The sequence below is a fragment of the Patella vulgata genome, chromosome 8 (genome assembly GCF_932274485.2).
Source record: "Patella vulgata chromosome 8, xgPatVulg1.2, whole genome shotgun sequence".
NCBI classification, from domain to species: domain Eukaryota; kingdom Metazoa; phylum Mollusca; class Gastropoda; family Patellidae; genus Patella; species Patella vulgata.
In genome coordinates, this window is record NC_065886.2 from 29279227 (window position 1) to 29351315 (window position 72089).

At 36.3% G+C, this 72089-nt stretch overlaps 1 protein-coding gene and 1 long non-coding RNA gene across 2 annotated transcripts; both read right to left on the reverse strand.

Annotated features, from left to right (window-relative positions):
• Positions 1–10303: 10303 nt before the first annotated feature.
• Positions 10304–15461, reverse strand: LOC126829250 (uncharacterized). The gene is made up of 4 exons (XM_050559004.2): positions 13917–15461; positions 13219–13287; positions 11060–11149; positions 10304–10787 (listed from the first exon to the last, which is right to left on the reverse strand). The coding sequence occupies exons 1-4, from the start codon at positions 15039–15041 to the stop codon at positions 10686–10688; spliced, it is 1386 nt and encodes a 461-aa protein (XP_050414961.2). The 5' UTR covers positions 15042–15461; the 3' UTR covers positions 10304–10685.
• Positions 15462–21438: 5977 nt separating this feature from the next.
• On the reverse strand, positions 21439–36550 carry LOC126829251 (uncharacterized). The gene is made up of 4 exons (XR_008789038.1): positions 35898–36550; positions 23312–23380; positions 22714–22803; positions 21439–22449 (listed from the first exon to the last, which is right to left on the reverse strand). It is a non-coding gene; the product is annotated as an uncharacterized LOC126829251 (long non-coding RNA).
• Positions 36551–72089: the final 35539 nt, after the last annotated feature.

Genomic DNA, 72089 nt, shown 5'->3' on the forward strand with positions numbered 1-72089 from the left:
ACAGATTTAGCTCTTACACAATGCACCGTTAAGTTAAACTTAAAGGAGCTAAGTCTCTAACTTATTATTATCCAAAATCTTCAACGTTGAAAACATGATTTATTTGTCAAATTAAATCAACATTCATGTTGTGATCTTAAAGGAAAAAGATTGGCTTTTGATATCCAATATTTAAGACAAAATAAACATTTTACCATTGGTACAAGAATCGTGTACCATAATGCGCTTCAGCCCCAGATGTATCAAGAGACTCGAGGGACGAGGCTAGACACATTGTACCAAATCAAACGGCGTATGTAGATTGGAATAACCAGACGCTAGAAATTTGCACTCGCTTGAGACTGCTGGCTTATTTCGCCAGACATAACTGATTTGAAATTGGAGTATAAACGGAAACCATTGAATGTAAATCAGTTTATATACATTCATATTACAGTATTATATGCGTTGCGACCCACTTTTGTCAATTTCTAGGTCTCAAATGTTAGCGATTTAGCTCCTTTAAGACCAGTGGCCAAAATGCCATAAACCGCCGATACAGTTAACGTATGCTTATTTCTGCCGAAGGTAGAATCACCTCGTTTGGTTTGAACAAATGAAAGATAAGAAACAACATCTTAAATCTTAAATGCAAAAAAAACATCACGATACATACACGTATCTGTACATACAAATTTTACTTTCTTCGTTTTTATCAAAAGTTATAAAAGTTTTGCTAGAAGATAGTAGCATTAACAGAACCATTTATCTTATCCTAAATTTTGATTTAAACATAGCTGTTTACTGGTGTCCTGAGAACCCCCGCGACCATCTTCTACTATGCAACTACAACTACCCGAAATTTATGTCCAAAATATCGCCATTAAGTAATTATTATGCAACCGTTTCCTCTGAAATCTGATATTTCAATTAACAGGTCATTTTATACACTTGTGCGAGCCCGAAACCTAATGCCGTCTTTATATCTATTAACAAGACCTAATCTGACACAGTATAAAAATACTAGTGTTCAGTTCATAAGTTCATATGTTAAGAAATCAGTAATATTCTTACTTGCATGCTAAGATAAGATCCGGCTAGTAGAGAGCTTACTAGTCCTGCAAAACTGTTGAACGATAACAGGCCCATCAAAATGAGCAGGGGCTTATTTCCGCTATCTTTAATGCTTCCGTACAGAAGCAAGCAAATGACAGGTAGTGATGAGGCGTAGATAGACAGCATATACTGAGCCAACATATGGTTAGCTGCAGCTAAAATATCCAGTAGACCTTCAAAACGGTTTCTTAATGTTTCCAGTTCCTCTTCCGATTGTTTGCTTAGCTTCCGCAAATAATCGCGAGTTTTCTCATCCGGCTCCAACAATTTACCTTGATAGTCGGAAAGTTTAGGTGGACTATAGCTGGTTATAATCTTCTCTGTAACCTTTATTGTATCCGTAGGGGATTCCTGGATATTGATAATTTCAGGCATCTTGTCTGCAGAACGGTTTACCGGTAGGTTTTTAATTTTTGTTTCAACAGCTTTAAATTCTTTTATAAGAATTAACGATGCCAATATTATTATTAAAGATAAATACCCACGAAATTATTTATAGGTTAGTTCTTTCAAAAGAATTTATATGGGGGAATTTATTGTGGCCGCTTACAAGAAGATGTCGGGGAGACGAGTGGCTGCTCATGCAGATTCTACTGTATGTATTATTAAAGATGCATTTCAACGAAAGTTTATGTATGGTAGTTAATTCCAATAAAACTTTATGTATGGTAGTTAATTCCAATAAAAGTTGGAACTTCAGTTAGAGCTTTAACGATGCCAATATTATTATTAAAGATAAATACCCACGAAATTATTTATAGGTTAGTTCTTTCAAAAGAATTTATACGGGGGAATTTATTGTGGCCGCTTACAAGAAGATGTCGGGAAGACGAGTGGCTGCTCATGCAGATTCTACTGTATGTATTATTAAAGATGCATTTCAACGAAAGTTTATGTATGGCAGTTAATTCCAATAAAACTTTATGTATGGTAGTTAATTCCAATAAAAGTTGGAACTTAAAAGAATGAAAGGTACAAACACACAAAAGTAGTTAGAGGGAGGGACAGAGAGAGAGAGAGAGGGGGGGGGGGGGGGTAACGTCAACTCGGCACAAACTATGTCATTTCGGGACGAACATATAGTTTAAATTTATTTCAATAATTCGCTTGCGCTTAGGGGTCTTTAGCAATGGGAGGAAACCGGAGGACCCGGAGAAAACCCACGAGGTTGGACAGGCGACCCTACTCATTGTCATATACAACCGGGGAATCGAAACCACGCCAGTTGACTCATTAAGCATTAGGTCAGCCACATCCCCCTCCCTTATGAACGTGTGACATATTTAGTATATATGGAGAGTAAAGACATTTAATCTTACTAGAAACATTCCCTGAAAAACGCCGATGGGGCGGACACAAATGAAGCAACTGACAGGGAGTCTGCTCGAGTGTCGTAAGGAGTGCTTGTTGATCATTGATCTGAAAGCTATCGGTTGTGAGAACATTGAGAGACTTAGACGCCCAGTAGACTCCGATTATCCAGCCGGAAAAAGAAGTTGCTAGAGGACATCCCAAAAGTTTACTTAAGCTTCGATATTTTTAGTAAATGAACAGCGACTAACGACAAATACAATCTAAAATTTCATTCTCCTTCAATCAAGTCACGTGACAAATAAGTTTGAATTAGTTTTTCGTCCAAATGTACCTTAAATCATAAAGTTTATACGCGGGAAGCTATGTTTAATGTGGATGTAATCTATCAATTTAATGATTTGATCTGATTGTATTCTGTATAAATTGTTTTTCATCGGTCCCCTGTAATGTAGAAATGATTTGGTTTAATACCTGTTCCGTTTTCAGAGAACTATATTGTCATCAATGATCTACTCATAGTGAAACGTTTTAGTCATTAATCGGGAATGATTTCACTAATTAATTGATGGATTCTGTCTATCCGCCTCAGGATTTAATTACATGTTTTTAAGGTTCATGTGGTTGTATGTGTTGCTGTGAATCCTATTCATTTGAAATGCCCACATCTTTATTTACCGACATTCACTCTTAATGGGTTTATGGGAATTCAAATTCAAAGTGACACATTAGTCTATAATGTTCAATATTTTAATAGTTGCCTGCTACAGTTGTTTATTTACAATTATATCATATTTTTAAAACAGCATATTAACAATAGTAATAGCAATTAAAGACTTGACAGCTAGAAACTCTTTGATTTGGGTAAACAAGGGTAAATTATTGAATTGGATTCATCACTTATTTAACTTCAGATAGCTATGAAGCAAGCTCGATACGACTAGTATTTGATTCAAAAAACTAAGCGTTTACTAATTTTAGTTTCACATATTACTAACAGTCAACCACAAGAGAAAATTGGTTTAACGTCCTTTCGACACAAACTAATTATTTCAGTAATTCGCTTTTGCGCAGGGGGCTTTAGCAGCAGGCAGAAACCGGAGGATCCGGAGAAAACGCACCCTACTCCTTGCCACTTTCGAGCGGGGAGTCAAAACCACGCCAGACCATGTTATTTCACGCGCATGCGATAGACCCCCACCCACACCCATCCAACCACAAGATAAACAACTAAATCAAATGAAATAGACAATTTTAATTTATTCAAATTAAAGAGTCGTAGTCACCATTATACGGGGATGGGACAGGGATTATATTATTCTAATTTCGCCAATAAATATTGAGAAAAAAAAGGTTGAGTGAGAAAGAAAAGGTATGTGACATAAAAAAGTAGTGTCGGCTGTGAGGAGGATATAGTCATCACTTCATAATAAGCAAAAAAAAAGTAAGGATATTTTTCTATTTTAGTGTAACTTAGTTGTGAGGTGAGGAAGAACAGTGCGGGTCACATGGGGTAGAGTTGTGAGGAAGAACAGTATTTCCATTTAATTCTTTTATAGAGTCCAAATAATATGATGGGGCTATTAGACTTCGGCGAGTTACAAATCTCATTTTTCCTTTAGATGCCTATAAAGCATTTCATTGGTTGAGGGTTACGATCAAAGTTCAAATTCTAGTACTTGGCATTCTTAAAGTAATAGGCTTTCACGAATATGGCGCCTGATCATGACCTTAATTGGTGGAAATGAAAGATCCCCGAGATATTAACAATATATAAAACAATGTAATAGCACTTTATAATATGCAGTTATTGTCGATTAATGTTCACTGAAACATACTGGGTTTATACCAACGATTTTTACCAAAACCGAATCTAGGTTTATATGAAAAGTGTGTCTCCAGTTGTCCCTTTTTATTATTTTTAAGCACATCGTCATTTTCCATGCAAATACCACTGTCTCGATAATGTGCATCGTCCTCACGGTTAGCTTTATCTAGTTCACAGTTCGTTTTCGTTTCGCTGTTCGCATACCATTTGTTGTAGCCAAAACGTTGGATTTCCCCTTCCTTTGTCATCGAAACCGTTTTAATGTTGCCGTCCTGTTGAGATTTGTATACATCAGAATTTTCACTGTCATACAGCAGATTGTCAATGGATGATCTCGATTGCTTGAGACTTGAACCTTCAGACGCACAGCTACCACTTCCGTCATAATAACCACTCGAATCCAGATTGTCTTTGGATTGCCACTTTCGATGCTGGGCTATGGAATGGTATTCACTGGAATGGCAGGACAGACTCGCATACGATTCGTTTTCATCTGAACAATCACTTGAATCACTGCTGGAATCAAACCAGGTTTCTTCAATTCGTTTTAATAACACACGCCTATGATTAATATTTCTCTGTGATGCAGATAAACGGGACATTCTGTTGCGGAATGGCTGTGCCCTTGACGTGCTCCTTGTGCACAAGTATGCGGTTTCCTGTCTTCTAGACTTCTGGGGACTGTCTTGAAAACTATCACAATCAGAATCAGATTCACACGATGAATCACTGCAATACTCCAAACAATTACTGCAATCGTTATGTTTTCTCGAATTTCGAGATTGGCTCGACCGCAGTGGCGACGTCTCATCGCAGGACGAACTTTCTGATGATTCGTAATCTTCAAAGTGGAACCGAAGAGACGCGGCGGAAGCCATGGGTAATATTCTGTAAAATAAACGATTGTTAACTAGTCACGTGCTAAACTAACCTCAACTATTGGGAAATGAAATGAATTTTGTTATACGTCCTACTTGTTGACAGGGAAATGAAATGAAATGGGGTTTAACGTCCTACTGTTCTGCTCCTAACCTGAGCTAATGAAGACGGGCATACGCCATACAGTGTGCTATGAGTGAAATTTTCCCCGGGCAGCGGCGCTACGGCCTACTCTTAGATCGAATTCCAACTGCCAAGGGATCTTTTACGTGCACGCCAATGTGTACACGGGACCTCGTTATTTCGTCCCACCCGAACGACTAGACAGCTGTCCTTGTAAGGCCCTCCGTCCTGTATCACTGACAAGGGGAAACCACGCCGGAAAATCGGGATGAACTTTCTCGGCCAATGCAAGGATTGAACACCCGACCTCCAGGAAAGACGGGAAATGACTGGGATGAAAACAAAATAGTTGTTCACATAATGTACTGCTTTTTTTTATTTTGAGGATGGGGGGGGGGGAATTTGTGAACGCGTGAGCTTTAGATCATAAGGTCTGTCGTTGACTCTGTCATTGAGTCAAAGTGGCGTGGCTTCGTTTCCCAGTATGTGTACGTGACAAGGAGTAGTGACGTCGTACTAACCTCGTGGGTTTCTTGATTTCATGAAATTGGGGTTTCTTGATTTCATGAAATTGATATGTACGTATGTTTGTGATTTCTGCGTGTTGTGTCTTGTCCGTAGATTTGGTTTGTGTAAATTATGTGTGGTGATTTATCCCATTTCATTCTCTCTTTTTTTTTTTTTTTTTTTTTTTCTATTCACGCTTTTAATGATTTTTTAGATATTTTACAAAATATTTCATCTAATTAATTTGATGCCATTAGGAACATGGTTTTCAGAAGAAAGGGGGTCCATTTTGGGGAGATATCACTACATATTCTGGTTCTAATAGCAAAAGTGTTACTTACTTGATAATGTAATTTCGATGTACTTTACTGTTAATGGTTGATTTTCGTAGCAAGTTCCAAAGTTACAGATAACTTTTTAACTATAGATGTCATGGGTTACACTTCAACAAAATGTATATACTGATGCGTATAATAAGATGTCACAGGAAGAGAATAAAAATAGTTTCAGAAACGAGAGTTTTATATTAATGCAAAACGCGCTAGAAAAACATGCAAACGTAAGCTATTTACGACTTATTATCAAGTTAAATATCCACTTCAAGCCAATCAAAGGACAGGTTGCAATAAATAGGACCCGATTGCCCCCCTTTCGTTCGCCAATCAACGTAAGCCGAATTAAGTGAATTAAGTTTAATGAGTTGAGGTATAATTAGAACTGAGTTGTAAATGTATATAAACGATGTATGCATGGTAATAGAATTAATCTTATTAATCCAAGCGGTGTAGTTTTAACTAAGAGGATTAATTTACTGGTAGATAGAGTCGTACTCAGTACCTGTGGTTTCAATATTTACTCGTTCATTTATTTAAATATAGTATTTGTTACTATTAACGATAATAATAGCTCGTAAAATAATTATTATTAAAAAAACCGTTGATTCACCTTTATTAATCCGAGAGTAATATTAACATTTTATTGTTACATGGGGAAACAGCAGGCGTCCAAAACAAATGCCGCCCCCAGGCTTTAATCAGCTAGACCCATGTTTTAACTTGATTATATTATAAGACGATGACCCGCCTACTCTTCTTACAACAGCGAATTTTAACACCGTGTTTGGGGGTGGGGTGGCATTTGTATACACAAAAGCTATTTTATGTTTTCACCCCCCCCCCCCCGCGTTTATTTTATAATATCGTGCATAATGTATTGAACGTTAAATTTGTAATAAACAAAAACAACAACGCTTAAACGATATAACGAAAACACGTATAACAACATAAACAAAAACGCTTAAACAATATAATGAAAACAAGCATAACAACTGTTAGTCCCGGAATGAACCAGGTCATATACGCTTGTAATATAGTTATTTTATCGGGAACAAAGGGCTGAATATTTTTTGGAGGGTCTAGAGCACTTAGGGATCTAACTACCAATTGTCATATTTTAAACTATTGAGTTGGCCATATTCTTTGACTCGTAATGTATTTCGTGTCAAGGGATCTTTTGTGTAGCGGAATTATTAATGCCAGGGGGATGATTAAAACATTCATGGTCTAAGGGCTCCGAAGTTGATTGTGGTATAGTGATATATCTGTAGTTGGAGCAACTGTCTTCTCAATGTTAATAATGGGACCGTGATCTTTGAGTTATAAGCAAATATTTAAAGTTTCAGCAAATCTTATTAAAATTGTGACCTCTAGGGGTCCACAAGCTATAGTGGGATTTTTCGTACAATGGTGTCGCCATAATCCATGAAGTTATGATCCGATACATGCCAATATCGAAAGGAACTGCGATCTTTGGGATATAAAGCCATAATTAAAGGTTCGGCAAAAGCAGATAAAAGTGTGACCTGTAGAGTTTGGAGATTAGTATGGCGATTATTTGATTATATTTTAAAAATACGAAGATTAAAGGCATCTATATTATTTTTTTTTTAAATAAGACACCACGATTGGACCAGACAGTTTCTCGGAGGTTTCATAGATTAATTGATGAGATTATAGTAAGGCTAATCTATAATCTCCTTTGTGTAAATATTTACATAGGATATTTATTTTATAACCTGATAATAATCATAGATTAAATCGACCGGCTATGAATGGAATATCGTAATAAACCCAACAATAATAAATACACTACACACGTAATATCATTGCATCAACTATATTATAATGTAGTAAATATTTTCAGTTACCATTATATCAATGAATCAAGAAATCTTTTGGAAATGAAATTAAATGAAATAGAATTTAATGTCCTGTACCGACTGTGCTAATAGAGATGGACATACGCCATCATGTGTGCAATATGAGGGGATTCTGCATAGACAGGGGCGCTACGGCCTACTCTTATTTCTAATTCCAACTGTCAAGGGTTCCTTTTCATGCACAAAATTGGTGTTTCGTCCCAGTAGACACTGTTCCTTGTCCGGTACTCCGTCTTGCGCCACTGACAAGGCGAAACCACGCCGGAAAACCCGGGGAACTTTCTCTTCCAACTACGGGAGCGAACCTGAGACTTTCTGGTTACCGAGCCTTTGACTTACTCACCGAGCCACCGCCACTCCCGATGATCTGGAAGCTTGGCCCGATATAAAGCTAGATTACTTCAAAGATATCAAAAATAGCTTACTTGTGGGCGTAAAATATTTCATAATTTTATAAACTAAACTAATCATTACCTATTTCTATTTATTTATTCATTTTCATGCATAACGTAATGAGTTGTTACTATATATTTTATTATCAATCGATATGGCAATATTAGGGAAAATGAACGTCAAAGAAGCCTATTTATCTATTGTATAAATATCTAGAATAATTTGCTTTTGTACGTAAAATATTTTATTATTTTTGACAGAAAAATATCGTCATGTCTGTCGGGTTATGAAAAGGGAGAGATTTTAAATGTCCCCAATCAGCCCTCATACTAGTCATACAATTGTAAACAGCGCCATCTGTTACCCAAATGAGCGTTAAAATTATGACACCTTTATCGCGTAACATTTGTGAAATATCAAAATGTTAACGAAACGAAACCGACTGCAATAAATTAAAAGTAATAATGGAAAAGAATAAAATACAAAATTCTAACGGCAATATTTAAGAAATAAGTCATATAAATTAGCATTTTTACACGATGTGTAAGTAGCCAATTTAACATGTGTTAGTAAGAATTTACATGCATAGAAGTAAGCATGTTGGCATACACATTACTAGGTTAGAGAAATTCCGCTCCATACAGACGACCGCCCAGTTCGCAAGTTACACTCCCGACTTATTGCACTTTCATCAATGTTATGTTTCAGACATTAGGATAACAAATCTGATCGGAAGATAGCAATTGCAAAGCGGCATAATTGCATTTGACTTTCTGGAGTTTTGACATTTGGCGTCGTGAAAATTTTCTGGTCCTTGGAGGAGACCACTATTTTTTTTATTTATGAATCTTTTGCAAATTTTATGATTTCTTTTTGTTATGACTTTAAATTAATTAATCTATACCTAGCTATAGGATAATGATTCATCAGAGAGTTAGGGCCCTTGCATAGCGTAATTGTTCTTACCCCTCTCCAAAGGCCATACTATTAGGTCCATTCCAGCAGTATTGATGCCAGACATAACCAAAGTTAATGTCCATATTAATGGAAGAATATCCAAGACTGTCGTGTTTCTTGTGGGATTTTTAAAACCTTTCGAAAATAATTGAAAATGAATTCAACCAACAAAAATAACTGGATTTACAGTGTTTGCTTATCTAGACAGTCGCGATATAGCCTACTCTTACATAGTATTCCAACTACCAGTGGTTCATCTACGTGTACGTCAATTATGCAAGGGACCTCCTTTGTGGTCAGATCCGAATGACTATACATATTCCCTTGCCATACCCTCCATGTTGCACAACTGACATGGTGGAAGCACGCTGGTAAATCCCGATGAACTTAATTCTTGGCCAACACCGGGATTAAACACCTTCACCACAGAGGCATAAGTTGGTTCTGACAAAAGACTTTCGTGAAATATCTAAACTCAATCTGATTAAAACAAAGGTCCTATATCGTTTCGTTTTTATTTTATAGTTCAAAATTTTCTTTTGCTTGTCTTTACTATTCTAGGATCTGGAAGAGTTGTTTATAACCCGCGTTCTGGTTGATGTGAGTGATTAGTCAATGAAACGGTCTGTTGCGGCCAGTTCTTGGTGTGCATTGCACGGAACTGTGGGTATCCCAGTAGAAACATCAACGCTGATTGGTTAATCAAAAGTATGGGGTCAAAAGGCGCTCGTGTGGCCCTGACGCGACCTCCTACTACATCTGGTCAGATCTCTATGCAGTGGAGGCCGTCAAAAGTATAAAAAAAACGAAACGAAATACAGATCTCTATTTGAATCAGATGGACCTACATCGAATTCGTGCCTACATTATAATGGTTTAAAGGTCAGAAAGTTTCACTACACATCTAGAATTAAACAAAACTGACTAATTAATGGATTAAGTTTTTTTTATTGAAAAATGCTTATTTCGGTCAGACGATCTAGACATTTCCACATTATCGAATAAATGGTAGATGGATTTAATAACTTGGTTTAAATGATATTTGACTCGATATTATTACATATAATCATCAAAGTATTCAGTCTAAAGTAGACGAAAACAACCAAAATTCTAATAAATATCATTATGGTAGTTAATTGTTTTCGGTGAAAGTGAGAGTCTATTAAAGGGTTGTAGGTTGAACATTTAAGCTAAATAATACTAATAACCAAAACAAAAAAGAAAAGAAAAAACTAAAGTGGGTTGTCGGTCATCAATAATGGGGTGAATAGTATTTACAACTGGCAGTTTAAATATCCGAAAATTAGCCGAAGTCTTCCAGGAAATGGAGGAATGGGGTGTGCTATTGATAATAACAAAACAACAACAGTAGTTTCACTGGACGAATGTAGCATTTAGGTAATTAGGAGCACTGGTATCCGCAGTCTGGGCAAATTGAAAAATTACTATAGCATAGGTTAACAAGGTGCCAAATATCTGTAAACAAAACAAAAAATATACAATGAAATTGACAAATGACTAAAAATGAGGGGCGAGAAGGTTTTGTGGAAGCAGACGTTGTTCAAGAAGTAGCCCAAGAAATATTACTCTAATATGGATAAATAGATATGTTATACGTATTTCACGTATGTTCTTGGTCTTTTAACAGGAGATAACAAAGCCTTGAATCGGCATTAACCTTCCTGAATATGTGAGCAGTCATATCGTGCATTCCAAAGAAGTAAGTGTGACTTGGATCGTAGTCTTACCGTAAACATAGTTGTAGTGTCTATAGTGACCACGTCACACACAGTAAATCCAATAGGTGATGAATTCAATCTAGCTGTTAACAACGAAACCTAAAACATAAACACAGAATAGAACATTAATATGTAATTTCACAAAACAACCAGCGGCTACCAGGCAGGATACGACCACATTTTACATAGATGGATAGAGAACTCAACCATCCTTAGGGTGTAAAGGTGATATATTCAAACGTTTTTTTTTTAAATCGGATAATAATTGTGACCTCTAGAGGTACCTCAAGCTAAAAACGCGATTTTTCGTACAATCAGTGGCCATAATTCTGGAAGTTACAATCCGATGTGAGCGAATATCGGCAGGAATCAAGATCGTTGGGTTATAAACTTTTATTTCAAATTTCATCAAAATCAGAAGAAAATTGTGACCTCTAGAGGGTCCACAACATTCATATACCTTATTTTTACGCTATTTGAGTACGAGGGGCGGCCATTTTGTCTGTCAGTGTTGGTCCTATGTTTACGAAATTCAAAATCAAGCATCCTTAGGGTGCAACGGTGATATATTCAAACGGTTTTTTAAATCGGATAAAAATTATGACTTCTATGGGGTCCACAAGCTAAAAACGCGACTTTTCGTACAATCAGGGACCATAGTTCAGGAAGTTACGGTCCGATATGTGCGAATATCGAAAGGAACCGAGTTCTTTGGGTTATAAACTTGCATTTCAAGTTTCATCAAAATCAGAAGAAAATTGTAACCTCTAGAGGGTCCACAACCTTGATATACCATATTTTAACTGTTTTGATCCGAATTTCACGAAATTCTAACTCAACCAGCCTTAGGGTGTAAAGGTGATATATTCAAACGGTTTTTTTTAAATCGGATAATAATTGTGACCTCTAGAGGGACCTCAAGCTACAAACGCGAGGTTCCGTACAATCAGGGGCCATAATTCAGGAAGTTACAGTCCGATATGTGCGAATATCGACAGGAACCGAGATCTTTGGGTTATAAACTTACATTTCAAGTTTCATCAAAATCAGAGGGAAGAAAATTGTGACCTCTAGAGAGTCCACAACCAGATTAGATAAAGAGCGGACAGTTCTCGCTATATTAGTTACAAAATATATAATAAAAACAGAAAATGCTGAGAATTTCAGTCAAATTGCTTCACTCTAAACCAGGGTGGGACGATTTAGCCAATACTACCCGATACCACCTCAATATCATCACATACTACCCAATATTACAACATTTGAAGTACATTTTCACGAACTCGGCCATCCCTAGGGTGTAAAGGTGATATACTAAAGTGTTTTTTTTAAATCGGATAAAAATTATGACCTCTATACGGTCCACAAGTTAAAAACGCGATTTTTCGTACAATTAGGAGTCATAATTCAGGAAGTTACGATAAGCGCGAATATCGAATGGAACCGACATCTTTGGGTTATAAACTTACATTTCAAGTTTCAACAAAATCGGATAGAAATTGTGACCTCTATAGGGTCCACAAGCTAAAAACATTTTTTTTCTTGCAATCAGGGGGCCATAATACATGCCAATATCGAAAGGAATCGGGATCTTTTGGAGATAAACCTATATTTCAAGTTTCGTCAAAATTGGATAAGAATTGTGACCTGTAGAGTGTCCACAAACAATTGTGGACGGACGGACGAACGTCCGGACGTCGACGGACAGGGGTGGCGGCAATATACTTCCACATGAAAATGTGGGCGTATAAAAATATCTGGTGGTTAGGTGATTCAGCAGCTTACTCGCTACGGCTCCTAGATCAGAAGAGAGTAGCTACTTTATTATCCTCATTTAATATCAGTAACAAAACGCAGTTATTTTTTTTAAATATCAGTCTAATTTGATAGGTTCCTAAAACTTTTATTTAGCTCGACAAGGCTATTAGAAGTAAAATTAAAATATTAGAGAAAAAACACTAAAAATTAAATTTTTGGCTAAAGTGCTTCCGTCGTTATCAACCGAATTGTCAGGCCATTTTAATGCGTTACTATGCTGTTACAATAACGTTACGACATAACAGAACAAAATGACATAATGTAAAATATAAAAACTAAAACGAAATAATATTAATTACCGTGGAAATTAAATTGATATTAACTATAAAAGTTATAAACTTGACTCTTACCGTGGACAATAAATTGACTGAAGAATTCTTCATGTTAATTTTCATCACGTATTCAAGAGGTTTCTTTATCTGAAAGAAAATGTGAGAGCAAAATGGGTTTCCACTCGACATATACTAGGTAATTTCGGAACTAATGTATGGTTTATTTATTATTTTGTCAATAACAGACTTGTGCATAGTGGTCTATGACAATGGCAGGAAACAGGAGGACCCTGGGAAAATACCGAAAGTTGGATCCACTCCTTGTCACGTACACGTGTGGGATCGAAACCCTACCAATAGACTAAATTACAGATCTTATGATCTAAAGAGTTAAACTATTCCCACCCTCCTCTCGCTGGAATGAAAGGGTTCCGTACACGGACCGAACGTATATCGTAATTATCTTCCCTCGGTTCTGCTATATGGAAGCGTTGCATTTGTGTCTGTTAAGATAATGTATTCATCTGTCAAAAAACTAATTACTCTTAGGATTGATATTTTCTTTATTACCCGAGTTGTTCGTTGTTTCCTAGAGTCCAGATAAGCACCAGTTCTTCTCTATGTAAAGAATATACATTTCCGGCTTCTTCTATCAAACCGATGAAGTAACTTTAACTTAATTCCAAGAAGTATAGGCCGTGACGTTTTAGATTTGTTCATTTGAAGTGGCAGAGCAAAAGCTCTTCCATGATTTGAATTTACTGTAACATAATTACCTTTAGACTTAGATAGGCCCCAGCTAAAAGATTCCACAAAAGAGATGAAGAGTTATACATGGATATAGCACATATGATCATCAGCATGGGTGTATTGGCACTATCCTTTATGATTCCATACACCAGCAAGAAAATAACGGGAAGAGATGTGAAATATAAGGAAACAATAAAGTGCTCCAGTACATCGTTAGCTGCAGCTAAAATATCCAGTAAACCTTCAAAGCGGTTTCTTATAGTCTCCAGTTCCTCTTCCGATTGTTTGTGAAAATAAGTCAAATAATCAGTAGTTTCATCTTGCAGTTTTTTCAAATATTTATCTGTTCTGTCTTGAGAGTTGGAAATTCTAGGTTCTTCACAGCTGTCCACGTTTACATTCTTCTGTGCCAAATCTTTAGCTAATTCCTGGACATTTATGATTTTAGGATTGTTTGGTTCAGACCTCTTTAATATTAATTCTTTTATTGCTCTGTCAATGTCGCCAAATTCCGTTATAAGGATGTACCAAATTAGAAAGAAGATAACACTCAGCACTAACTGCAACCCAGACGAGCGCAGGCTCTCAAAGCCGAAGAATAAAATACCCAACAGGGAATTTAATGGCGTGTTGTGGTTGAAGGGCCAAAATATGCCTGCAATCTCTCTCAGAATCGACGAGTCAAATGAATAATATACAGCCGAAACTGCCATTAATGGCGTCACTACACAAACGACAACTTCAGTGAATCGGATAAGCTTAATTATTTGTGAAACTCGGCAGAACTCCCCAAAGCATGATCGATAGTTGTCTAATATTTTCATCAATAAAGCGAAATGTTTCATGATTCTATAACAAGCTCTCATGTAAAAATATGCTATACCTGTATGATAAATTAGTATGCCCACAGAAACAATATAACATGTAACATTCATGGAATGCACCACCACCCATAGCTGTCTAACTAATGACATTAGATTGAAAATAGCAAGAATAATCATATAGCCCCAATAAGAAATTCTCTTCCACGATCTGCGTTCTTCTGGTAGATAAATCCCAACGATTCTCATTAACTGTATAATTTTCCTGAACATCTGTTTGGCTGGAATAAACTTTTTATCAGCGTTACCCCTGATCTTATTTCTCTTCATTATTGAAGGAATGTCGAAGTTCGGGTTACCGGTTAACAACTTTGGAATGTTTGCTGTATGTATGAAGTACTATGCCTCAGCAAGCTGGGTTACTAGTTGAAACTGTGCACCCTTAACCTCAAAATAATGAAGTTTGTTCTTTCACATCCAGTATGCCACAGTGCATCCATCGGGTGATAAATAGAAGGCAACTTGAAAGTGTGTGAAAAGAAATAAACGCAATTAATTATTAGGTGTTATGATAGACCTGCGATTTCCAATATAGCTTGGAAACGTCGACTCCTAGCACTTATTCATATTTGGTTATATCACAATAAAGTATTCTTTGCGAGCTTCTGAATGACCATTTGAAGTTGTATTTTTCGGTTTCATCCAGCACAGAGACGTGCGACTGCATAGACAATCATCCATAACACCATATTTAAATCATGTCCCGCGTCTTCTGTCGGGCAAGGCTTTAATTTGACTCGTTAAGAGCGTACACATGCAACTTTATACATATTGATTACCGATCTAAAAAAAAACGATATTCAAATTACGTTTGTAATGTAACATGCTTTGTTATATCAGACAAGGCTGTATTTGCCCCAAGAGACTACCAACACGAAGATATATATGGATTAGCCTACCAAGGGAAAAGAGATAATCGTGTATTTGTATCATGGATATAGTTAATGTAACTCTATTGTAATACTCCATTAATTGCTTTATTTCTCATGTGTCACGTCCATTACCGCCGTTGTAATAAATAAAATAAAACACTGGTATTGTTGGCGAAATTTGATATACTAAGGTTAGGAAAAGTCAGGCCGACATACTTGTGGAACGCTACTTTACCTTCTGGGCAGAGGTCTCAAATAAGCTAGGCGCAATTGATAATTAGTTCCGGTGTAGGATATTAAGTGGTCTTAACTACTTGGGGAATTCTCAGGTAGTATCCTCTCTTCTTGCGTCTTGCCACAATAACGTCTACAAGGGGTTTGGTAGGCGAGAAAATGCAAAATATTAACATCGGAAATATGAGTATTGTGCGATAAAGCGAAATCTGTGCAATACTACTCACTAACCGACCTAGAAACTTAAAAATGTATTTTTTAAGATTTAGAGCTGACAGTTCTCTCTAAAAATAGAAAATGAAAAGGGGATATGTTGAAAATTTCAGTCAAATTACTTCATTCTGAGCTTAGTTAGGTCTGTATGGATACCACTGTTACGGTACTAAACAATGTCTTGATTATCCATTTTAATAAAATCATTAACTGCCAATCGTTTTTAAATCCGCTGAAAATCGCGAGCATCCGATGATGTAGAGAGTTGATCCAGGTCTTGTCATGTTAATAAATGTCTAATAAATACTATATATAACATTTAATATATAAAATTTATATAACATGCAACAGGTTGATTTGGCTCTTACACAAGGGAAATGTTGATATACCCGATGATGTAGAGAGTTGATCCAGGTCTTGTCATGTTAATAAATGTCTAATTAATAATATATATAACATTTAATATATACAATTTATATAATATGCAATAGGTTGTTTTGGCTCTTACACTAAGGAAATGTGAATTTCGTGAACGCCAGATAGCGATTGCTACGTTAAAAAGAAAATGATATTGTCCTAGTCAAACAGACAGGATAGTGATAGTGCTTGCTATAAGGTAAATTTGAAAGCTATATTGACCTAGACATAAGAGACACGATTGTCATAGTTGGAAGAACCATCATTATGTGTTAGCACGGTATTCGTGAGGACACGGGATACCGTTTCATAATTTCTATGAAATAACCCACCAACGTGTATAAGGACACCCCCACCGTATGATAAAGAGACATGGGGTATAACGTCCACTTAACAAAACTAGTCTATTTCGGGACTAACATATGGTTCAGTTTTTTTCAATAATTCGCTTGTGCGTTGACATGCTACCATACTCCTTGTAATAACCACGGTATTTGACTCAATGACAGAGATGATGATCTAATGCCCACGCGATAAACCATTCGGGAACCCAACCCATTGTATAAGATTTAGGTAACGAAATGGCAGTTCTCGCTATATTAGTGAGAAAATAGATAATAAAAAGAAAAAATTGTTCAAAAGTTCAGTCAAATCACTCCATTCTGAGCAGAGTTATCGTCGTTGGAAGAACAGGGTTTGGCATGTAAATAAATGTCTAATTAATTATTTATATTGAGGCCGAGCGAAATATCTGTATTAGGCAGATTTAGCACTTGAATAATGCATCTTTATGCTAGAATAGCATTGGCTGATTGTAATTGGTCGAAAATAAAATGTTTCCAGCCAAACAGATAACTTCAACTAACATCCAGGGTCACATGGACATTTATTCCTAGCAACACAGACATATCCCGACAGATTGTTGAAAATAAATATAAGGGGTTACCGATCGACAGAATTTAATGATGTTAAGTTTTTCGCTAATGGTCGAACGTCCATATTACAATGAATTTCTAATTTGACGTTACGTTTTCGCTAATGGTTAAAATTACAATAAATACTTAAAATGATGTGAAAGGTAAGATAAGATAAAGAGCTGACAGTTCACGCTATATTAGTTACAAAATATAATAAAAACAGAAAATGCTGAGAATTTCAGTCAAATTGCTTCACTCTAAACCAGGGTGGGACGATTTAGCCAATACTACCCAATACCACCTCAATATCATCACATACTTCCCAACCAACACTACAACATTTGAAGTACCTTTCCCGCGATATAACTCTCCATTTATATTGGTGATAAAATAAGTTGTTACTTATTGGAAAATGTCTCTCGCGAACGCAGCCACCTGCACGTGAATCCTGCCACCCATGTGTTGCACACACCAAAGTTTCAAACAACCACAAGCATTGGGTATCGGTATCGACCTCATTATCACTTTTTTGCACTTCTGATTGACAATGGTACGAAGGAGAATTTCCGATCCATGGAGATGGCAGATCATTGGACTTCATCGGACAGGCCTTTCTTACAAGGAAATTGCAATGAGAACTCAGTTTCACTACACCTTAATAAGCCGTCTGGTGAGGAAGCATGTTAGATGCCAGCCTTTTGGTTCAAGCACCCTTCTGAAACAGGCTTGATTACCTCATCGGCGCTTGAGCAAACAGACTGAGAAACCGCCTCAAAGCTGCTGGATTAAGAGCCAGAAGGGTCATCAGGCGTCCACAGCTCACAAATACCAACAAGCGTCAGCATAGGTTATGGTGTGAGCACAGGCAGAGGTGGAACCTAAGATCATGGAGGAGAATACACTGGAGCGACGAAAGTAGTTTTCTCCTGCATGCTGTTGATAGGAGAGCCCGCGTATGCAGGACTAGGAATACACATCTTGCCCCCAGGAACATTTTGCCAAGAGTACCATTTGGCTGGGGATCCGTATTGGTTTGGGGTGGCTTCTCCTACGACTGTAGACTGGATTTGGTGACTATACAAGGTTCACTCACAGGCGCTCGATACATTCAGCAGGTTCTGGATCGTGAAAGTATTGATCATTTCGATGACCACTGACTTGCCACAAGACCCTTGTTCATGGACGACAATGCACGACCTCGTCGTTCACGTGCTGTAAACCAACATCTGGCAAATACTGCTGTGACACGAATTCCATGGCCAGCAATGTCTTCTGATTTGAACCCAATCGAACATGTTTGGGACATCATGGGCCGTCGGGTACAAAGAACGAATCATCCTCCACAAAACCTGAGGAAACTAATTGTTCCAGTTGTAGTGAGGTTTTTTTTGTTTGTTTTTTTAACATACCCCCCCCCCCCCCCACACACACACACACCAAACAAATACTGCAGTCTCTTTACAACACATGTATAGGTTACGTTTAAATATCAATTCACAGACGAAGTTACTGAAAATTATGTTAACTTCCGTTTTATCAACAGTCAACGTTAACGGTACAGTTGAACTTCAGAAACGTCTAAAAATAACATGGGCCTTTTAATTGCTTCACTACAAGTGTGACCCAAAGATCACCCACAGATCATGTTAGACTGCGAAGAATTTGCATTTTTACGGGAATACTAGGAACAGCATAGGCAATCATACCCCATTTACCTGCTCAGATATGAATTCGACAACCCCGAGAAACTTTAGTTTAATGTATTACATAATCACATTACTTACATCTACTATATTAACATATGTTTACGGTTATATCTGAATTAAGTGAATCCGAAAATCCATTTTCAATGTACTACACTCCTATATGATATTCCCGGCAAAATGTGCCCCTATTTTTAAAGAGCCCCCCCCCCCCCACCCTTTAGCGGCATTAGCCGTCAATTTGAGAGGGATACCCATGCTTATTTGATTCAGCTGGTCGAATTCTTATACACTCGAAGCCATTAAAAACGCAATGCCTAATTCGTGAAATATTTCTGGTAAACGATTTTTTGGGCTTTCCTATACTATGGCCCATAGGTGAAACTTGTGATGGGTCTCCTTTTGTGGAGTTCTGGGTTTGAACCCAATATGAGTTCTCGGTATAAACTTTGTTCGTGCAAACGCAATACTTGTCTTTTTTACGATTTTAAGCAGTCCCATATCACACGTTTTGCACGTGCATTCCCTGCACTCTGGCCCTTTAAATACAGATCAAAATTGCAACATTCATCACTTCGGAGAAATGCCACGCCTTACACTAGAAAACAGGAACAGAGCTATTGACATGCTGGATCAGGGAGCTTCACGGGTAGCCGTCGCCAGACACTTTAATGTCCACCCATCTACCATTGCTCGCCTCAGACAACGCTTCCACGCCACTGGAAGCGTTGCCGATCGATCCCGACCTGGAGCTAGGCCTGTAACAACCGCTGCTCAAGATCGCCACATCCGACTATAGCATCTGCGCAACAGATTCCAGTCAGCTACTGCTACTGCCAGGGGAACTGATGGAACACGGCAACGTCAGATCAGCCCTGAAACAGTCCGAAGGCGCCTGACTGCACTTGGGTTACGCTGCTGTCGACCTTACCAAGTCAAATCCTTTTGCATCGCCATCCACTTTCCAGACAGTAATGGGCCACAAATCAGAGGTATCTGCACAACACACCATGGCGAAATGTCATCTTCTCGGATGAATCCCGATTCAACCTCATTTTTCCTGATGGACGTCACCGTATCTACCGACGTCGACACGAACGCTTTGCTGGTAACTGCGTGCTGTAAAAGGATCGTTTCGGGGAAGGTGGCCTCATGGTTTGGGCCGCTATCAACGTCAACTTCCGGTCTCAGTTGGTAGTGGTCAAAGGCAATCTCAACGCTCAACATTATGTTGACGCCATCCTTTGTCCGGTGTTGCTTCCATTTCTGGCTCAACATTGCGTCCGTCGACAGATGGTTTTCCAGCATGACAACGCTCGACCACACGCTGCCAGGTTGACAAGAGACTTTCTGGGCATGTACGTGTTATGGATTGGCCCGCTATGAACCCGATCGAACACCTTTGGGATGAACTTGGACGACGGGTTCGAACTCAAGCCGTGCCACCACGAACTGTTGCAGAGTTGGCACAGGCACTCAAAAATCATTGGCAAACAATCCCACAGCGTGTGGTGAGACATACCCAATATTGACTTCAGCTGACCCCTGCTTGGTTTCATGGTTCTCTGACGTTTCGGTTTTGTGCATTTGTAATGAATTCTTTCATTGAAATTATCCACAGATGCTTGTTAACTCGATTTTGTCAATTGTTATGTACATTTGTTAAAAGTTGTTGCAGTAAATAAACTTTGAATTTGACATTGCGTTTTTAATGGCTTTGAGTGTAGAAGCTACCTTCAAACAGGGAATTTGTCACGAATTTTACAGCTAAATAACCCAAAAATGTCCCATGGCTGCCATCTTGAATATATAAATTTTAAAAAGGGTGACAGGTTCTGGATTCTTAATCTACAAATAATGAACATGCATAATCCACCCCAAAAAACATTACCGTACCTTTAAGTTTAAGGGAAAGGAAGAAGAAGCCGGGACTGAGGTAAATTTTTTCCGGAAGTTCGATTTATTCACTTCTGGAATAAAGACGTGTTTTCAAACCAAACCCCCAGTACACAATATGGACTATATTTCCAAAATTTTTGACCAGGGTTGCCTGGTCATTAAAGATACTCTTTTGTGAACGTTTTATTCGTCCTTTAGTTGCACGTGCACCGTCCATCCATATATGGCTGTCAAAGTCTATAGACTCATTCATATATTTCGTTCCAGTATTTATTAAATTAAATTTGAAACATACAAATTAAAGCTCAAAGTAATACAGCAAAGCTTGAAATAAAATGTGCTGCGTAACCACCATAACGTTGCTGTTGTACAATCATAATTATAACACGGGTATTTTAATTTTTACCAGACTTTATTGTTATATAACGAATTGTTGTTTTAAATATAACAGAACTACAAAAGTTATATAACGAATTGTTGTTTTAAAATGGTTTGCTTCATAGAATGTTTTTTATTGGGGAATTGCTGCAACATGAAGCTTATGTAGAGTTTCAAAATACTAGACAAGGTTTGGAAATGTGTTCAAAGGACCCGGTAATACATTTAAGGCGTAACACATTTTACAATTAAATATTTCAACGTTGGAGACATTATTTCGGGGACGGGTAAGGCCACGAACGAATCAAAGCAAACATGGACAGGCAATACCAAATCAATGTTCGAAACATATGCCACGCAACATCAAAGCAATGGTCGAAACAAAACACCATATAAATTAACTTATTTAAGTTGTTATGGATCATTTGGGTAATTTAACTATGTAACTTGATTTTTGCTGTAATGGACATAATATAAAGATAGATGGTTACTATTCTTTAACTGAAACAGTTAAGTTAGCTTGATAATGTTGAGAGAATACTCTTTCACTCTATCCAGTTACTACATGAATGTCATTTAAAGATTATCAGCTTAGTTATTGTTGTAAAAGAAATTGATTTAGTTTGTCTACTGTTTGGTTATGATTGGATTCATAGGGTAAGCATAAACAGGTGGAAAGCCACTGATTACAATTTGAATTTTTCGTTCATGCTTAGAACGCCTTTAAACCTGTTTTGCGGACCCTGAATTGTAAAGTTAAGGGAGTTCATATTCGTGTTGAAATTTGATACAAACAAGTTCTTTATATTATATCACAGTTCCACTTTAACGTGTTTGAAGCAGTTCCATTTTGAAGACGGCAGAGAAACGTCTTCAGGCGATTTTAATCAGAAGGTTCCAGGTCCATTTGAACAAGGTAGAGAACACGTTTCAGCTGTTTTAATCAGAAGGTTCCAGTTCCATTTGAGCAGGATACAGAACCACCATCAGGTGTTTGAGCGAACTGTACCATAACAATGATGTACGTTACAAACGTCCCCGCAATCTATAAGCAATATTACATTAATTAACTTCAATCAACAAAACATTAAACACAATTCGTAATCTTAACTGTCTTATTCTACGACAAATACCTTGTCTTGCATGTATATCCAACGACAAATACAAGGGTCAGTATGCCTCAAGAGTCAGTAGGTCTCGTCCTCAATACAAGAATTTACACCAAGGGTTATGTTTCATCACAGTTCCAAAGAGTTGATTGCGTCAATTTAAATTTAATTTATTTATTTAATGATCAAATCCAACGTACCGTTAGTATAGTTGTTGTATCTATTGCAAACAATTCATATATTGTAAAGCCGGTAGGTGGCGACATCAGTCTTACTGCAAACAATGAAACCTGTAATATATATTTAAACTGATTACACTGTATCCATGAAGCTGGTTTTACCAGCAATGTACATACAGGCCGTTATCAGTCAATTACAGGCAGTCTGGGTATTAAAACCTTTGTCTCTACGGTGGCTTGGTGACTATGGTGCTGGTGGGTTGGAATTGGATAAGTGTAGCGGCAAACGCCATCACCCGGGCCAGATATCCCCCATTGTCCACTATATACCAGATGCCCTTTTCATTTCCCGGTTGGTGCAGAAAAGTAGAATGTTAAACGCATCTCATTCATTGTATTAGAGACAACAAACATGGTCGGTAGTCCTACAATGGTTATCGTGGTTTATATAAAGCCCTTTTACCAACTGGATATGTAACCAATAGTTACGAACTTTTAAGCCAATAATTTTTTTACCAGCAGGATAAGTAACCAATAGATACGAATTATAAGCCAGTATTTGTTTTACCAACAGGATAAGTAACCAAAAGATACGAATTATAAGACAGTATTTATTTACCGTTGACATTAAACCATGTGAACAATTTCTTGTGTCTATCTTCATCACGTGTTCTAGGGGTTTCTTTATCTGAAAATAGAAGATATTATCACCTTAACGCTAATATAAGCTCCTAAAAGACAAGAGCATCGCTAACGCTGCAATATACGTCCACATTCCAGCTTTGATTGATATGGTACTTTTTAAAATGAAGACAATGAAATATGAAATGGCTGTAATATGACAAGAGGCAAAGAAGGTTAGGCGTTGGGTTTGTTTTGCCAAATTTACAGACAAAATATTAACAAAAAAGTGGGTATGAAACTGCCCCAAGATAAATAGTTGCTGTCTTTGCGGTATAAGGAATAAAAATGCAAAGTTCCAAGATGATCCATTCAGAATTGCAGCCTGTAGATGATAAATACAAAAATCGGGTGTGGCTCTGCCTCTGGGGGTTGAATATGGAACAATATAAATAGGCACCACCCTGTTATTGAAATGACAACATCAATAGTTGCCGTCCTTAGGGTATAAGGAATAAGTATACCAAGTTTCAAAATAATCCATTCAGTATTGTGGCCTTCGCCCCTGGGGGTAAGGGCATTCACCAAAATCAATAGTTGACGCCCTTAGGCTATAAGGAATACATATGCCAAGTACCAATTTTTAAGTTGATCTATTCATAATTGCGGCCTGTAAACGATAAACACAAAAATTGGGCGTGGCTCTGCCCTGCCCCTGGGGGTCGGGACATGCAGTTGTCATCCTTAGGGTATAAGGAATAGGTGTGCATAGTTTCAAAAGGATCTGTCAAGAATTGTGGCCTGTAGGCGAAACACAAGACATTCAGAATTGTGGCCTTCGCCCCAGGGGGTCAGGGCATTCACCAAAATCAATAGTTGACGCCCTTAGGCTATAAGGAATACATATGCCAAGTATTAAGTTGATCTATTCAGAATTGCGGCCTGTAAACGATAAACACAAAAATTGGGCGTGGCTCTGTCCCTGGGGGTAGGGCATGCATCAAGGGCATGCACCAAAACAATAGGGATTATCCTTAGGGTATAAGGAATAAGTATGTAAAGTTTCAAGACTATAAGTCAAGAATTGTGCCCTGTAGGCAACATACAGGCTCTCCCCCTTGGGGTTGGGCATGTACCAAAAACAATAGTGATGATCCTTAGGGTATAAGGAATAAGTATGCAAAGTTTGAAGTGGATCCGTTAAGAAATGCTACCTTTAGACGACAAACAAACAAATACAAAAAAGGGTGTGGCTGCCCCTGGGGTCGGACATGCACCAAAATCAACAGGGTATAAGGAGTAAGTATGTAAAGTTTCAAGACAATCAGTTAAGAATTGCGGTCTGAGGGCGACACACAGACAGGGACGACGGCAATATACGTTCACAAAAAATGATAGCCATCTGAAATAAAGATAATTGTGTTATCGTCAGAAGATGATGCATAAATCCTTCTTTCTGTGTCCCTGTTATCATTGCATAGAGCTGGTCAACTGTAGACTTATAAAAAACGACAAAAAGATAGGGTGACCCACCATAAATAAATATCTCCAAATATCTCGACAATTACGCCACAATATTTATATATATGCCAAGCCTCAAATCAGTTTCACACAATTATAGTCACTAAATAAACGATCATGTTGTAGTACTTAATTAGCTATGGCCATTAATCATCTTTAAAATACAGATGTGACGTCACCCTTTGATGTTGGCGTACCATTATTTCAAATAATCGTACGGGCAACTTGCCAATAGTACTTTATTCATACCAGTGAGATATTGGACTAGTGTGACGTAAAAGCTCGTGCGGAGTGTCAGTATTTTAAGATGTTTAATGGTCTCGAGCTTACGACATTGCGTAATATATTGTAAAAACATTCGGGCCTACGGCCCTCATGTTGTTACAATATATTACTTAATGTCTCGCTCTCGACCATTAAACAATACTTAAAATACAGATGTGACGTCACCCTTTGATGTTGGCGTACCATTATTTCAAATAATCGTACGGGCAACTTGCCAATCGTACCTTGTCAAATATTAGACTCGAGTGACGTATTTCACTGTAAACGCACGTGCGGAGTGTCTGTATTTTAAGATGTTTAATGGTCTCGAGCTGAGACATTGCGTAATATATTTTAAAAACACTCGGACCTGACGGTCCTCTTGTTGTTACAATATATTACTTAATGTCTCGCTCTCGACCATTAAACAATACATAAATAATAGACTGAAAACTGGTTCCAAATGTCGTCCATAACATCCAGACACTTTTGAGTAAAAGATAGGTTACGTGCCCTTGTTTTGAAATTAGTCTCGCTTAACTAGTCAATCGACCATTCTATGTCAGATTGACAGGTCGGGATAATCAAGACTACTTTTTTACGAAACATAACAGAAAGCTAGAACAAGAAATTGAATTTAGAAATAAGCACTTTAGACAACTCAACAATTGTTTTAAGAAACTTGTAAAAGTAAAATGAAACTACTGCTAGTATCATGTTCCTGCTAACGAAAGTGATTCAGAGATATTATTTGTACTAAACCAAAAGATGCCGCTCTTAACGGTACAGTTAATGATAAATCAATTTAAAAAATAAAACAAACGTAATATCTAAAGCTGCTGTAATAACCAAGAAGTTAAATTTTACTGCTATTCAAAATCGTCAACAATATATTTTTTACGGCTGTAATAGTTGATATATTTTTAGAGGATTGCACGTGCCATGGCTATTTATCGACTCAAAGAGAGTGCGGGGTAGTCAGAAATCAGTTCGAGACACGCAACTGAAGCGTGCACATTTAGCCGTGTCGAGACCAACTTTCTGTAGAGTGCACGGGTCATCCTAAAAAAGAAGGAGTTCGTTAAAAATGCGTTCGCTGAAGATAAAATATGTAATAGCGTTTCGTACTCTTGTCTCACACTTTCCATATTCCCTTCCACTCCATCCAAGTATGAGCAATAGGATTCACGACGGATGATAGTTGATGATTTCCCGGGTCTTTATTCGTGGTTTTGTCGATCTCTACTCTATGGCAAAATCTAGCCGATCAAATCTGAGGGAATATTCTATTTTAAGGACTGACAATTTTGTATCTGTCTCTCTAAAATCTGTTGTCCATACGTCTTCAGAGGCGTGGTTATGTTGTCTAAATTTCGTTTGGTTGCTCATCTTTGTCACGTGTCCACAAAGCGAGAGTCTATCGATTTGGTTGGTCGTATCTGTCACGTGTCCAAAAGGGTAAACAGCGCCGGAAATTCTGGATGAACTTTCTTGGCCAATGTAGGGATCAAGCACCCGACCTCCAGGCTAGCGAGCCAGCATCTTACCCACCGTGCCCCACCCCTCCCTCCCCTGTTTAAAGGAAACAACCGCAGTCGTTATATGAATAACGATGGCGAAATGCAGAAAAAGGTCAAGTCGTTGAACTTTTTCCAGTTTTCTTTATTCACCGAATTTCAGAAACCATGCGATTTCTTTTGCTGAAGCCCCGACACAGCGCAACAGCTTGGTAAGAATAGATAACATAATACAATGCAATCCCATATATTATAATAGCGACGACCGTATCACTTAAATGAATAAACAATATAACACAGTATCTGAATACCCATAGCCACAGCAGCGACATACGCCTAACAGAATAAATCAAATAGAATAACCCTTTTCGTTTATTGTCCGTTTTTGGAAAATATATCGCAAAAATTGACATAAAATGCGAAAGGTGTCTGTAGAGCTGGTACAAATGTCAGTTTTTCAGTAGACATTGTTATTTCAAATAAGCCAAAACAACATCTCGACAACTACAGCATAACATACATCTCAAATGGTTTCCGAACTGATAGATAAAATGGTAAATTGTCGAATGGGACTAGAGAATCTCGTCTTGTAAGAAAACATTTCTGTGAGTTATAATGAAATGTTTATCTAATATATATAATGTATGAACTGTCATAATGTAGCATACACCAAAATTGCAATATTATTTCATTGAAGAGATAATTGTATTTAAATATCCACTGTAACCGCTAACTTGTAAGATTAGAGTAAATACTAATTAGCAGGGTACCGTTATTATACTTATCTTTTATTATTATAGCCATGAAGTTCTTGGAATTCAACAATAAGAATGTGTTATAAGCGCATTAGTGGTTGGAGGATAGAACAAATACAAATTATCTAGGGTACCGTTATGCGTGTTTTAGCTGTTAGAGATTAGAACAAATACACATTATCAGGGTACCGTTGTGAGTGTTTTAGCAGTTAGAGATTAGAACAAATACAAATTATCAGGGTACCGTTGTGAGTGTGTTAGAGATTCGAACAAATACTAAATATCAGGGTACGGTTGTTAGTACACGGATGCTACAGTTCAATGATTGTGTAGTTTGTGTCTTGTCCGCAGGTTTGTAGTCTTGTCGGTTTTATTTGTGTGTAGTGCGTTCCTCCTGTACTTACTATAATAGCAGAGTTTTAGCTATTCTTTTGTCGTTGTTGGGTTTTGGTCCTGTTTGTTCAGTACCCTTTTTCTGAAATTCTATCGTTATTATCACCCTTATTGTTCACTTTTTTGACCTTTTAACTCATGACGTCAATTAGCAGACTATATCGCCATCCAAGAGACGACAACCGTTCAAGATACATGTATGTCATATTATTATTTCGCATGACTCTACTTCTTTCGATGGTACCAAATGACACATCCTACATGCGATACTTGTTGATACTACAACTTACTGGTGATACTTCGTACGACTACTAGCTAATACCACTACACAGAGAATGCTTTAATTACAATAATAGCAAGTACAGGTCAAACTGCTACTAAATGATGATACTAGCAGTTACTGAAGACTTTATTTACAGATTATTGTGCTAGAGTTTCTTCGTTCCATAATAATGATACTGTTAGTTACTGAAGATATTATTTACCAGTATCATGATTGTACCAGAGCATACTCGTTCTATAATGATGATACTGCAATGATGGTTACTGGAGATATTATTTACCGGTATCATGATTGTACCAGAGCATACTCGTTCTATAATGATGATACTGGTAGTTACTGAACATACTATTTACAGATTATTGTGCTAGAGCTTCCTCGTTTTATAATGCTGATACTGTTCGCTATATTACTGAAGGTACTATTTACAGATTATTGTACCAGAGCATGCTCGTTCTATAATGAGGATACTGGTAGTTACTGAAGCTGCTATTTACAGATTATTGTGCTAGGGGTTCCTCGTTGTATAATGACACAGGCAGGTACGAAAGATACTATTTACAGATTATTGTACCAGAGTCTGCTCGTTCTACAATGATGATACAGGCAGGCACTGAAGATATTATTTATAGATTATTGTGCTAGAGCATACTCGTTCTCTCATGTCGTCTTGGTCCTTGTTTCTATTTTATTTAACACAATTAGTTTTCCTTTTATGGACACCTTATAGTACTTCCCATTCCTTATTTCAATCGTATGACCGAATCCACTTATGATTATTATGACCGAATTCATTCGTATTCAACCACTGGTTTGGGTCGGCTCGACTTACTTACTTGTCCCTATTCGTCCTTATGTGTGATACAGCTAATTACCCGCGACGATATTTTATAATTCTACTGCCCATACTGCGGCCTATTGATAATCATACTCCTCCCAGTATTTCGTTTGATTAGACCTAATCCCACTAAACACTGCTGTAACGAAAGCAAATTTCTGTTCCAAATTATGACTGGTCAATTTAGTCCGATTTACAACCAATACCTAACACCGTAACAAAATCAATCGGGATTAACCAGACCTCTAAATATGTTACCGTAATGTGTCTGGTGACAAGGCTACATTACTATGCTCAATTATCCAGCGCGTAGCAGAGTATTGCAGAAAAATTAATTGTGGGATAAACGAGACTATACAAAATGGCTGCAAATGTCAACATTGCCACATGCAGAATCTTTTTTTTTATGTTGGACCACGCAGCAGGCGATTGAGACGGACTGTCGTGCACATATGTATCAGTTGTTTCAACAATCTGATTAAAATACAGATCTATATTTCGTTTCGTTTTTTTATACTTTCGATGGCCTACACTACATGAAGATCTGACAAGTTATAACCATAGGTCACGTCAGAGGCCAAAAGACCGACTTATGACCTATGACGTCAGACATTTGATTAACCAATCAGCATTGATGTTACTAGTGGATTACCCACAGTTCCGTGCAAAACACGCCTAAAGCTCGCCGTAACAGACCGTTTCATTGGCTTATCCCTGACAAGTGTAGTAAAGACAAGTAAATTTTGAACTATAAAAACGAAAAGAAATAGGATCTGTGTTTTAACCAGACTGTTGTTTCAACAAACTGAATAAAATACAAACAGTCTCTTCGGGCGGTAAGTCAACTATATTCAGCTTTGAAACAAACGCCATACACCTTTTTTTTGTTAGTTATTGCTGAGCTCATGAGATATTAATTGAAGTGTTGAGCTACTCAGTAAAAATAAATATTGTCTCAATGAAAACTGGTAAATTATTATAATCTTTCTTGACCACTTAAAAATTTAACTGACAACTTTGATAATTAATTTATACTTTTAATTTCTATTATATGAAATTTAATATTTTCAGTCAAGAATAGAAATCATATCACTATTGAGAGACAAAATGTTTAGGACAGTCTACATCCACAAGTATTACCATCTCTATTATCAGGTAGGCCTAGTATTAGTCGTTTATTTTTGCAGTTTCCTGAAAAAAGTATTCTCGCTCAAAAAATAAAATCACGTACGGTACTAATAAAATAATGATTTTACAAACTACAAGACAAATGTTACGTTCCCAACCACATTAGTATGTGCCGGTAATATGAAGTAAAAAAATTAAATGTTTGCATTTGTTTAAATGAAAAACCGGTATTGTTTTATTTCAGTTTCTAGAATGCCAGCAAAAATACTTCCCAAAGAAACTATTGTACCTCAAACAACACCTGCACCACAAGCTTCAGATGGTAAGTAAACCCTAATAATATCTTAACAGTTATAACAATTTCATGTAATATTGTTTACTTTCGTCTTGATAAACAAAAGGGAAATGAAATGAGGTTTAACGTCCTACTGTTTTGCTCCGAACTGGGCTAATGAAGACGGGCATACGCCATACAGTGTGCTATGAGAGAAATTTTGCCCGGACAGCGGCACTTGGCCTACTCTTATATCGAATTCCAACTGCCAAGGGATCTTTTACGTGCACGCCAATAAACAAAAGGGTCTGTGTAATGTATTTTGCTTTCATTATTGAAATCATAAGGAATGGCCAGGTTTGATTATTATTTATTCACGTGTTTACTAACGTGACAAATACAGAAACACAACTTAGATGTATTTAATCATCTGTTATGTCATTAATCTATATATGACACGAGCAAAATGCATCTACGGAATCGGAAATATTTGATAAAGATTTAATTTGGTGGATTTTAGACGTTCACTGATGTGTTCAAGAAAGTTGAAATGGAAAACCTCCATAAATGGTTAACTGACAAAAAGAAACATATTTCTGTTGAAATGTTTTGAAATATGGGTTAGATCTTATACAAAGTGTTTTTAACACGGTGTAAGCATACTTGTGCATGACATTCATATTGCAGTGTGTATTATTTTTCAAATTGAAATGAAAAATTGCACAGAATGGCCAAACTCATTAAATTTAATAAGTGCTGTAAAACTAAAGGAATAGTGTTATTTTAGTATGGGATAGTAGGAAATTCTTTGATAATTATTTATATGCAATTTTATACACCCATGTTTAATGTTAACATATAATATCCCCGAGTTCATTCATCCACAATTGTGGTACTGCTTGTGAACAGGATATAGGTGTGATTGTTTATTAGGATATCATAAATGCAATACCCGAAGGAGATCTTTGTGGAACTCAGTGGGATTGTTTTTAGCATTTATGTAGAATTCTTACTGTACTTTAATCCTAAATTCGGGTGATCTGGAGAGTTGATCATAGGCTTGTGAATATCATTAAATGGCGGTCATATTTTAATCTGTTTACATTTGCGCCATCCGATTGCCTAGAGAGTTTATCATAGGCTTATCTTGCCATATGAATAAATGTCTAAATAATAGTTTATATAACATATAAAGTCAAAATAAAACCCTTTAATAGGCAGATTTAGTTCTTACATAATTCATCTTTAATATATATATTCCATTTTTCTGTGGTTATTCTTTATGATAAATATAGGGGTGGACAGCAGCATTTTTGGCACTCATCTCTGACTTTCAACTGCGACCAAGGGATCAGCACAAGTTACATGTACCAATTAATGTCCGAACAAAGTAAACACAAAATGGAAAGAAACGGATCGGAACCCAAAATATTTTAATTATTAGTTCATGCTAGTACCAAGTTAAATATTTCATACAATAATGGAAAGCAATTTGTGGTAATACAGAGAACTACCAATATTGAATTATATATAAAGTTTAGATGGTTTAGGCCATGTCTTTGTCTTTTAAATCGTTCAAATGCATAAACATTGGATATACTTTCTACGATTAAAAAACACTACATGTATGTTGAAAAGACCTGTTTATTAAATATTATCCACATATATATCTCATTGCAAATAGCCATGAAAAAGTAATATTCATTAAGATAATGTACATGTAGGGTTGGTCAGAAATGTATATTTATAAAGAACGTATCAAATTCAAAAAATAATATATGCGATTCATTTTCAGATGTAATTAATATTTAAAATTATGTGATCATTTTCCACATAATGCAGTAAACTGGTGAAAAGTAATATTTTATACAAGTTTCTAACATACATGTACGTATCATAAGATATGCATTATTAAAAGTTTTATGAAACCTCCTCGTCGGTTTTATCTGAGTCTTCTGCTTCCATATTAATTATGTAATTCTGAGTCCCCTAAAACATTTGATATGATGTCACAAATTTTACCCTTGTCAAAACATCTACAGGGGAGAATATCACATAGCACGTTATAAGAACGTCTGTTATGGTGTTATCTGGCAAAGTGTACACACATTTATGTGTGTCCACGATACTTGTATCGACATCATGATGAGTTCCCAGTGGCAATTGTAAACTTTTCAGCTGCTGTTCAAGAATAATTCTGTCTGCATCCAAAACTTCCTTCTCAAAATCAGTTCCATTTTCACTTTCAATTTCAGCAAATACAGGATGTGAAAGTGGGCAGACCGGGTCACCACAATCACCGGTTACTTTAGTACTATTATCGGCTCTGTTCTATCCGTTACTGGCGAATGCGCTATACAACTAATATGAAAGTAAGGCTTTTCTCCCCATCTCGGTTCTAAGGCTATTTTGGAATCCCTGTCGGCTATTTTTCACCATGATTCTTCTTTGATCGCCAAAAGGAATCATTTCTTTCCACATCTGGCAAAAATTTATAACAATCCAACACTATTTTCATGTAGAATTGTGCGATACAAAAAAATACACAACCTTCATTTGAATTGATCCGCTATTATCACGCTTGCGCAGACCGGCTCCTAGCTGCACTAAACCAATATTTCAAATTCAGGAATTGAATTATACCGTAAACGAAAATTCGTGCTGTACATCAGTTAACGGACTAAACTCTTTTTATTCAATATACATGAAACAATTATTACATAAAATCTTTAAAATAGAACAACACATTATATTGACCCTTTTACAATATTTTAAATATTCTAAGAATAAATAAATAAATACTTTTAATATATAAAGTTACTCAAGTTAATTAAATGATATCAAGTAAAATAAAAATGTTTATTTTATGATCAGTAGTGGAATACCGCGTTTTATCAGTGAAATAAAAGTGTTATTCCACTGGCTAGTTGTTTTTACCTAAAATGATTGTAAAATCATAAAATAAATAGAACATTTGTCGTTTTGTCGTGAATAACATATTTTATTTCATTTCTAAGCAAGAAAACGTTAATATTTTCACTCATGCTACGCATTCGTGAAAATATAAGTTTTCTTGCTTCTCGATGAAATAAAATATGTTATTCACTCTAAAACGACAAATATCCTCTATATCTCAAACATTCAACACGCATAAAGATCCATTTTCGCGAAATTCGAACTCAACCACCATTATAGGGTGTAACGAACGGTGTATTCAAACGTTTTTTGTTTTTGTTTTCTTTTGTGTCCAATCGGATAAAACTTTTGACTTCTAGAGGGATCACAAACTAAAAACGCGATTCTTCGTACAACCAAGGGCCATAATTCAGGAAGTTACTGTCCGATATGCGTAAATATCGAAGGGTTATAAACATGTATTTCAAGTTTCATCAAAGTTGTGTCCTCTAGACGATCCATAACCTTGATACATCATATATTTACACTATTTCTATTTCCGTACAAGGGACGGTCATTTTGTCCAGCAGTTTTGGTCCGAGTTTCACTAAATTCAAACTCAACCACCATTAGGGTGTAACGGTCATAAAAATTTTTACCTCTAGAGGGATAACAAGCTTAAAACGCGATTTTTCCTACAATCAAGAGCCATAATTCAAGAAGTTACGATCCGATAGGCGTGAATATCGAAAGGGCCCAAGATCTGTCGGCTATAAACATGTATTTCAAGTTTCATCAAAATTGTGTCCTTTAGAGGGTCTACAGCCTTGATATACCATATATTTACACTATTTGCTTACGAGGGGCGGTCATTTTGTCAGGCAGTTATGGTCCGATTTTCACGAAATTCGACCTCAACCATCATTAGGGTGTAACGGTGATATATTCAAACGCTTTTTTCTTAAATCGGATAGAGATTGTGGCCCCCTAGAGAGACCACAAGCTAAAAACGCGATTTTCCGTAAATCAAGGGCCATAATTCAGTAAGTTACGATCCATATGTGCGAATATCGAAAGGTACCAAGATCTTTTTGCTATAAACATGTATTTCTAAGTTTCATCAAAATCGGATCAGAATTATGACCTTTACATAATGACCTTGATATACCATATTTTTTTTACACTATTTGCGTACGAGGGGCGGCCATTTTGTCCGGCCGTTTTGGTCCTATTTTCACGAAATCCGAATTCCACCATCATTACGATGTAACGGTGATATATATACTCGAACGTTTTGTTCAATCGGATAATAATTGTGACCTCTAGAGGGGACACACGCTAAAGGCGTGATTTTTCGTACAATCGGGGCGTTATGATCCGATATGCGCAAATATCGAAAGGAACCAAGATCGTTGGGTTATAAAACATGCATTTAAAGTTTCATCGAGATCAGATGACAATTGTGACCTCTAGAGTGTCCACATCTTTTGGTGATAAAGCTATATTTCAAGTTTCGTCAAAATCGGATAAGAATTTTGTAACCTGTAGAATGTCAACAAACAAACTGTGGACGGACAGACGTCCGGATGGACAGGGGCGACGACAATGTAAGTCCACATGAAAATGTGGGCGTATAAAAATGTCATGGCATACGTTTAAATATTGCACTTGAAATGTTCGACAAAATGATTGTACCAATACTTCTCTATGGGGCAGAAACCTGGGGACATACATATTATGCCCCACAAATTAAAAGTTTTCAAATCATGTGCTCAAGGTTCTTAAACGTTCAAGTGCCAGTGTTATTTTAGGGAATATTGGACGATACTCACTATATCCAGCATATGCGGTAAAATACATAAAATATTGGATAAAATAATTATATACTATTTATATAGTATGCTTTATAGTTTGAACGAAAACTCATCAGTTATTGACATTCTACCCAACTATAATATATACCATTCTTTGAAATGTAGGAATTCATTATTGTAAAATGTAAATAGTATTTATATTGATTTCGATATTGTGTTCAAGTGCCAGTGTTATTTTAGGGAATATTGGACGATACTCACTATATCCAGCATATGCGGTAAAATACATAAAATATTGGATAAAATAATTATATACTATTTATATAGTATGCTTTATAGTTTGAACGAAAACTCATCAGTTATTGACATTCTACCCAACTATAATATATACCATTCTTTGAAATGTAGGAATTCATTATTGTAAAATGCATCAGTTATTGACATTCTACCCAACTATAATATATACCATTCTTTGAAATGTAGGAATTCATTATTGTAAAATGTAAATAGTATTTATATTGATTTCGATATTGTGTTTTATGTTATCATGTTATAGTAAATATTATTAATTTTCAGACCAAATACATTTCCAAATCAAAAACATTTATTTAATATAATTTTAACTATATTAAATAAATTTAAAAACTTTTGAGATTTCCAACATTGTATAATGTATGTTATTTGAGCTACGGTCTTGAAACATCTACCTACGTTTAATCGCTGATTACAATTAATAATACTGTTAATCACTTTCTATTTTTAATTGGGCTTGTTTCGTGTGCATCAACAAGAAACAAATACATTTACAATGAACAGTGAAAAGAAAGTATTTATACATGATAATTTTATTATTGAAATTGATGCTGGATGCTTGCTAAACAAAAACGTGGACACGAACTACTTACCTTGACGCTAACATAAGCTCCCACAAATAACACCATACACATCTGGTAAAATGACGTGCTTGTTATTGACAGCAGACTGTTCCAAAATTCATTAGTAAGTACGCTTCTTATCTGCCCATACAACACAAGACAAGTTAATGGGATAGTTGTGACAAAAGATGAAAAGATGATATGGGTTAAAAAGGAATTGACTGTGGATAAAATATCGAGCAGCATTTCATACTTTTGTCTCAATCCTTCGAAGGCGACTTCACAGTCGACAGTTGTACTGTTATTTCCTGTATTGTTTTGCTTCAAATCAGAATTTTCGTTTAATTCCTGCCCCCCTGTCTGTTCAAACGAACTTAAAACACCAGCCGGTTTCAGATTAGGGTTAATTCTATTCCCTTTTTGTCTGCATCCCATGTGGTTGATTTCTCGCTTCCGGTCAATTATTGTTTCCCTTTTACAGTTTGGAGAGTTGGCTATTTTAGAATATATGAGTTCCTTTATTCGGGTTTCTATGTGGCTAATTTCTGATACAAAGATATATGATGTTGAAAAAAAAAGAATGAAGGCTAAATTTGAGACAACTGAAGTCAGACACAACACCACACTCAGATAAAACTGGAAGGAAATCATAGTAATCGGATTATTAACATCAAATGGGTAGAAAAAAGCCGGGGTGTTCTTAGCTGCTATCAACATATAATTTCTTAACTGCCTAAAGTTTGCTACGATTGAACCCACATAACCTATGCAAGTTGTAACACCGAATAATTTATGAAATCGTCGAATCTGTACCATTTTCTCCAGTTCGCCATACAGCAGACGATATTCGTCCAATTTTTCCAAGAACTTTGGGAAATATTTACTGGCACCGACACAAAACCCTGCAACTTGATACGCTTGTCCGGCATAGCCCACTAAAAATTGTGAAACAGCGGATCACCAATGAAACTGATTTTTAAAAACTTGGGGAAAGTGTTTAACGAGACTATGCTAAACTCGACTCACTATCGTATATTGTCTCCCAGGTTCATCCGCAGCATATTTATGTTAATCGGTTCTGTGTACCCTTGCTATAAACTGCGACAACGCGCTTGCTGTGGATGTGTTTTAACGAATAATGTCGATTCCTACCAAAGAATCTCTGATGACTATTCACGTTCACGCTGCTGTTATCTTCAATAGGATGTTAAACATTAATGGTTGTATTCCGTGTGTATAAATCGTTCAATTGAGTCATATTTATCAAACTATAATGGTTTTAAAACTAGTGCATTCGTTTATATTGATCAACCAATAATGGTATTAAAACTAAATCATTAATATATATTACAATAATGGTATAAAAACTATAGCATTACTTTTGCTGAATGCATATAATATGACTGTATATTTACTTAAACATACAAGACAGAGTTAATCGGTTTATAAAATGGAATCATAATTTCACAATAATAAGGTTCGTGTTTGAAGAACGTTTTTTGGTGACGTTTTACATTAAGAGGAGTAAACATCACCTCTACATGACTGTTTTAGCGATCGAAATATTATAATATGACTGAATAGATATTCTGTATACTGTCCATTCGATGATGTATTTGAAACACCTCGAACACGTTGAGACATTCTCATCATACTATGATTGTTACATGTCTATTTACAGGTTTTGGTGGGCAAAAGATCATTTCCAGCCATTTTTTTTATATGAAAGTTCATATATCATCATCAGCTGGAAGACAATTTGACGTCCGTCCAAACAGCCAATTTGGCCGTTTAAGGAGCTACATCGCTAATATTTCGGACGTAGAAATTAACACACGAGTCGCAACGCATATAATAATGTAATGCATGTATTATTGTACATAAACTGATTAAAATTAAATTGTTTCAGTTTTTATTGTAATTAGGGTTTCACACTGCTTGGGCATATCTCAGAAACTACTTGTCGGATTGATTAGATGTCTTCGGTTTTATCGTGAAAGTGGGTGACTTAAGAGTTTAAAGCTATTTCGAACTTTCTGAGACAGTGTGAAATGTCCGAAATCACCAAGTTGTCATTTTTTTAAAATATTGCTGTAATATTTACAATAATCATCGGATTTTAACATTTGATACATGTTGACATAGTCTGAGACAAGGCACATCTACGGTTGTTTGGATTTTTTATTTTCGACGAATCTTCGCAGATATTAGGCTCCAAATTTTGAAAATTTAAATTTTGACAAAAAAACTTTTTTATTTATATTTTATGGCATTTTACCCATAATTAAAAGGTCGTGTGATTTGAGCAAAAATATGAACAATTTTTGTATCGATAATTTACCTTGGCCGCTATTGGCTAATTCAGTTTATGGGTTCTAGGTTAATTATTTATTGCTCGATTTGTGTAAAACAAAGTTTATATGCCAAATGGTGCAAAAGTCTCAACTTTTTTTATTGCCGATAAAGTTTTCTGGCGGTACCGGAAATGACATAATTTGGACAAAAACTACCATTTTGGCGGTTATAGGAATGTCTGTTCGCAAGCAAATATTATTTTTTTTTAAAAAATAAGTAAAAAGATATGCTATGTAAAGACGCCAAAACAAGTCGGAAGCAGTTTTTTGAATTTTGATTTCATTTTTAAAGGTGAAAAAAAAGGTGTAAAAATGGTCTATTTGAAACCCATTCCTTCGTAACTTTCTTATATTTTTAGCCTTAGTTCATATGAAGAGAATGTATGTCAAAATTAGTTTGTAGTAGTTACCGAGGAATAGGCAAGTTTGCATGAGGTATTTTGCCTGTAAAAGAGTCAATTATTATTGGATTTTCATAAAAGTAACACCATTTGATGCGTTTTTGACTAGGTCAAACTAATTCAAAATTTCAAATGCAAATATAAATGTTTACAAATCTAAAAGATCAAGATAAATGCTCCTACTAAAAACGCAAAATATTTGTATTTGTGCCATTTTGATTTACAGGTGGAAAAAAGGGTAAAAATGAGCTATTTATAAGGTATTCGGGCTTTTCATATTTTAAAATATTTCTTGACAACTCTCATAAACCTGTAGCATTAATCCATACGAAGCTAATGCATGTGAAAATTAATTTGTAATATGAGCAGTTGCCGAGATATAGGCAATATTGCATACATCACTTTTCACGATATTTTGCCTGTAAAAGAGTCAATTATTATTCGATTTTCAATTTGTTTTTACCATTTGATGCCTAATGCCAGTTTTGACTAGGTCGAACTAATTTATCATTTTCACATTTACCGGAAATGGCGTATTTTAGCCTACAGAACAGATATTTAATTCAAATGAGTCTGATTTGTAATGTTTTTAAAATTATGATATTTGATTCCAATCAACAAATAGAATGAACCCATACGATCATACAGATACCACAAACTGGTTTCTAACTTGTACGATTGCAGAGAAATAGACGATTTTTACAAGTCACTTTTCGAGGTTTTTGGTCTATAAAAGTGTCAATTATTATTCGATTTCCATAAAATAAAATGTGATGCCTTATGACATTTATGATTTCATAGAACTAATTTAACATTTTCGTTATGACCGGAAGTAATGTCATTTTGGCAAAAGCATTTTTTTTTTGAGTCATATTTATTATTCATTTAACATTTTTTATTGGATTCCAATGGACATATAGATTGGATCAATACTAATATATAGATGTCCAAAAATTGCTTCTAGTACCTTCCCTTGTCGAGAAATAATCAATTTTGTCAAGATCACTTTTTATGATTTTTTTTCGCATTTGAATTTCCCATTAGAAAGACAGCTAACTTGGGGTAAGTTAGTAGCCATTTTTTTAGGATCACATTTTTGACATATGTAACGCATGGTAAAAAATGTATAAATAGAATTGATATTGCTGGATTTGGTTGATTCTGCGTTCATTTTATAACACGTGTGCAATGCTTGTGTAGAAATATGTTTAACGGTTTCATTGGTACCGGAAGTGACATAAGTTCAAGGGTAACGTGGCACCTGAATTGACATAAGTTCTGGGTAACGTGGCACCGGTGAAACCCGTCATTATTGCATCGCAGTTGTAGTTTCTAATCAGTTATGTTCGGCGAAATACACCAGAAGTCTCAATCGAATGGCTATCTCTAGCGTCTGGTTATTCCAATCTACACCGATAGTATTTATTGCACAGGCTCTCTAGGTAAGAATATAAGCCGCTATCGGACTTTACTTATCTTACCCTCTCCACCACCTATTCCAGCCCCCAAGAGAAATACGCCCAGAAACTTTAAAAGCATTCCTTTAAAAGCAAGGCCTGTATAAAGAATGATGCCCTATATTCTATTTACCTACCTTACAAAATGGATAATAAGGGATTAGGAATGATAATACCATATTACTATTATTCACACAGTAAGTTTTGACAAGAATCCAATAGCCGTTATCAAGCATACACCATTTACAAATGAGCAGAGACAGTTGATAATAAGGTCATCTCAGCAAAACACATGGGCTATACCTGCTACATTCGTGGATAAGTATTTAGATAATTAAAATATGAGCAGGATAATCAATCATTAGAGAAAAACATCGGGTATGAATAATACACCGTGAATACAGGGGAAAACGGATTACATAACTAAGTTAACATAATTAAGTTAACGAAGATACACAGCGCCTCCGGCATGCTAAGTACGGACGTCAGAGAGAGCACTATATTTACGTCTACAGTTGATTCATTTTCAATATCCTTGATCTATGGTCCATTAAATTTACTATTTTTACTTACGAGTATATAATTTTTTTAAATCACTTGTCAGTAGACGTCAGAATCACCATATATGCAAAGGTCAAGGGTCATTGAACGGCTAGGTCACCAGCTAAAACGTGAAAAATCAAATAAAATATAATGTGAAACCGGGAGTAAACAAAATCGACATTCAAAAATCGGTTCCCTAAGTATTGTTGCCATTTGGAGTAGGTTCAAAACGAAAAAGAAATCCAAAAATCTAATCAAAATGACGGCTGAATATCGATTTGTCAGTATTTTTGGTAAAATCCAATATGCCGGCCAAACGGGTGAAAATGAAAGATAATATCTGGGGCTAACACCACCATGTGTCATTTTTAGTCTATTTTTTAAAATGGAGAGATTTATTCACGTTCGGGAAAAATGAGAAGGCCTCGGAAATTTCTGGAAGCCGTTACAAATTTTGTAATATGCCATTTTGAACGCATCGATGTGTTCCTTATTCCTAGCAAGTTTCATCGTGATACCTCAAATAATGACGGAGATACGCCATCTTGAATTTGGAAAAAAAATGATGAAGAAAACTTTCGCAAATTTTTTATGCTAGTATTAATCGAGCGAACTTCCGAATTTCGAAAAACCGTCAGTCAGAGCCCATATGAGATTCGTCCAAAGAATCAAAAAATGAAACCCCCCAAGAAGATCCGTTGAGAAATAACAGTGATATGGGCAATCTGGGAGTATTTTTGTCCCATCCGTAAAACACTTCCTGTTTGCCAAAAATAACCCAATTCATATTTAATATTTAGTTGCATCGTCAGTCAGAGTCCATATGGGATTCGTCCAAAGAATCAAAAAAATGAAAACCCGAAGAAGGTCCGTTGAGAAATAACAGAGATATGGGCAATCTGGGATTATTTTTGTCCCATCCGCAAAACACTCCCTGTTTGCCAAAAATATTAATAAATAGACGAATTCTTGACTTTCGTTTTATCAACAGCTAATATCCTTATTGATATCCTTTTAGACTTTGTGTTTGGGTAAATGCAATCAACCGAACAAGTGGTAATGCAGATGCATGTCCGTAATAGTGGACAATTATTATGTCTGGAATCCTTTATAATGGTTATTCTATTGTAACATTGACGTTCGCCCATTAGCGAAAACTTAACATCATTTTAAACATTATTGTAATTTTGACCATTAGCGAAATACTTGACATGTCATTATTGAACATTTATTGTAAAATTAACATTTGACCAAACGGGTGAAATTCGTATCGATCAGTATTTTGAACAATTGAATGGTTTAACGCGTTGGCGTGGCGTTAGATCATCAGGTCTGTCATTCTGTTGTCCATGTTCGAAAATCATTTTTATCAACAGCTCTCCGTCTACGAGAGATGGTATATTTGGTTCTTATCAATCCCACGATGATGGGTTTACCGACCATTAGGTCGTTTATTGCACAAACATCAGCAAATGGAGACATATACAGACCGGGGGGGGGGGGGTACTCTCCGACTATTTAAATGAGAGGCTAAATGATAGACCACTTAATATACTACACTGAACTAATTATCACTTGCACCTAGTTTGAGACCTATGTTCAGAAGATAAAGTGGCGTTCCACAAGTATCTCGAACTGGCTTATCTTAATCCTAGTATATTAAAAAATTATCGCAGCCTGTGCCACCGTTAATCATTTTTCATTTTATTTATTACAATGATGGTAATTGGAATGCGAAATGAAGCAACTAATGGAAGATTACAGAAACTACACGATTATCCTTTTAGATCGATAATCAATATGTACCAAGTTGCGGGTGTACGCTCTTGCTCGACAGAAGACGCGTGACACGCGTGTTACGGACAAATTTAAATATTGTGTTTTGGATTATTGCCTATTCCGTGGCATAGGCATTTATGACAGAACCATTTATGAACAAGTGCTAGGAGGCGAAAGTCTCCAGCCTTTGTTGGAAATCGTAATTTTGACAGAACATCAAATAACTGCGTTTTAATCAATAGAAAATAGGATGTACCCGTGGTATCCTGGGTATGAAATATGATGCAATTGCAGTGAATGAACAAACGTATTTATTTTGGGTTTAAAGGTGTACGCAAAGTTTTATTTTGTAACCAAGCGTGAAAGGCGGTTCTTTAGAGAGACAGCAGACGTTTTAATTTGTAACCCAGCTTGCTGGGGCAGTACTTCAAAAGATAAAGCAAAAATTCCACCAAAGTTGTTTTACCGGTAACCGGAACTTCGACATTCCATCAGTAATGAAGAGAAATAAGATCATGGGTACCGCTGATAAAAAGTTTATTCCAGCCAAACAGCTGTTCAGGAAAATTATACAGTTAATGAGAATCGTTGGGATTTATCTACCAGAAAAACGCAGATCGTGGAAGGGGATTTCTTATGGTTGCTTTATGATTATTCTAGCTATTTTCAATCTAATGTCATTAGTTAGACAGATATTGGTGGTGATGCGCTCCACGAACGTTACATATTATATTGTTTCTGTGGGTGTCCTAATTTATAAGATAAGTATTGTATATTTGTACATCGGAACTTGTTACGGAAACATCAAACATTTCGCTTTATTTATGGAAATATTAGACAATTATCGGTCATGCTTTGGGGAGTTCTGCCGTGCTTCGCAAATAATTAAGCTTATCCGATTTACTGCAGTTGGCGTTTGTGTAGTGACGCCATTAATAGCAGTCTGTACTGTATATAATTTCTTTGATCCGTCCATTTGGGGAAATCTTGAAAACGTGTTTTGGCCCTTCAACCACAACACGCCTTTAAATTCATTGGTTGCTGTTTTGCTCTTAGGTTTCGAGAATTTGAGCGCAACTGGGTTGAATTTAGTGGTGAACGTTATCTTATTTCTAATTTGGTACATCCTTCTAACGGAAACAGACTATTTTGAAAGAACAATTAAAGAAATAATATTAAAGAGATCTGAACCAAACGGTCCTAAAGTCATAAATGTCCAGGAATCATCTAAAGATTTAGTAGAGAAGAATGTAATCATGGAAAGCTGTCAACAGCCTAGAATTTCCAACTGTCAGGACAGAACAGATAAATATTTGATGAAACTGGAAAATGAAACTGTTGAGTATTTGACGCATCTTGAGAAACAATCGGAAGAGGAACTGGAAACTTTAAGAAACCGTTTTGAAGGTTTACTCGATATTTTAGGTGCAGCTAACGGTCTACTGACTCACTTTTTTGTTTCCTTATATTTGACATCTCTCCCCGTTATTTTTTTATTGTTGTATGGAATCATAAAGGATAGTGCGAATACGCCCATGCTGGCGTTCATGGGTGCAATATCCATGAACCTTTCTTCGTCTCTTGTGTGGAATCTTTTCGCTGGAGCCTATCTAAGTCTAAAGGTAAGACAGACAATACCATTTAGTTTTGAGGGTTGTATCGTTTCTAATTATGTTACTTTAAATTTAAATCATGGAATAGTTTTTGCTCTGTCATATGAACAAATTTAAAAGGTCACAGTATGTACTTCTTGTAATTAAGAATGAGTTCGCGAGAGAATCGTGCAAAATTTAAAAAAAAAAAACGGCACAAGCGGTGTCGGGCGATTTTGACCAAACTTTGCAGATTTTGTCATTGGGTACCCCGTATACCCCACATGAAATATGAGGGTCACCATCCTTGTAGTTACTGAGAACCAGCTATGGCCATTTAAGAGTTCAAAAAACGTCATTTTTTTTAAAAAAGAAATCCCTAAATTCAAATATTTCCCATAAATTGCCAATTGATTTTTTTTAAAATTATGTTTTAATGAATGATCTTGTCATCTACTTCAATATATATGACTTCTAAATTTTTCTGAAACAATTTGAGACGTAGTTTTTGCTATATGCTAAAACATATAAATTACACGATGCTATATCCCACGCACTGCACGACTGAGGACAATTAACCTCCGGCCGAAAACACCTTCATCAGGTTTTTTTGCTCAAGGTGGAAATTAAAATCATTTGGATACGGATCGTGTACAGTGAATGCGCCAAAACTGCAGAACAATCTTCCAGAGATCATTAAATCATCTCAAACCCTTTCTTGTTTTACATCAAGACTTAAAACCCATCTTGTTATCAGGATTAATTAAATTAATTTAATCGTATGCGCAGTGGGCATGCTGCTGTACGTGCGCTGGATTGACTTCTGATACTTATGTTTTTGAGGGAGTTTTTCTATCCTCCCCGTTCAATCAAATCGCTCCTAAGTACAGTCTTTCGTTTAATCTGGGGTCATCCCTAAAACTGTGGTCAGTGATTTAAAAACGGCGAAAGTATTGTTGTTTCCAAACAGTATTGTTTACATTGTAGCTGTTTTGAAAGTCTCGTTTGTCACGCAATTAGTTTTTCTTCAATATTCTGCTATGCACGGGTTAATTGGGGGTAATATATTTTGTGAATCATGACGTAACGTCATGTTAACATATTTGGAACTCTGTTTAAACCCGAATGATATTCTTACACAGTTAGGTATTGGTTGTTAATCGGACTATTGACCAGTCATAATTTGGAACAGAATTTTACCATCATTAGGGCAGTGTTGAGTGGGATTAGGTCTACTCAAACGAAACACTGCGGGGAGTACGCTACATAGTGACCTTACGCTCATATACTATTTGTTTTTGTCTTTTGGAAATATCGCTTGTCAAGTATAGACCGGTGTATATGGCTACTAGACTATTTAGTTTCTATGATTTACTGTTCAAAAATTTATCATCCTTCTACTAGATCATGAGATTATATGGACGAATTAATAAAATGTTGAAAAAAAGTCTAGAGAGATTAATTATATTTACCAAGAACAGCTGTTTTGACATTTACAGCAAATTAAGCTTTCAAACTTCATCGTTTGCAAATTTTAACGGTGTAATTGTGAGCCCAGTTTTCGTGATTACTTATTACTTATTTCTATTTTTTTCGACGTGGTTCCCCCTTGTCAGTGGTGCAGAACGGACAATGACAACTCTCTAGTCCTTCGGATGAGACAAAAACCGAGGTCCCGTGTATACATTGGAATGCACGTAAAAGATTCCTTGGCAGTTGGAATTCGATATAAGAGTAGGCGATAGTGCCGCTGCCCGGGCAAAATTTCCATCATTGCACACTGTATGGCGTATGCCGGTCTTCGATTAGCCCAGTATAGGAGCAGAACAGTAGGACTTGCTCTTAATGGAACTAGAACCCACGTTAATAAGGTTTCCAGTGTCATGTTACACTTTTCAGTGTGTAAATAAAGCGCTTTATTTTTCGTCATTTTTGTTGAAAATCGTAATTTTTGGACAAAAATGGAAATTATTTACTACTAAGCGGGTCGAGTGCCACCCAATTATTTTCTTGATCTTAATACTATAGATCATTGCCTTTTCAGTCAGCATTCCAAAAAAATACTTAAACCCGCAGTGGGTGAGATATAGATAGAATGAAATGACATGCCTAAATTGAGCTATTTTATTACTTTGCGACACTAAGTCCCTATACCAAAAACCGCTCAATGAAAGTCAATCAAACATTTAGAACGTATACTTACTAACCATATCTGCTATCTTATAAAATTTCATTAATCTACTCGCGGTAGTTTAGTTGTACGCCGTAATTGAAAAGTGGCCTGAAAATGATAATTTTTTGGCTTTTTTCGGTCTTAAAATTTAAAAAAAATTTCTACACCCTAAAAATGATTCGAATGATCTAAAATTGTGGCAGTGGAGTTGGGGGGGGGGGGTACCCATCATACCTTAAAAAAATGGTGAAATGTGCCGGTCCCTGCACGGTTCTCTCGCAAACGCATTCTAAAGTTACAACAACTTCACTGATTTGATAAAAAAAAAAACCGGTTTGACATTAATGGCGCTGATCTGGGGGGCCAAAACAAACAACTCGAGGTTCCCGATGTATTTAAACAGATCAAGCCAAGTACTTTTTTCCTAATATATTGGCGAATTGTGTGGTTTAGTGACCTCAGGCGTGCGCTAAAGATCATAAGATCTGCCATCGAGACAAATGACTTGGTTTCGACACCACACTTGAACGTGACAAGGGCTGTCTGTCTAACCTATTGGGTTTCCTCACACGCAAAGCGAATTATTGAAATACAATTGAACCATAATATATTAGTCCCGAAATGACTTAGTTTATGTCGATGGAACCTTAAACTCTATCTCCTAATATAGGCTTACCCGAACATGGTAATGCAGCTGATGAATATATTCTAAAATCTAGACCATGTTTTCTAGGGCCCTGTTTTGATTGATCAAATAAAATTGAATGCAAACATAGGTTTGCTATATTTATAGCCGTGGTGAGTAAGAGGTTGTCTCACTAGCCTGGAGATCCTTTGTTTCATCCCGGTGTGTGTCGAGTAAGTTCATCAAGATTTTCTGGTGTGGTTCGGCCTTGTCAGTGGTGTAGGTTGGAAATGAAATGCGATTTAACGTCCTACTGTTCTGCTCAAAAACCGGGCAGCGGTACTATGGCCTACTCTTCTATCGAATTCTAACTGCCAAGGGATCTTTGACGGGTGTAGGCCGGAGGGCGTGACAGGGGACAAAGTAATGACGTTCGGATTGGACGACAAACCGAGGCCCATGTACAGAGTGGCCTACACTTAAAAGAACCCATGACAGTTGGAGTTAGAAATAAGAGTAGTCCGTAGCGCCTTTGTCTGAGTAACATATCCCCCATAGCACACTGCGTTGCGTATACTCGTCTCCATTAGCCCAGTCGGAACAGAAAAGTAGGAGGTTAAACTCCATTTCTTTTCATTTCATTGTTTGTTTTTTTCTCAGATAAAGAAGCCTCTTGAATACGTGATGAAAATTAACATGAAGAATTCTTCAGTAAATTTAATGTCAACGGTAAGAATCAGGTTTATGACCTTTATAGTTAATATCAATTAATGTCCACGGTAAGTATCAAGTTGTAACCTTTATAGATAATATCAATTTAATGTCCACGGTAAGTATCAAGATATAACATTTATAGATAATATCAATTAAATGGCTACGGTAAGAGCCATGTTAGTTTTATAGCTAATATCAATTTAATGTCCACGGTAAATATCAAGATATAACCTTTATAGATAATATCAATTTAATGTACAAGGTAAGAAGCAGGTTATGACTTTTATAGTTAATATCTATTGAAGTTCCACGTTAAGTATCAAGTTATAACCTTATAGATAATATCAACTTAATGTCCACGGTAAATATCAGGTTATAAGTATCAAGATATAACATTTATAGATAATATCAATTAAATGGCTACGGTAAGAGCCATGTTAGTTTTATAGATAATATCAATTTAATGTCCACGTAAGTATCAAGTTATAACCTTTATAGATAATATCAATTTAATCTCTACGGTTAGTATCAAGTTATAACTTTCATAGATAATATCAATTTAATGTCCATGGTAAGTATTAAGTTATAACCTTCATAGATAATATCAATTTAATGTCCATGGTAAGTATCAAGTTATAACCTTTATAAATAATATCAATTTAATGCGCTCGGGAGACATTCTGTGCGTATATCCTTAAAATCTGCTTTTCTTAAGATTCAAATCCGAATATCGGAAAAACGAGCTACTTGTTTTTCGTTATTGACCAATATCGACAATTCAACTAGAAAATGTAGTTTTATTGAATCTGCTTCAAAGGCATTTTTATTTGTGGTTTCGAAATTCGCTTTATAAAATGATATTTATGGAATATGTTTGGGAGACATTCTGTGGGTACACATCCTTAAATAAGCCTTTTTGACATTCAAATGTGAATATTTTGTGTTTTTACTGATATCGAATGGGGTTTAACTTCATACTTTTCTGCACCAATAGCGACAATGAAGGCCACTAGTATATAGGGTAGTACTCTTGTCTGATCTAGGAACCGTGCTGGTTCAGTGAATAAGGCACTGGTTCGCTAAATCAGTAGCAAAATTTGTCATGGACACAGGACGGAAGGCCTGGTAAGGAATAGCAGCTGGTCGCCAGGGTATATTAAGGTCCCGTGTACACGTTGGCGTACAGGTAAAGAAACCTTTTACAGTTGGAATTCGAAATATAAGTAGCCAGAAAACCCAGTCTCTGTTCAAACTGTTCATCATAGCACACTGACTGGTGTATACCCGTCTTCATTAGCACGGTTGGTGCACACTGATTGGACCTTACACCCTATTTCATTTATTTATACAGGTCACAATTTTATGGAATACAATGACTGCTTATTATTGACTTTGACTAGAGAAATAAGCAGTCATTGTATTCCTTAAAATTGTGACCTGTATACTCCAGTTAAAATTACTAAATGCCATTGAAACAGTTCATTTATCTAAGCTTAAAGATTTTTATTGAATTACATAATGATGTCCCATTCTGTATTTAAGGTGTCGTTGTTAACAGCTAGATTGAATTCATCACCTATTGGATTTACTATGGGTGACGTTGTCACAATAGACGAAACACTTGTGATTACGGTAAGAATGCTACGAAGAGATGCATGTTTAGTTCTACAAATTATAGGGTTCGCTTCCGTGCATTTGAATGTAAAGAGCATCGAAACAGGTCCGCGTACTTCTTTCGAATTCTCGTTATCACTGCTCACATGTTTAGGTAGTTTAATGCAGATTCAGAGCTTTATTGTTTCAGCTCTTCTTTCAAACTATCAACAACACCAGCCAAATACAAGTCCTAAAACATATTTTGTATAAATAAAATACAAACAGAATTGTCGTGATGGTTGTATTCCTTTGGTCTACTTTCTTTAACAATTTGTACATTAACTACATTGTTCGGTTAACGTCTGCTTTCAGGGCTTATCGCCCAATCCTTTTTAAAACTAGCATTTCATTGTTTCGTTTTATTTGCAGATATTTGGAACCCTGTTAACGTATAGTATAGTAATTTATCAATTTGCCCAGACTACGGATACAACTGGTTGTAATTGCTTAAATGCTACTTTAGTTCAGTGAAACTATTGTTGTTGTTTTGTCATTGTCAATAGCACACCTCATTACTGCATTTCCCAATCTGATTAAAATACAGATCTATATTTCGGTTTGTTTTTTTTCTATGGCCTACACTACATGAAGATCTGACCATAAAGAGATCGCGTCAGGGGTTATACGAGCGGCTTTTGACCCTATGACATAAAACAATTATTAATCAAATAGCGTTGACGTTTTTAAGGCTTTACACACAGTTCCGAGCAGAGCACGCCAAGAACTCGCCGAAACAGACCGTTTCATTGGCTAATTCCCCACATCAACTAGAACGCCTGTTATATAACAACTCTTCCAGGTCCTAGTGTAGTAAAGACAAGTAATACGAAATTTGGAACTATAAAATACGAAACGATATAGGATCTGTGTTTTAAAAAGATTGTCCATTTAGTGGAAGACATCGGCTAATTTTCGGATATTTAAACTGCCATTTGTAACTATTATAAATAATATTATAGATGACCGACAAATCATTTCGTTTTTTCTTTTCTTTCTGGTTTTAGTTATTAGCATTATTTAGCTTTAATGTCCAACCTACTGCCCTGTAATACGCTCTTACTTTCGCCGATTAAAAATAACTGCTGTTATATCATGACGCGGTATTTTTAAGCATTTTGCTAATTGTTTTCATATCCTTTAGACTGAACATTTTGATGATTATATGTAAATAATACTGCATAAAATATTGCTTAAACCAAGTTATTAAAACCATCTACCTTTTAATCGGTAATGTGGAAATACCCAGATCATCTGACTGAAATAAACATTCTTAACACAATCCATTAATTAGTCGTTCTATTTCATTATAAATGTGTAGTGGAACGTTGTGTCCATTATACCAATATAATATAGGCATGAATTCGGTGTAGATATTCCACGAAAGGCTTGATTCAGAACCGGCTAAAGCGCATGTATGCCTCTGTGGTATGCCCAGTAATATTTTCCAAAATTTATTAGTATGGCCGCCGTGGTGAGGTGACCATGGTTGGCGTTGGAGGCGGGGGGGCGCATTCATTATGTTATCGTTTTTCTCTCTTTTTTTTAACAACCCCACTCCCCTTTTCCTACGCTTCGAATTCTAGAATAAATTGAAAGTTACATTCAATTTCCAAATCAATAAATACTGACATATTAATCAGGACCTGATAATGTACTATCAACTACAAAAGACAAATACGCTTTGAGCGTATGTGGATTGGAGATAGGGTTTGCTCCCGCAGGAGAGACCCATGCAAAGATGTGCAAATCGACTAAAGTCACCAAAAATAAAATCTGATCTTAGTAAATCATCTCAAAACTGAGCTAATGTATTATGTAAAGACGTTTTTTTATAAGTTGTTGTATATATTGGTAACTGTTTTATAGTAGGCCTATCTAAGAAATAAAATTGTTACATTTTTTTTATCACATATTTTTGGCAGATAAAATATTCCGGTTGGCGGGAAAAAAATATGAACATTTTTTAATATAAAAATTATCATCCATTTTGGGGGGAAAATTGAAAGCCAGTGTGAGCCCTGATCACACTCGGTGGAACCGGACGTAAAACACAGCAACAGCCCTTTAATTTCGTAAATAAGTATATTGAAATAGATATCACATGATTGGCTAACCACGCATAATAGAGTACAATATAACATATACATTAATTATATCATATAATACTACGCGGAATGAATCATGTGCGGGGTAGTGAATGTAGTTACATTTTATATATTATTATTTATTCATTTAATGGGTATTTTTGGCTTTTATCTTTATTATAATTTCTCCCGGTACCTTTAGATGAATATCATCAATAGTTCTTACAAACGAATACAAAATAAGTTGTAAAAGACAAAGCAAAGGGGAAAATAATTGAAATTAATAGTAATCATAATGTTGTCATTATCGTAGAGACCACCCTACTAAGTTGCGATATGAAATTCAATCTGATTTAACGTCCTACCTTCCTGCACCGACTAAGTTGTTAAAGACGGGCTTGAGTTTAGCGGGATATTTGTCAGGCTCTCTGTCCTGAACCATGTCGGAAAAACCCGATCGACTTTCTCGGCCAATGCCGGGATCAACAAAAGAACCGCTAGTTTAGCGACCCACTTAGCGACCGGACCTCCCATATACAAAAAAGAAATGAAATGGGGTTTGACGTCCTACTGTTAGGACGCCATACAGTGTGCTATGAGGGAAATTTTACCCGGACAGCGGCACTACGGCCTTCTCCTATATCGAATTCCAACTGTCAAGAATCTTTTACGTGCACGCGAATGTGTACACGGGACATCGGTTTTTCGTCACATCCTAACGACTATACAACTGTCCTTGTCAGGCCCCCGTCCTACATCACTGGCAAGGGGGAATCACTCCGGAAAATCTGGATGAACTGTCTTGGCCAATGCAGGGATCGAACACCCGACCTCCAGGCTAGCGAGCCAGCATCTTACCCACTTAGCCACCGTGACCCATCATAAAAAGGATGTATAAAGATAAACATTATCTGTTCAACAAGAACTGAAAACAAATTACAATCAAATGAGAATTATTGATTTTATTACAGAATTATTGATCCTCAAATTTTTACATTATTAACCAATCTGTTTAAAATTCTGTTTTACCACACCCTACTTTATTTCATGTGCGTTTTGGTGCCCCGTGTCTTCTTTCGGGTCTGTCATTTATTCAGATCAGGAGTTATTTTGTAAAATAATATATTTATATAATACATGTATGGTATTGTTAATATTATGTTGTTTCTATATAAGTGACATTTCGGGCGGTCGAGCGCTTTTGTATAATGCATAGATGATATTGTGTATATGATGTTTCTGATTAAATGACCGTTCACCAAACAATTTGTTTTTTTGTCAATCATTTGCAGCGAACCAGCAATTAGCATTTTATGTGGTAATAAAAGGATACTATAGCTGTTTGGTGTTGTGTCAGTGTCATAATCATATAATTACCGCCTGCACCCAACATTACGTTTTAATTTATACGTAAATTCAATATAAGAACTATTGATATCTGACCGTGTCTGTACATTTTACTAGCCACACCTTTAGAGCATCAAGAGCTTGCTAGGTGATGCAGATCCTAACGAATCGTTCACAAGCGATATAAAAGATTAAGTTGAAGTTCGATTATGATTCTATCAGTCAATCAATATTAACAGGAGACAAAGTGGAGGAAAGCAGTATATGATTTCGCTATGCCAACTAAATGAAAAAAACATCTATGAATGTATCATTTGGATCCAAATGCCATGCAACATATCTGTCTATTTAATGGTTTAATCTACTGACAAATAAATCCATGGAAGGAGTGGCATTGAACAATCTAATTATATCATTGAAAATTAATTGATCAAGGGACCATTCCGTCCTTTCTGAATAATCAAGTCTGGATGAAGCATCCGCCAAACAATTGCGAGTACCTGCTAAATGTGATATAGTAAGCCAAATATTTCTGTTCTCACACCATGTCTAGATTTCCTGGACCAGGTCATTCATTACATTCTTTATGCGCAATGTCGCTTCTTTCCACTAACAGAAATGCCTTCAGCAAAAGCAACCCATCCAGATTTACTCGAATCTGTTTGGATATTATAGACTGACTTTGGCATAACAATCGGGTTTTCTCAGTTAATGTTATTTAACAAGTGTTATTTAACAATTCTGCTGAAAGTTGGTGGATGCCTGTATGGATTATATCTAAAGTTCTGTCCAAAGCTTGACTTATTTCGCCCCATTTTGTTAGAAAGCATGCTTGCCACTGACATGTCTTTTATGACTTCGGGGGGGGGGGGGGGGTGGATGGCCGAATGGTTAGCACGTGCGCGCTGTACCATACGGTCTGTCAATGAGTCAACTGACGTGGTTTCGATTCCCCGGTTGTACGTGACAAAAAGTAGGGTCGCCTGTCCAACCCCGTGGGTTTTCTCCGGGTCCTCCCACTGCTAAGGACCCCTACGCGCAAGCGAATTATTGAAATAAAAATTGAACCATGTGTTAGTCCCGAAAAGACCTAGTTTGTGTCGAGTGGACTTTAAACCCCATTTATCTCTCTCTCTCTCTCTCTCTCTCTCTCTCTCTGTCATGGCTTTTGTTATATCTCCACCAAATAAGTCGTCGTGTGGAACTGCTGCACAAAGGAGCACACAGAGGTCTAAACTATTCCTTCTGGTGTGGCTCACAGTGGCTGTATCATAGACTTTCTTCTCAGAATAATTTCTCGACAAATATGGGCACTAAGTGCTACTGAATCACCTAGTTTTTTTATGTGAAGAATGTTTTGAAATCTCTTTCTTTCAATTCAGAAGGAGATATAAACATTCAGTCACAACAGTAGATGACTTGTGTTTTATGTAGTTTACAGTCATTTGACCTACAGTCACTTGAAATATAGTCCCACATAAGCTTTGATAGTTTTGGGGTTTTCAGTGAATCACAATTCTCTGGCCGTTTATATTTCTGTCTGCATCCTGTTTGTTTGCAAAACCGAACGCCCCAGTGACAATTACGGCGTTCTTTTCGTCGACTTTGTTCCCGACCACTTCTTCCATAGCTAGTGATGACTTTAAAGATGATAATACGTTGAATTATGTGTCAGAATTTTGTTTATCATCCTTTCTCTGACGTTTTCGTCGTCAGAATCTTCGGAAAGTAAATGATCGATGTTCCTTGCTCGATCAAAACATCCGGTATTGGCGTCCTTCACAATTCGTGAACCAATTTGCCCATAATTCGAATCGTCCGATTCATAATCATATGCCGTCTATAGAATTACAACGGTTTTTTCAATTCAAGTAGGGTCAAAACAGCAATGTTTGCCGATTCGCCCATAGTTCCAGATTTATCCGTTCCTACTTCGTCTGATTCTTGACTTTTATTCTTGCTAGTTGAAGGTTTCGATAATTTCACCCTTGACCCCAATGCTTTGGATCTTTTAGAAGTCGTTTCAGATGAAGGGGGCTTCCCAGTGTCATCCTTTCCGCTTGATCTTGGTGTATCTATTGTAGACGGTACGGCGAGTTTTAAAATGGCTTAAGCCATTTTTGTACTTCGTTTCTAAAATTAACTAAATGGCTCGTGGCTAATGACCCCTCAAATTATCGAGTAGATATTTGTGTGAAAAGTAATTATGCTTGTAAGTTTGCTTCTATTAGAAGGTATCGCCTTGAAATGTGTTTCAAGTTAGGTAAAATTAGCTGTTAAGCTACAAGAACGTCCAAGTAGCTCGAGAGCATGGATTACACCGGCTTACGCATGCGCATTGCTATCTTACGGAAACATTTATCACGTGATTGACTGATATAATTATCTATAAGAGAATATAATAAAATTTTATTTTTGAAGCAAAGCAAGGATGTAATGGTCATCTTTGAATACTCTTTCTTTTACATAGCACTCGTAGACAAATTTATTGCATTTTCAGAAAACATAATTCTTTGAAGCTGCTAATTGGACCTTGTTATATAACATACACGTAGGTTGAACACACTTATACCAATTTATACATAGATGTCCTTGGTAAAGTGAAATGAACTGAAATGGAGTTTAAACGTTCTAATTTTCTGCACCAATCGGACTAATGAAGACGGAAATACGTCATGCAGTGTGCCATGAGGGGAAATGTGCCCGAGACCTCTTTTCATTCCCATGTATTTTGCAACCTCCATGCAATGATCTCGGGCATTACCATGCTCGAACCCTGGTTAATAAGCCTTCACCGTACCTAGTGGATCACCGCGGATCATTATAAAATCATTTCACACTGCCAGCCTGATGTAAATGTCTTGAAAGAAATTGGGTTGCGGTTTCTGACGCCTCCTCCACCCCAAAGCTGATCGGATTTGTACGTCTATGGGTGTGGGTGTGTTCAACGATTTACTATAACAAGAAAAAAGACATTTTAAAAGTATAACTTGTTTATTCCGGAATAATATAATGGTCAGATTGTGTTCGACAACAACTTAACAACAATAGCACTATACTTAATGGTAGGGTACAAATCTGAAGCCCGAACTAGAGTTACACAGAGGGCTTGTCGTTATGGTGACTACAGCGGATTTATGAAATGGCATGATCGATTCACCAGACATGAGCTGAACAAATTACGAAAAGGTCGTCTACTTCATAAAAACAAATGGTACGGCACTTGCGACTTCTATAGAACGCAAACCACGTCATTATGGTCTATACCATCGGTTCATACCAAATCCAATCTTTGGATTAAACTCATAGATTATCTTCCTTTGGGTCGACTGTTCAGAAGATGTGTATATGGTATTACTATTACTCGAGAATAAACTGTCACTGGATGAAATAGATGTACGTTGTCTAGTTTTACAGGGCATTTGACTACCATTACATGAACTAGAGTCGGAATATACTATATCCTGGTCGTAAAATCCGCTTGTCCCTTCGCTAGATGATGATGATAATAATGACGACGATGATGATTTCGCTATGGTGTACTGGCAAATTGTATCGTGTTGATTAGTACAATTAGACCAACATAAATATGGGTAAATTTCCTTCGTACGATCACTGCCGTGACCACCCTGTTTAATCGCTTGCCTACCACCAGTGTGATTAAAATAACCCGACTTCTTGGTCCGAAGATGTTTAGATGAAGCACATGACACGATATGTGATTCGTCCGATGCTACAGAAACGGTTTCTTTGATGACGTGCTTCGTGAGCCATCGTCGGCATTTCTTATTGCTTTTTATGTTGCGTTGTTTTGCAGTCGCACAGGCTAGAGGGTGTGTAGCTTTCGTGGATTTAGTCACAGACTGGTATCTCGGTGAACTACTTGATTTTGTCAGTTCATTAGCTGTAGTCATATCTGTTGACTGGTAACATATTCCATCAGTCTGTGTGATTGTTACGCCAAAATCTCTATTCGTTTTGTCAGAAAGTGATGGGGTTGCACATATGACATTATTTTCTGACTCCTTGTAAATGTGATCAGTCGGTTCTGCTATGGACGTATCGAGACCTAGGTCTGTATTCCGTCTAAAACTGTTATTATATCCATTTTTGGTGACGGAACTTTTGGGAACAGATGGCGTTGATCGTCGATCGCATCTTTTCTTTAACCAGCGAAACATTGTGAATACTGAAAGTAGACCAAGATAAAACAATAAAATAGAATTGTGGCATAGTGATAACGTAAATGGTTGTTATATATACATGCATTACGACAAAAGTTTGTTTGATGTACTGCTGGGAACATGGGAGGGGGGGTATGAGATGATTTAGAAAACGTAAGTCGATATACGGTGGGTTGTCGTATATAGATGTGGACTGACTGTTCAAATAATTTGATCATGTATATCTCTGTCGCCTAATAAGTATATCTTCGCCATGGTGGATGGTCGTATATAGATGTGAACTGTTCGAGTGAGCAGTAATTTGATCATGTGTATCTCCTTCGCGTAATAAGTATAAGTCGTATGTGGCAAATAGTGATTCCTTTTGGCGAACAAAGAAGAATCACGGTGCAAAATAGACGGTAAGGATTCCAAATTAGCCTTAGAACCGAGATGGGGGAAAAGCTTTATCTTCATATTAGTTGTCATTACAACGCGCCAGCAACGAAGAGAGAGCACTGGGGTATCTAAGACTTCGTTACTAAAGTAACTAAGTTGATTCCAGAGCCGAGGAGCGGTGAGACTGAAACTTCTATCACCAGGTGTATCGTGCGATCGATGATGAGGTAAAAACTTTGCAAACTGGTATATTGATATTTTATATCGGAGCTCAGTATGCAGCAACAGGTTGTGGGTCGCCTACCTAACCTCGTTGGATTTTACGCGTCCTCCGCCCCACACCCTCTGCTAAAGATCCCTGCCAGCAAGCCAATTATTGAAATAAAAATTACCATCGAGTAGTTTCGAAATTACCTAATTTTGGTTTTGTGGTCGTTAAACCCCGTTTCGCTGATAATTTATATATATATATATATATATATATATATATATATATATATATATATATAAATTCACAATATGGAGTCATTGTTTAGAACCTTTCTGAATTTATGAGACCATTCGCAAGATTCAATAATGTACGTGTTGAAAAGGTGTTGCCCATAATTACCTTTTAAATAATACGTTTTCAGCAAATATTGGTGTTACGACTGTTATTTAAAGTGGAAACACTTCTGTTTAAATAAGACGAAGGACAAAGAATGATTTCCAAAACGTTTCTACCAGGATTTTATATTCTGGAGGCCGAACTGTGTTATTGTTTACCCATCTGCCTCACAGATTGGCGTCATTAACCGTTCAGACGGGACTCCCTCGTTTCTTAAGGTCGTCTCGGTTAATTATGAACTCTTTAACAAACTAATATCTGGATAACCGAAGCTTGTTTACATCCACCTTCTTGTTAAAATTGTCAGTGACGTGATTAACTTATTTATTTGTTTTAATCTGTACATTGTTTCGTAATTGATGTCCACTTTGTTAAAGGATAGCATTGTTGTAATAAATATGACTGTCAGAATCTATTACCCCTATCAATTTTCAAGCAATCATCCGTAGCGTGTAGTCTGAGGTCATCCAAATGTTTATCGCTTGGCGTCTGAATCTGGTTCTTGTCTGTTAATTATAGCATTTAAATACGGCGAAATTGACGTTACGACGTGTCTCGCATTGCTAATTATGAGTATTGCTTATAACAAATTAATGACATCGAATTTATTCATAGGCGTTGAATATTATAACGTCTAAAACAGTGATAATATCCATATCTGTCCAATTTAATTACGTCATCATTTCGTTGTCTTTTATTTTACGGTTCGCCCCATTTCGTTGTTGTTTATTCCAAATTTAACGTAAAAAATGATATCATAGACAGGTTGATTTAATTATGTTATTTACATATGAAGGCGTAATTAAAATGGGTAAAACATAACAAAGTTTTTGTAAATCAAAATGTCGCTTTAAAACACGGTGTTAAATTCACTTTATTTCGTCATAATATCAAGTTAAAACAGATGATTGATATCAAAGACATTTCGTCATTGGGCGCGTTTAGTAATGCTCCAGATCAGGTTACCAATCAAAACACGTTATACAGAAAATTTCACTTGATAAATTCTGACGAATCTTCTGAATGATGTCATTGAAATATTGGGGAAATCTTTCCGATAGCTTTACTACTAAATCAGTATCAGGGAGTGTAGTTTTACCATGACAAAGATTAACAGAGAGCTCTCAATTATGTAGAAATAACGTTTATTTTTAATGGAATCGATTTTGTCATAATATATTTTTTTTTAGCATATTGAATCATATGTTTTAATTTGACTTTACGGTTTCTGAATATGTTCTTGTGGTCAATCAGATTTGACTCACGCCATACATGTTCAGCTTTATTACATTTGGCATCTAAAATATCACTACAAAAACATTCACAATTTGGTCGAATTTTAAAGTGTTTTTTCGGGAGCTAGATCGTTAAAAAAATTAGTCAAGATAAATTTTATATTCAATCTTTTGTGTCAACAGAATCCAGAAACTAAATATCAGAAAAATCACTATCAGAAAGTGCACCGAAAAAACATCTTTATTTAGGCCCCTGGGTTTTCTACAAGTTGCTGTTTTGGAAAGATAACCAGGTTTAGAAACCTGTATGTAGAAATTAATCAGATATCTATTTATCCTGTACATATAATTTCTTAAGAAGAGAGCTATCCTCGCTCAGTATAACGAAGTCCAGTGTTTGGCAATTAATAGGGAAAATGCGTTCATTAGATCCTTGAATCGCCATGCAGGGAGATACATTGCCTAAATGACAATTAGTTTCCTAAAAATAGGAATATTGAGATTTGCGGACATCTTTCGGTTGATTGATTCCGTGTTCCGTGTACTCATTGAATTCGCTGAAAAATACATTATTAGAGTCAACAGTGGGGCAATACACTAGAATGTTGCGTATGGATTTCGTCAAGATAGTTAAATTAACATCAACATATTCAAAGTTCTCACATTTGTTAAGATTTAGTAAAACATCTTGTAAAGATGACTTATAATTAAGAGTTACGTCCCTCACCCATCGTCTGGAGACGCATTTTACGGAATAACCTTGTGGCACAACAGCCTAGTCAGTAGTTTCTATTTCTAGTTCAGATAGCCATGTTTCAATATTAGCAATAATGTCAATTTTGTTATCATAAATAAATCATTACCCTAATGTTAATTCTCATCTCTTTGACCAGCTCTAACTTTTGACCAAATATTCGTGCTGGGGATTTTTAACCGGTGGTCTGTGTAAAAACAGGATTTTACACTGCACTTTATATATAAAAAGGTTTAGAATCGATAACTTGGAGATAGGGGCGCATTCTCAACCTCGTGGGTTTACTCCGGGTATTCCGGTTTCCTCGAACAAGAAAGACCCGTGCGCATGCGCTAAGATAATAAACATGAAAAATAAAACTTGTCTGCGATATCACCTTCGGTGGAAGCGGACGTTAAGCACTAAGAACAACATAGTCCGTGTAAAAAGGGGTTTTTAAATCGGTAGTCTGTGTCAAAAAATAATGGATATTAAACTGCTAATCTGTGTTAAACAAAGGGGGGGTTTAAATTGATACTTCTGTGTACAAAAAATGCATTTTATACTGCATTATGTGTATGAAAGTCTTTCAAACACGTACTCCGTGTAAAAAAAAAGGGTTATAAATTGGGAGTATGTGCCAAATAGGGATTTTAAACTGGTAGCCTGTGTAAAAAAAAAGGGGGGGGGGGCACCCGCCAGCGGGTTTTAAACCAGCAGTCGGCGTTTTATAGGGTTTTAGGTCTGGTGCCCGGTGTATAACAATGTTTTGAATCGGCAGTCTGCGTATAGAATGACAATATTATGATGCTGCAAATTAAAATACGGTTCAGAGAATAAAGGTCAACCGGATATCAAATTATATTAACGAATATCTGACCTAAGATCGACAATTTGTCCTACTGTTAATTAATATAAAGGGACAATTTATTTGAGCGTGGGCCATTTATTTGACCTGTTGTTAATTTGGTTAAAAGGTGACAATTTATTAATCATGTTGTTAATTCGTGCAAAAAGCGAAAATAGGATGCCCTTAGTTGGTGTAAATAGCAAAAGGTCTGGGCTTTATATATAGCAAATATATATATAGCAAATATTGGATACTAGATGCCCATCCTTAGCATAGATAACATCAATGTTGATTTAAATTGACCGATAAATCGTGTTTGCAGTGTCGAAGACTGTGGGTGATACTGAGTAAAAAAGCTTCGCTACTTTAAGCGCGAGAACTTACCCATGATATAGGAGGCACATTATGGTTTAAATTATTTAGACAGAAACAGAAGAAATTCTTGGATATGGTAATTAACTCGCCCCGATAGGTAGCGGCCAAGTGAATTTTTATTGTTGATCAGTCTGCTGTGATTGTTTACTTAATGTGCACTAGGTTGATTAATCCCTCACTGATTTGTCACGTACCAGTGTCTGAGGAATGGACGCCCAAATTTAATTGATATAATTGCGTTCGAGTTAAACTTATTGCATTTCAAAGAATGTCCGCCTTCATTAGCCGTTGCTGAAAAGCAGGACTTTCATCCCATTTTCATTTCAAACTAAATAATTCCCAGTAGACATATATTTGATAGGTATGTTGCCGTGTAAATAGTAAGACTTTCATATGCATGTCATTGATGTTCGAACTTAATGAACGACTCGGATAGTGAATGCATGAATGCGTTTCAAGCAATCAACCAACCAGATGGCAGTAAGCTAATTATTAAATATGGGTTGATAGTTGAACTTGGGTGAATGATTGTGATAATGAAGGTACAGAATCCATAAATGTTAACGGGGGACGAACTGGCTTCAGAAGGGTACACGAAAAGTTTAATCAAAACTCGTTAATTAGAAAAACAATTATTGCATTTCAATGATTCGGCATATTAGATGACATTTCTATGTATCACACTCATGTCACGTGACTGACTAGAAATTACTGTATTTTAGGAAATCTCAATCCTCACACCACACCACAACACACATTAAAGGGCCGCATTATGGAAGATTAGAAAAGGAGCTGGCAGTTCTCGCTATAATAGTTACAAACTAGAGACTATGAAGTGAATTTGCTGAAAATTTCAGCCAAATTGATCCACTCTCAACCGAGATATTAGCTTTTAAATTTTCGACCTAGCCTCGATCATCATTCCTAAAGTCGTTACGATAACAAAAAAACTGTCTCGATTGTCCATTTTTGGATTAAATCATCAATGAGCTTTGAGCAGCAAATCCGATTCTAATCCAGTAACTATTGCAGGCTAGCAATGCCATCGAGAGTTGAAGTTGAAATAGTTAGAATTAGCTCTTGTATAATGTATGGTTAAGCAGATGTTTACAAATTAACGGAAATATATGAAGCGGTAATTTGCTAAACCTATAGCCAATAACATATTATGGACGTTTGTATTCAACATGCTCTGTCTACTAGCGGGGGGGGGGGGGGCGTGAAATAAGCAGGGTGTATACGTAATAGTTGTTGAATACAACTGTGAATATGATAAACACAAGAAATACACATCAATTGTGATTTATTTTATAATTTAATATCATGAAATATAATAAAACAATATGTAAATATTATTAATTAACAGTTTTAAATAAATAACAAAGAAGCACTTTTAATGTTCGTAGCAAAACACATCGGTCTTGACATGACAAATTCACACAAATGTCACTCAAATTACTGTGGTTTATACCATTGGTTCATACCGAATCCAAACTTTGGATTAAAGTCATAAATTATCTCCCGTTCGACCGAGTGTCCAGTACCTGTGACTGTCTTTTCAGTGTAAATAGTCTTACTGCCGCTGGAAAATAAACTGTCACTGGATAAACTTAATCTGCGTTGTCTCGGTTTACAGGGCGCTTGGATATCACTAATTGATGTAGAATCTGAATATATAGTATCTTCATCGTAAAAACCGCTGGTTCCTTGGCTAGATGATGACGATGATGATGATGCTTGTTCTTTAGTATACTGAGTAAAAGTATCGTTTTGACTGGAGCATTTTGACCAACACAAATAAGGAGAAACTTCATTGGAATAATCATTTGTGGCATGTTTTGTTTTCCCCAATAAGGCTCGTTTGGCAATTCGATTGCTACTGCTGCGGATCAAATGACTCGGCTTGTTTACGACTCTTTTGGGAAAGTGGTTGGATAGCCATCGTCCACATTTCTTGATACTATTTTTCCTATTTGTGGATAAATTGTGGTTCTTTTGAGTCGAAAACGGGTGTGGGTTAATATCTATCTTGGTTTCAATGACTGAAGAGTCGATAAACGAAACTGGTTGGTATCTCAGCGATTCAAGCGACTTCACCAGCTCTTTACCAGGAGAACTCATTTCAGCTATTTGGACATCTGGGGAATTTGTATCGGCAGCTTCGGAGTTTTTTTCTCCAAATTCTCGATCAATCATGTCAGTAAGGGAGGTAATCGCATATGCCAAGGTTTGGCTACCACACGATATGACGACACTGTGACCATTATCTTCAACGTCCTCGTAGATGTGATCGGTGGCTTCTGGCGTTGGTGCGTCGAGAAATATTACGTTGGTGGCGTTACGTCTAAAACCATACTCATAACCATTTTTATTGGAAGATGTATTACAAACAGATGGCGCTGATCGTCGTCTGCATCGTTTCTTTAACCAACGTAACATGATGAATAATTCTGAAAAACACAAAATATTATAAACATTAAAAGATATTTTCCTTTGATGCGATAACTGAAGTGGAACACGACTTTGAATATATTGTAAATATGTATGCCAAATATTAAGTGCAGAAGGATCGCAACCACACATTAACAATTACACAAGACAAACCTACGGATGGGATATAATATACACAGAGATTTTCAAACAAAATGAAATGAACTGGGGTTTACCGTGCTCCTGTTGATTTAAACAATATTTTAAACAAGAAACTGAATCTGACTGAATAACAGGCTAGCGTTTATATAAGTTCTCTCCAAACATATAAAATAGTTACATGTTATGTTTACAATAACTAATGGTGGACATATGTATAGACGTGCGTGCCACTGTTATGCATTCACATTTCAAATAATACACAACAAAAGTACATACGAGATAAAGGGAATGGATCCGATGATTTAGAATAATGAACATACCTTATTCTCTTTATGGCGGATTTCAGTACAAATCAGTATGGATATTTCAATTCAGTTAAAAAGCTGCGTGAAGATGAAAACAGAACTTGGAAATGATATTTAAATATGCTTACCACCTTTTTATATTTACAATAATGAACACCTCATGACATTATTCATTTACCGCCTTCATTAATTAATATGGCATGACGTCATTAAACTGTCAGACAAGACTCTATCCGCTGTCAGTGTAGCCGCAGTCAATTGTTGGGTATTGTTTTTGTTGACGGTAATAATCAAGAAATTTTGTGTTAACTATATGAAACCAGCACCTTGTTAAAACTATCAATGACGTGATTAACTTGCGTCAGCTCCTTCAGATAATTAACTTACGTCAGCTCCTTCAGATAATTAACGGAAGTGTTGAATTCATTTGATTATCGTTAATTAATACGGATTAATCTGATGGGCTCGTTTGTTTAAATGATCACTTTTGAAATGGGTACTATCAACTTAAAATCCGTCACTTGAAAGCTTATCGTCTGAGCTCAATCTGTAGTTTATCGCTTATCGTCTGAAGCCAAATCGTACTTTGTCGTTTGGCGACAATACGCAGTTTGTCGCTTGTCGTCTGAAGTAAAGCTTAGTTTATAGCTGGAAGTCTGGGGTCCTGGGTTTTCAATGTTGTGATTATATTGTCGCGGCGTTGTTGGATTCCATTATATCGATGATGTGTCAAGCGGTGGAAACAGGAGAATGTGTCTGTAGACGGCACCTGTGCGTTTTGATCCAGGCACACCGGATACCCCAAATAATGTATTCTTTGTATGACAACAGTTATGAACATACCTGATCCAAATTAACATGTAGATTTAAAGAAATAGCTTTATTATGGATCACGTTTTTAGCTTTTGAACAGTGTAGAGGTCACAATTTGATCAGATATTGATGAAACTTGAGATGCATGTTTAAAACCGAAAGATCGTAGTTCCTTTCGATATTCGCGCATATCGGATCGTAACTTCCCTTATTATGGCCCCTGATTGTACGAACAATCGCGGTTTTAGCTTGTGGTACCTCTTGGAGGTAACAATAAATTATCCGATTTAAAAAAAACTTCGAATATATCACCTTTACACCGTAATGTTGGTTGAGTTCAAATTTCGTGCAATCGGACCAAAACTGCCGGACAAAATGGCACCCCCGTACGTAAAAAGTGTAACCATATCGTATATCAAGGTTGTGGGTCCTCTAGAGGTCACAATTTTGATCCGATTTTGATGAAACTTTAAATTTATGTTTATAGCACAAAGACATAGGTTGCTTTTGATAATCTCGCATATCCGAACGTAACTTCCTAGATTATGGCTCCTAATTGTATGAAAAATCGTGTTTTTAGTCTGTGGTTCTCCTCTATGAGGTCATAATTATTATCCGATTTAAAAAAAAACGTTCGAATATATCTGCATTAAACACCAATGAAGGTAAAAATCTGACCGAAACTGCTGGACAAAATCGCTGCCCCTTGTACGCATATATTTTAAAATTATGTAAAACCAAAGTTGTGGACCCTCTGCAATTGTGATGAAACTTAAAATGTATGTTTATAATCCAAAGATCACGGTTCCTTTTGATATTTGCGTATATCGGACTGTAACTTCCTGGATTACGACCCGAGTGTACGAAATATCGTGTTTTTTAGTTTGTGGATTCTCTATAGGTCACAATTTCAAAAACCGTTTAAATGTATCACCATTCCATCATAATAAAGGTGGAATTCGAATTTGCGGAAAATCGAAACGCAACTGCCCGAAGGTTGTGGATCCTCATGAGGTCAAAATGTTTTATCCGATTTAGGTGAAACTTAAAATATATCTTTATATCCCAAAGTTCTCAGCCCGTTTCGATATTTGCGTATTTCAGACCATAACTTTCTGGATTATGGCCTCTGATTGTACGAAAAATCGCTGCTGTTTTAAGCTTATTCTCTATCCATCTCTTGTAAAATGTGGACGTATCTTGCTTGGCAACTTCTGTTTTTTGGGTTTTTTTTTTTTGTTTTGTTTTGTTTTGTTATTTTTTTTGTTGTTTTTTTTTTGGGGTGGGGGGGTCGTTATTAATAAAAAAAACACACCAAGGACACTTAAAATTAATCATAAACATAATGCTAAATATAACCATTCCACTTTTCTACTTGACATACTCAAGATCTCAAAGACAATTTGGATGGGTTTGTTGATAAACCTTTCAAAGGCTCATTTGGAAAAAGGTAGAAACTTGATGGCCATTTACCCATAAAACTCTAAATGGTTTATAAAAGGTTGGAATGCTGATACTGTGGTTTTCGACAAAGATGTAATGAAAGGGAGTTAAAGTCCTACTGTTCTGCTCCGAACTGGGCTAATAATGACCGGGTTTTCGACAAAGTTACATTCCAAAGCATTATACATTTTCTTATTGACATTGTATAAGTTTGGGGATCAGACAATACAGAAAAAAGATTGACTAACTTGCCAATGGGAACAGACCCCACGCCCATTCATGGCGAATGGGCATTAATGTAGATATGAATTCGGCTTTGAGGAACATAAAATAAAGATTATAAAGTAACTAAGACTAAACTATGTATGACATAACACCTATCAATAATAACAGAACTTCGAACAAAAGTAAAAGTGGATATGTTCCCTTGAACTAATATTAAAGGAGCTAAATCGCTAATATTTGGGACTTATAATTATGTAGTATGAATGTATATAAAATGATTTACATTCAATCGTTTCTGTTTTTACTATAATTTTCTAATCTGTGATGTTCGGCGAAAAACGTCAGAAGTCTAAATCGAATGGCAATCTATAGCGCCTGGTTATTCCAGTCTCCAGATAAGAATATGGCGTCATCGATTGACATGACTTGTGGAATATGTCTAGCATCGTTCTTCGAGTCCCTATTGCAAATGGCGCTGAAACGCATTATGGTACACGAATCGTGTACCAATGGTAAAATAATTATTTTGTCTTTGTCTTAAACATTGGATATCAGAAGCCCATCTTTTCCCTGTAAAGGGGGATCACGGTGGCTAAGTGGGTAAGGCGCTGGCGCGCTAGCCTGGAGGTCGGGTGTTCGATCCCTGCATTGGCCGAGAAAGTTCATCCAGATTTTCCGGCGTGGTTCCCCCTTGTCAGTGTTGCAGGACGGAGGGCCTGACAAGGACAGCTGTCTAGTCATTCGGATGAGACGAAAAACCGAGGTTCCGTGTACACATTGGCGTGCACGTAAAAGATCCCTTGACAGTTGGAATTCGATATAAGAGTAGGCCGTAGTGCCGCTGTCCGGGCAAAATTTCCCTCATAGCACACTGTATGGTGTATGCCCGTCTTCATTAGCCCAGTTCGGAGCAAAACAGTAGGACGTTAAACCCCATTTCATTTCATTTCATTTTTCCCTGTAAGATCACAACAGATGTATATAATGAACTATTTATTTCTAGAATTACGATTGTTAACAATATGTAACGATGAAGAACTATTTCGATCCAGAGTAAAATCTCATTATTTTAAATGCACTGCCACCGTTTGAATTTCTTATAGGTATATGATATTATATTTTGTGCAATGACGCGATTGAATAATACCTATCTGGCCTTTTAGCACTGTTTTATCGAGCTTTTTATTGTTGGAATTATTACATTTTAATATATGACGTCAATTAGCAAACTACCGCCTTTGCTTAACGTCAATAAACACACGGCCGCTAGTCGCAGTTTTTCCCAATGCTATCTTATATTCAGTATTAGTTTTTTTCAGTTTTACAGCAGACGACCGCTTTTTTTCCGATTGCTTCTTAACATTCGGGTTTTTTTTTTACTGTTTTATAATAACAAGGACTTATGCCCGAACTTTGTAATTAATGCATCCAAATATTCGCGTTTAAATTAAAGATACATTATGGGAGATTAGATTAAGAGCTGGCAATTCTCACTATAATAATTAAAAAACTAGATAATGTAAAGGCAATTTGCTGAAAATTTCATTCAAATTGATCCACTATGAACCGAGATTTTAGCGATTGAATATTGGGGCTAGCATCGATCATCATTCCTAAAGTCGGTAGGATAAAAAAACATAGTCTCGATTATCCATTTTTTTATTTAATTATGAATGGAAGTCGAACAGCAAATCGGAACGCAATCCAATAATCATAGCAGGCTAGCGATACCATCGAGAGTTGATTATGATCTGAAAAAGTTAATTAATGTCTAATTAATAATTGCGATAACATTTCAGGCCTAATGAAAGACCTGCAATAGGCAGATTTAGCTCTTGCATAATGTATGTTTAATGAAGCGTTGTTTTTATCCGACATACACCGTCATTCATCTACCGTTTAAATATGGCGTTCCTATTTTAAATACGATGATATATACCCGTTTCGGGTAGGATTATATGCTTAAGTGTAGTTGGATGTGGCAGAAATATCATAAATAACAATAATCAATCGTCGTGTTGATGAAAAATATTGTCAATTTTTGCTTACTGAGACCCGATGTGATTTGCGTTGGGCTTTGCTACGTGGAACTGTATAGCACCATCTCTTATCTCGAAACACGGAGGGTTGAGAGATGAGGTTTGTTATCTAAGTAGTATTATACAACGTTTGGGAAATACCCCCCTTCTTGCTGGAGTTGCTTCCCTTTTTGTTAGTTTGTTTTTCATTTTGAGTGAAGTCTTAATCACTACAGGCCCGCTGTACAGCGAAGTGGATACTTACCAATATTATATAAAAACTATTGACCTGGTAGAACATGCTGAAAACTAGTTTTTGTCCCCCGCCTTTCGAAGAAAGCAGCTGACTATTCAAATGGGTCTGTCTGTCGGTGCTTTGGGACACAACAGCTCTCCTAATTGAGCTAGAATGTGTCGGTCTTTTAGCAAGAAATGGATATAAGAACAAGCTAAAAAAAGAAAAGCGAATTTTCGTACAATCAGGGGCCATAATCCATGAAGTTATGCATAGCACCATGGATCGTCTGTCAGATGTGGAGAGCGGACAACACCTAAAACCGATCGCCACATCCGGCGTATAACCAATGTATCGTTTCTTACTACATATTTTGGAACAGCCCTTGATCGTCTAGTATTGTCTCTTGTTTATATTTGTTTCTTATTATCTTCTTGAGGCTCCACTTTAAATAGTGTGTATTTATTCTGCCACTTATTCAGTTTATGGTTACATACAGGAACAACAATACCACATTTCCTTTCTACATTTATATTTAGCACCGCTACACATAGGTTACATAGTTACAAGCATAAATTATAACAAAGTCATTCTCCACTCTCTGGACCCCACCATTCTGTAGAACGAGCGTACTGATGGATCCCAATACATCATATGGCTCTCCTACGAATTAACGGAGCGTTCTGAAACCAGATTTTGTCCCTTGTACCTCAACGGTCTCTCCTCTCTTTGAATCTGTCCGGTGTCTAACCTAGAGCTACTACTACTACCTGGTGCTTTAACGTCTGCTTCCACAGAAGTGATATCGCAGACAAGACATAGGAGCGTCGAAGCTTCTTCCTGTTTTTAGAATATGATTTTGCAATATTTCCATTTGCTGCCTTAGGCCTTGGAGTGGGTTTAGTGGGAAGAAAAACGTTTTGTTTGGTTGTTGATCTGTAGAGACAGCATATATGCGGACATATCGATGTCATAGTTCTGAAAGGCGTTGAGTCTCAAAAATTGTCGGATTTAGTTTTTGAGATATGAGAGAAAAACCTATTCCAATCTTAATAACGCAATTAGGAGATCAACATTTTTAAAAGCAATTTTTTGTCGAAGTTACGACCTTACAGTTCTGAAATTTTGCATAGACAAGCCCCCCCCCCCCAATGTGATTAGTGATCCTATGCAAAAAAGCTATTTGGGTCATAAGGGGCACTTACAACCTTCCAGAACTATGGCATGTAACCTAGAGCGCACATTCTATAAATTATATATTCTCCGATTCACAGTCATTAATTATTATATTGGCTAATTATGGTGTAATTAATCATGTGATTTGTCACCCATGCCAAATATGATATGGTAACTTTTAGACATAGAATTTGTATTTTCAAAATTGTGAGGAACCGCGAAATCGTCTAAAGTGTTGTTTTAGACCGTTAATCACATTTGTTTTGTTCATAATATACTTAAGTTTTTCACATTTAAATAACTGTGGTAAAGGGATTTAAATATGTTCATACCCCGTTCTTGAGAAGGATTATGTGTTGTAACTAAAATCAAAATTTCATCTTGTTTACCCAAAACTTTAGGTTTTCTTAAAACTTCCTGGTCTATTTTTAAGGCTTGTTTAATTATTGCCATTTCTCAATAAACCACTAGGATGGTTCTGATTTGGAAGGAATTGTCTCAATTCATGTAATCTTATGAGTTTTTTTCTGATCATATGATACGATTGTACAAATTCTCCTAGTAAGATTAAACGGGGCGTTTCTTTTTGTATGAGAAAGGTGACATGAATTGAAATCGTAAATACTGGTGCTTGTCAGTAGTTTTATAATATAGATCCTTTGTAATGTCACCATTTACAAACAATTTTATTGTTAAATCTAAAAAGTGAATTGGTGTTAAAATTTTATCTCGTGAATTTAGCATAATATATAACTCATGTAGTAAAACATCCTTAAACATGCAATAGCTAAATCTGCCTATTGTAGGTCTTTCTTTAGGCCTTAAATGTTATCTTAATTATTAACTAACTTATCAAGAAATTTCGATGCCATCGTTAGATTGTGATATTAAGTGGATTTGAATACATTTTGTGATGGATGAAGAACCGTAAAAATGAAAGATCGAAAATGTTTATTCTCGTATCCAAGATAGTAATGAGGATCGAGGTTAGCCTAAAATTGAATCTCTAATATCTTGGTTCAGAGTAAAGAAATTTAAAATTTTCAACATATTCCCTTTCTATTATTTTTGTCCCCCGCCTTTCGAAGATAGCAGGGGACTATTAGAATAGGTTCGTCCGTCTGTCGGTCCGTAACACTTTTTGGGACACAATAGCTCTCTTTCTAATAGAGCTAAAATGTTCAAACTTGGTGTAGGTGTTTAATAGGCCAATGCCATGATGGAGTTCAAAGATGAGCATTTTCTGCTTGGGGTAAGCAGAGATAAGCAATTTGATTGGGTGATGCTTTGGAACACGATAAGTGAGAGTGATGAAACTTGGGTGTATAGTTTCATTACATCAATACCTTGACTGAGTTCGATAATGACCATTTTTTTGCTCAGGGTAAGCAGAACGATAAGCAATTTGATTGGCCGAAACTTTGGAACACAATAACTCTCCTTCTAATTGAGCTAGAACGTTCAAACTAGGTGTAGTTGTTTATTAGGTCAATACCTTGATGGATTTCGAAAATAAGCATTTTCTGCTTAGGGTAAGCAGATATAAGCAATTTGATTGGTTAATACTTTGGGACACGATAACGTTAGTTCTAATTAAGTGAGAGCGAGGACACTAGGTGTTAGCTTTATTACATCAATACCTTGACTAAGTTCGATAATGCGCATTTTCTGCTCAGGGTAAGCAGAGTGATAAGCAATTTGATTTGTCGAGACTTTGGAACACAATAACTCTCATTCTAATTGGGTTAGAATGTTCACACTTGGCGTAGCTGTCTATTAGGTGAATACCTTAATGGAGTTCGAGGATGAGAATTTTCTGCTTAGGGTAAGCAGAGATAAGCAATTTGATTAGTTGATGCTGTGGGACACGATAACCTTAGTTCTAATTAAGTGAGAGTGAGGACACTTGGTGTATAGCTTTATTACATCAATACCTTGACTAAGTTCGATAATGAAAATTTTCTGCTGAGGGTAAGCAGAGCGATAAGCAATTTTATTGGTCGAGACTTCGCAACAGAATAATAATCCTAATTGAGGTAGAATGTTCAAACTTGGCGTAGGCGTTATAATGAAGTGGGAGCGATGAAACTCCGAATATAGATTCATTATATCATTACCTTGACTAAGTTCGATGGTGAGAATTTTCTGCTTAGGCTAAGGAGCGATAAGCAATTTGATTGGTCAAGACTTTGAAACAAAACAACTCTGCTTATAACTGAGGTAGAATGTTTATACTTGATGTGGATGAATGTCTTGACAGTTCAATGATTAATATTTCGAGCTGAAGCTAAGCAGAGTTCATCAATTTCATTGGTCGATTCTTTGGAA

What these genes read in the sequence shown, in the direction of transcription:
- LOC126829250 (XM_050559004.2), bottom strand. Translation starts at nt 15,041, where the DNA reads ATGAAGAGAAATAAGATCAGGGGTAACGCTGATAAAAAGTTTATTCCA. An exon ending in GGGCCTATCTAAGTCTAAAG is followed by an intron (nt 13,288 to 13,916) that starts GTAATTATGTTA and finishes ATTTTCTTTCAG; the next exon opens with ATAAAGAAACCTCTTGAATA. An exon ending in CAGTCAATTTATTGTCCACG is followed by an intron (nt 11,150 to 13,218) that starts GTAAGAGTCAAG and finishes TTTATGTTTTAG; the next exon opens with GTTTCGTTGTTAACAGCTAG.